The 72089-nt window shown below is 30.5% G+C and overlaps 1 long non-coding RNA gene across 1 annotated transcript; it reads right to left on the bottom strand.

Annotated features, from left to right (window-relative positions):
- Positions 1-37121: 37121 nt before the first annotated feature.
- On the bottom strand, positions 37122-42104 carry LOC147078076 (uncharacterized). Its single transcript, XR_015072265.1, has 3 exons — positions 42008-42104; positions 37955-38132; positions 37122-37291 (listed from the first exon to the last, which is right to left on the bottom strand). It is a non-coding gene; the product is annotated as an uncharacterized LOC147078076 (long non-coding RNA).
- Between the last annotated feature and the right edge of the window lie 29985 nt (positions 42105-72089).

The following is a 72089-nucleotide window of genomic DNA, read 5'->3' as shown; positions in this document are numbered from 1 at the left end:
CCGAGTAAAAAATGTACGTTTTGTAAAGTATTAAGTATATAATTACACCTATAAAACCAAGAGGCTCAACAACCTCGCAAAATAACAATGGTGAATACATACGTCAAAATACAATATAGAAAACATTAAATAAATTTAAAAAGAACAGGTAAAAAACAAAGAAAAAAAATAAACAATAAAAAAAAATTATGAAAATACAAAGCACATCACTGAAGAATAAGAAATATTTTGTTCTCGCAGCCCTTGATATTTGGTGCCTGACAAGCTATACTATAACTACTACTACAACTGTAACTTGAGTCGCAGTTGTTTAGTCGTCTAGCGGCCAGGTGAATATTGCGAGCGACTAGTTATTCAAAGTCATAGTTATTGATATAATAAAGGAAATAGTTTTGATCCAAAAGATGACTACAACCTGAAGATTGAATCTCAATAAATGCCACATTATTTTATAAGCCAGAATATAATTTATAATTCTGACCAGAAAACTTTATCCCTTATAACAATTTTGAAAGGGTTTAAAAGAGAAAAAAATAATGTAATATCTAATTAGGTATATAAAACAGAAGCATGGTACGAGTTACGTTTTATTTATAGTAAAGTTTTTGATTAAAAGTTAGTGGTTGGGCTAATATTCACATGCATTCCTTTCTTCCCACCTACTTCCAAATCCAATATTTATTATTGTCGCCAGACCAGGGCGTTCAACAGTTACGGGTCATGAATCGACCGTAATTGCGAAGAACAATTTTAGTAACTCCAAGACAGCCGAGCGCGTAAGCTTGCTAAAGCTATCGAGCTATATCTGATACGATACGAACGAGGCCGTGTTAACTACAGAGTGATTCATTCAACACATATCCGTTTGACCTTCCTTCCACTAAGTCAGTTACGGTTTGAGTGAACGTCGTGTTTATATCATCCATCCAGAAGTTATCATCATCATTCATCAACCTCATAATATATCATCCATCCAAGGTGTGCCATCCGTTTATCAGTGCGTGAACAGTGAACCAGGCCCCAGCCCGCGCCAGCCCTCTCAACATAAAAATCAGTGTCTGGTATCCCGTATAAACCTCTCCCCCTTCTAGATCCGTAATCCACTATCAGCATCACTGCTAAAAGGGCTACCAGTAAGCAATGTATTTTTTTTTCTGAAAATCGCTACAAAAATATTGTATTATTATTCTTACAATAATACCAAAATAGTGTTTATTTCATTTTTCATACTTCAATGCAATTCATTTTCTCACACAAATACTTTCCATCTGATAAGAAAAACACAAATAATATTAAAATATTACCTGTAAGTTGTTCAACTTTACGACCGCCTACTTAGGCACTTAGGTAAAGTACAAGAAGATCTTCTTTTGCACGTCTTTTGGAGAAGCTGTCTTGTGAATAATAATGAGCCATCTCTATTCTCATCAGCGTACATCGCATTAATACTCGAAAATATGGAGGTCACTTTTTATAACAATCAATCCATAAATACTTACATATTATTATTTCACATTAGAGATGGGTCAATGTAACAGTCTCATTGTACATACTCAGTATTATTGTCTTATTTAAATTTTAATTCATCTCTTCTTGATTCGTATATTATAAATATTATAGATCAGTGATTACAACCGGGTTACTGCATAAGCCCAGACAGATTTATGTGCTATATTTTATTAAATATACTTACATATACATTATTTTTAACACTACAACAATCCATGAAGCCTAATGACAATAGTGTCGTTAGTAATAAGAGTGAAACAATCACAAACTTAATACCCAGACTTCGAGAACATCATATTGTGATACTAAGAATCACATTTGGAGCTTCCGGATGAGCTCCCACTGGAGTATTTCCGAAAATCAGTTGTATATTATTAAATATACTTATATATTTATTATTTTTAATACTACAACAATCCATGGGACCCAATGACAGTAGTGTAGTTAGTAATAAAAGTGATATAATTACACACTTAATACCCAGACTTCGATAAAATCATGTTGTGATACCGGGAAGCATACTTGGAGCTTCCGGATAAAAGACTGACGCCCACGTACTGTTTGTGAAAATCAATTGTAAAAAATTTACCTGCGCAACATTGCATATTAAAAATACACCAATACGATTTCACGATTCTTTATGCTATAAATATATATTTACTTGTCTTTTTAATAGATAAACCGTCAGCCACACCTGCTTCTCCTGTTCATCAACTATAAAAAATAGTATTTTATATTATTAGGTACTGTTACATTCCCAAATGGTCCCCATTTGGAGATATTTCTGTTAATCTGGGGAAGCCCAAATTGGTAGCAAACCGACAAATAGTAAGAGTTGATCACGAAAATAAATAATAATAAAGCCGGCAATGCTGTAAATTGCGGCCGTTTAAAAATATCTGCAACGTCGCCATTGTCGCCGTTTTTCGACAGCGCTTTCTGTTGAAAGCGAAATAAAAAGATGGCGGACAATACGCGGCAGACAGCCAGACAGTAAACATTGTTGACTCGCGCTACGCATAAAATAAAGTATAAAAAAATGTAACCATTAGTAGATATTAACGTAAATAAACCTCGCCGTTTCCACCACAATTCCGGTGTGTTATTTGTCCACCTCCAAGTCCTGAATCCAGACGAAAAACCATACAAAAATAAAAGTGACAGCATCTTTCCACTTTTGAAAATGGAGGGAAATGACAGTACCTATGTAATTCATTCATTTATTTACCATGTCCGATCCTAATAGGATCATATATGGGCCTCCACAGAGTGGAGGTTTGTATTAACAGATTTTGTTCTTACGAAAAATTGCTATAGGCCAACGCTTAAGCCGCGCGGCCATCGTGGGTTGTAATATGTAATAGTTATTGGCTATTAATAGAACGTCCCATCCCTACCGTACACATGTGGCGCACTCTATGAGCCTACTACGTGCGTTCACGTTTTCCTTTTACTTATCCGTAGGGTCAAATAGGTCACTTTGGTTCAATAACTCCTTTTATCGATATTAGTACATCACAGTCATGTTCTGTTAGTATTGTGATTGGATTGGGCTTATTAATTGCCTGGGACGTTGTGGTTTGTAGTAGAAAATAATGATATGTATTTTTCTAACTACTCTTCCCGCCCATTTTATACAACTACACATTTACATTTGTATTAATACATTTTTTTAATAAACACTGGTATATCACAAATTTGGTGATGGTATTTTTTATTGAAAATTTATAATTTTATTATCGATCCTATAACAATAAAGTTACATATATATTTATTTTTTTGACCATGTATGATTCTAATCTTCAATATTTAAGCTCGATTTGATATAAATAAAAAGGATTTCAAGCTATACACATTTGTAGTTTTATGAAAATCGATGTTTTTTAAAATAAATATAAAAAATATTAAAATGATGAATTAGTCAAAAATCTACACGAGAAAAAATAGAAAACTTAATAAACTAAATTCAAATAATAAATATGACCATAAAAATAATATAATAATAACGTAACTTATGACATAAATAATGTAACAAATTCACATTTTTTACAATTATTTGTTTATCTCTGACATAAAAAAAAATCTTTTTAATGTTTTCAGATACATATTTATTAATTAATAGGTACAGTTGAAATTGTAAATTATCTAAAAAAAATCTCAAATTGCAAGCTTCATATTTTTCTGCTAGGTTCTCTGTTGGCAAAAGAATCCCCTTAATATGCGTATTTGCTAGACTCAAGATGCGAACCTGGGACAACAACATCGACGCGTAAGTCTATAATAATTAAAAAAAAAATGCTATCGACTGAGGGTACATGATGGAATTTTAATTTAAATTCTAATTGATTTTAGTTTTGTACTATTCTATTTGCGTCATTTTTGCGACCCAGGCTTCGCCTTGTGTTATCTTCTGACACAATTCGCACTCACCAATGGAAAATACATACTGACAGTTACCTATTGTTTATATAACAAGCCTTATGGTGGAGAGGTTACAGAATAAATTCTTGAGACTCCTTTACTTGAGGTTTTATGGATACTATCCGTGGCTTTATCCAACTGACTTTCTCTTAGGCATGCTTACATACTGCAATCTGCAATAAAGAAGAAATCTTTATTTAGCTACGTATTTTTTTCGACTTATACGAGGTATAAATGAGAACTCTGCCATTCTGGTCAGTGTTGACCTGTGTGTCCCTGATAACTATCATAGAAATAGAGACCATCAGTTGTTTATTCTCATAAGGTGCAGAGCCAACCCGCCACTGGTAATGCCAATTGGGAGGGCAATAACTATGTTCAACGAAATTGCTTCGGGTATTGATATATTCCACCTACCTGAGAATGAGTATAGGTGGACGTTGTTTTGTAAATTCTTAAAATAAGGTCTGTTTAACTCATCCGGTGTACTTTTTTGTACTTATCTAATTAATATTTTTTGCATTTACACAATTCTACTGTTTAATAACATACTATAGGTATATATCTCTATACTGATCTATTTCTTTTTTATGTAATACTGTTTTATATTTCTTTGTTTCTAAATGTCATGTTGTGAACGTCTTAAGTTTATAATTTGTAATGTCCACAATATGTGAAAAAATAAATAAATTGAAATTGAACAATTCAAGATAACAAAAGAAGGTGATGATGATGATGATGAGTATGCACATAGCAGTGCAAAAAGTTAAGGTGAATAATTAGCATTTAATATTTTTAATTTGATATCAAAATAAAATCAATATGACTGTCTGCAATAGATGAGCTCGTCTAATAATCAATTACATGCTCACGATATGCAAACATGTACGTATTATCACGTAATAAATAATTTAAATATTAATGGAGCATGTTGATTATTCTTTTGTTGTTTCCTATCAGTCTTGCTTGTTTAGTTTCTCAATTATAATTATCCAACAATGTGTAAGATTCTCGTATGATAATATAACGATGAGAAAAACAGCGGGCGACCGAATGTGAGTGAAAAGCTATTTGGATAGAGATGAATTCGCTACAGTTTTGTCGTGCAATTCGTATTGCAAAATAAATGGGCTGCAATACATCGTAACGTATGCGGTCGGATATGATCCAAAAAAAACGGATACGTTAGCCAGCTGAATAAAATTTTAGATAGGTAACTTTGAGTTGTATTAATATAATACCTAATATTTTAAATCGATTGTGTGAGACATTAGGTATTTAATTCAGTGTTAGTGCATTACCATTTATATTTGGAGAATTATATATTTCCTATCACGGGATTTGATTACCAGTCAATGCACTCAACCTACTTACGACAAAATTGTTTATTAAATGTGTATATAATCGTATTTGTTTTCGTATACATAAATATCAAAATATATCCCTTAACATAGTTCTGGGAAAACTACGGCCCACCAAGTATTTCTGTGGGGCCCGAGAGCTTTAATAGTATTTCTGAAAAAAGTTTACTTTCTTCTACAGCCCCTTTTAAAAAATAAAGTTTGAGGTAGATACATTAATTGCATCGTCGAGAAGAAATCTCCCAATTTTACAACACTCTTAATTCGGAAAAATTCGAATACTTAACTTAAAGATTCTGTTCGAAAAATGTTGATTAATTTTTGATCAAACTACATACTTATGTCAACAAACATTTTCAATTATGAATATCATTAAAAACTCTTTACAATCAAGCATCACCGATGAACATTTATTTACAAACAGTTTTAACAATCTTAACTATACAATTAACACCTGAAATTAAAAAAATGTTGAAAAATGTAAGATTTCATTCTTCTCATTTTTTTATTTATTTATTTATTAAGGAAACAAACAGTTACATATTGATTACAAAAATTTTAAATATAATAATAAAAAGTTATTGCAACCAGCAAAGTTTTTTTATAAGTTGAAATTTCTTTTTCATTATAATAAATAATGTATGTCTAAAAATAGTATTTTACTAGAGGCCCGCCATTCATTTTATATTCCTAATGTGGCCCTTCACCCAAATGCCTGGGCCTGCGTTAAAATATAAAAAATATTATTAAATAGTACTTTAAATCGGTCTGATCTGAGCGTGTTGCAAAATGATTAGTAGTGAATAGTGAAGGGCAATGAGTATTGTTTGCAGAAATTGTATTTAAATCCTCACTGAATAATAGTTAACTACGTCCAACTACATCTCTCAGCCACCTCCTAAATTTGTGCCAATTTTACCACTACAGATATAACATAAAAAATTAATTTCATAAAAAACCACAAACTACAGGGCAACCGCGCGCCTTTAGCGACCATGTTCTATAAGCCACAAGTTTATTTGTGACATAACCGCGGTAATATGTGCGTTAAAAACTTGGAAACTAGTGCGGAATTTCTTACTCACCATCAATTCAAGGTCAGTGCCCGGAGTTCTCCCGTCTATCCTTCTGATCCCACCCACCAAATGACAGTTGACAAAAATACCACCCGGCAATAAACTAATACATGGCTGTCCTAAATCTAGCTCCATCGACGAACTTACCAACTTCTACAGATACGTGGAAGCGAAAAAATTTGGACCAAGAAGAGTGAAAGGAGCTAGGAGAAATCATAATCCAGTAGTGAATTGACCGAGGTTTTTTTAAATTTGGTATTGTAAAGGTAAAGTTCTGAATTTGCGAAGCTTCGTTCTATATACACATATAAAAGACAAACTTTACTAACATTATGTTTGCTAGGCTTCTTTTTTATACACATATAAAGTTTGTTTGTTCAAATAACTTTCCTACCAATTCTAATTTTGAATTTTCACGATAGATCAAAATAAAGTTTGAATATTTTTTATTCGATTTTATTTTATGTTCTTTTTTTAGGATTTATCTGTCAGAATTATTTCCATTTTTACATGTTGTATGACTATGTACCTTCAGATATTTTAATATTGAAGAATGTAATTATTATTGTTTTGTTGGTCGTGCAAAGCCGGTTGGTAGAGTATAAAATAATAAAATACAAACAGTATGAGCTTTAAATTATTATTTTTATTAATTATTCTCCATACTTCGTTACCATAAAGCTTACTTCTATCGCCTTATTATATTTCTATAATACCATACAAGAGTTATTTTTCAATTTGTTTTGTAATTTGCTGAGATCCTACTGAAGAACAGCTGGTTACCTATTTGTTTAGCTCGGCTCATCGTTAATTGGTTTGCATATGGAGAAAAAGACAGATACTTCGACCGATGTATCAACATGTTGTAATATATAATTAATAATTCCTAATAGTAATATTGTTATTCATTAAAATCATCAGCTGCGCGTAGCTAATTTTTAATCAAAAAATATTGTTTTAGATATTCAAACTACACAGATAAACGTTTCATTTGTGTAAAATAAATTATAGTTAAGTCTAGCGTTTGTTGCATTGTTATTAAAAAATAATTACAAGATAAAAAGAACTTTTTACACACAACGTTTTTAAATTTTTTGTTAAATTATTTTGCTCAATATGCTCAAACTTGTACTTGATATTAAATAAATAAAAAAAACAAACAAATATAGAAAACTGAAATGTCATTTTGACATTTCATTTTAATTTCCATAGTAACGTACGTATATATTAATAATTTAGTTGCTACGACCACCCCCTTAGCAACCAATAATAGTCTTTTACTTTTTACGGATTTTTCTGAAATAACTTTCCATACAAAATAGAATTAACTGAAAATGAATTCAAAGTATTAAAAGAATGCATTGGCATCGTGTTCTGATACATTCTAAAAGTTTCAAATGTCTAGCTAGTCGGGAAGTTAGTTAAAAATCGATTGCAAGATTTGTACTGGACAAACAACTACCGGACATAATAAAAACGTTGTAATAAAATACACATATAATCATCGTACCATGACCTCCTGAAATCGTCTTTCCCAATTTGGTCCATCCTTACAATTATATTTATCCAATTCAAAATTTCAAAATAATAGAAATATATTTATTTCTATAAGAGAAGTCCAGAAAGAGAGTGATACTCAATTTAAGACGTGTCAGCTGCTTGATGTTAATAAATTTACGGCTATATAGTTTAAGGATTTTTCGAAGTAGTGAGTTGCTTCTGAAAAATATTAAACTTCAGATAAATACAAAAATTGTTCCTTATATCGGACAATATTACCTTTTACATAATACTGTATATCAAATGGGAATTAGGAACTATTTTTCATTCAACGTTTCTCAAAAAAATATAACCCTTTATTTCGAGTTGATTAATATAAACTATAATAGAATAGAAAATACCAAACATGTATGCAAAACTCAAAAACATTTAAAAGTAACAATTTTTATCGTTTTCTTACTAAAAGTATCCAGTAATTATTGGTATAGTTTGAAACAAAAATTATTGTTTTTATTGTTAGTATTAAATAATTCATACGAGTTTGTGAGTTAGGTATCTTCCAATTGCTGAACCCAAAGCGATCCTCATGAATGGCAATCAACAACTACGCCTATCTTGGACAATAAAAATGGCAATTATCAAAGGTGGTATATATGACGAGGTTGCTCGCAGAATTAAACTAGCTTGAGATGCATTTGGGCGTATGAATAGTATCGAAAAATGACCCCATTGTGTTTTAGGCGTAGTGTTCACCTATGTAAGCAACCATCAATGACGTATGCAGGTGAAAAATTACATGTAACATAACGTGCAGAGATGCATGTCAGGCATAACGCGGAAAGACCGCATAAAACCAACGGATATGGAACCACAAAAGAGTACTCGTTGTCATAGCGTTCACTAAGCATATGCAATGGTATCAGACTGGACATGTGAGTGGAGAATTACTGGATAAATGCCGTTATACAGTGGTCATGGGCCCCAAATCCCGAAACGGGCCCCCAGGCTAGGATCTTTTGCGCCCCCCCCCCCCTACCTATGGCTAAAGGATAAAGGTAGTGTGATGCTCTACAGTAGCGTTTTCCAAACGGTGTACGCAGTCAAATTAATGTAAATTAATGTAGTGACTTTTTGTATATTTTAATACATCCATTTGAATTATGGAGGTGTCGAGTATCGATACACAATTACAAATTGTATTGTACAATCACATATTATTAAATAATAACACTATCGAAGGTAAATAGCGCCTTTTTAGACTTCTTTTGCTATTAAAGCAAATTTGTGAGGTGTGTTTACCTCACTTATCTGGTCGATTCGCCACGCTGGGCCCCTCCTGAGCCCGGGCCCCAGGCTAGAACCCTGTCAGACCCCCCTATTTGGGGGCCATGACAGTGGTACCCAAGAAGCACTAAACGACCACAGGGACTACTACTAATAAAGCCTGCTGGATAGATGACTTTCAGAAAAACAACGCAAAAAAATAAGAACCGAAAAGAGTGAAGGGAGCTAGAGGAGGCCTTCATACAGGAATGAATTGACATCGATTGATGATGATGATGACTTATATATGTATATAGCTGAAAAAATGATGAATAATAGTTAAAATGATTGATACTTTACAACACTTAAATCAAACAATACCTACATTGATAGATTATGTGTATGTAAAATTGATTTGTGAATTTAATTAATATCTTTCAGCAAGTACGTGTCGACGATCTGAAGGTTGTAGACACCTTTTGTTCCAGTACCTTTGCACTTATGCCATCTGTTGTTTGTTCACAATGTAACTAAATTATTTTACCTACGTCACAAACAATGGGTTTAGTTAAATCACGTATGTGACAGTTATATGTGAGAACGCTGTTGTGTCCCGCTAAATCAATTTGTAACACTACTGTGTGATTATTACTATTCAATGAAAATTGATAGAGGTAAAATAATTCGTCACGAGTTCTAATGTTATTTGATTACATTGTCTGTATTATATGATTTGAAATTATTAAATATTATATCTTATTTCACAGATAAATGAATATATTATTATTAAAATATAAATATTTATTTGCTGGAATATTTCATATAATATAAAATTAATATTATATCACTCTCAATATCAGCGAATCAAATCTATAAAAATATTACCTAAAGCATATACTTATTAATCAACAATAGTTACTGCCTTTTTTAAATAAAAATCGGCAAATTCATCCACATCAGCTGATTAGAAGATTATTGGTTGTCCATTCTACAATCCCCCCATTTGGTGCCCTAGTTTTTCATAACTTTTCATACAAAACACAATTAACTAGAAATGGATTCAATTCTACTTAAAGTTGGTTAAAAGTATTAAAAATGCATTGGCATCGTGTTCTGATATATTGTAAAAGTTTTAAATATCTAGCTAGCCGAGAAGTTAGTTAAAAATCGATTGCAAGATTTGTACCGGACAAATAAGAATACGACCTAAGAAAAACGTTGTAATAAAAATGATAAATTTTCTCAAAATACATAGGATACGTTATATATAGTATATAGTCATTTCCGGCACACCGGATGTTCTAATTTTGAAAATATAAATAAATTTTACTCAATAAGACATAATTAATTGACAATATTGACAACATGACGTTATAAGATTTTGAAACAAATGAATAATGAAAGTTTCAATGTAATATGTTCCTAATTCAATTATACGTACATATTGTCGACGATACTTCCTTAAAATATAATGGTGAACTGTTTGCAAAGTATTAAAATGGTCGTTAGGAAAATCATAGCAGACATTCATGTACATTGTGAAAACTTTAATATTCTTACATATTATTATGTAACATGTCCCTCTCGCTAATGGTTCGATTAATGATTTTTATTCCGCAAGCATTATGTGAAATGGTAAGTTAAGTTTCATTAACTTACTTAGAAATTAGTTAAGTATGTCATTTAATTGAATTAATTTAATAAAAGTTTAAAAACTACTGCTATTGATTTCATTACCAATAATAATTATTAATACGTTTTTTCTAATGAGAAAAGTAACGCTTCATTTTTAAAGACCATAATAATACGAAATATTTAGCATTCTGATTTTTTCTCCAAAAAGAAAACAAAAAAAATTGAGATTTTTTTTTATTTAAACGAAATATTTAACGGATTACACACACGAAACCACATTTTTAAAAATCTAAATAATATTATATAGACAGATATTCCGATGAAACTGATTAAAAATTCACAATGAATATGCTTTCTTAGTATTTTGAGCCAGAACAATCGAGCTTTAAGCTCATTGTATGAATGTTACACTAATGGCAAAATCGCGTACCACTAAATCTAAAGCTTGACACATTGTTATGTGGGTGTAGCGATATTTAATATCGAATGTATAATTTCGATTTTATGTATTCGCATTAATTTATTTAAATCACACATTATTTTTTCAAGGGTGGGAATTAATTTGTATTTGCTTCTATTATAATATAATTGATGATCGTGTTAATTACAATATGGTATTAATAAACCGATTATATGGAACCTTGAATGTTGATAGGATCGTTACCTAAATTTATTATAAAAATGGAAATAATTTAAAATTGGTACTTCAATGAATACCTTGCATATTTAATAAAATAACAAATTTCCATTCTCATCAAAACTCAATGGAATCGGCAAGGCAACACAATCACTGCTGAGATGTTAATTAATTTTTAATTACCACATTTAAATAGCATGTTAATTATATTGAATGGCCAGGTAACGCAAACCTAGATATACATGTTGTTGGACTCCACATTATTCTCCGTGGTCTGGATCACACCACACTCGCAAAGCGGAGGCTCTTTCAAGACCCACTATAAACATTTCTGCAATACCAGAATGAAAAATAAAATATATAATTAATATACCTAATTAATCAAATTAATTTTCTAATATAATGGTTTAGATTATTATTGTAAAAGATAGCAAATGAAAATCTCATTACCTGCGCTTTGTCATTGTTAAATTTAAAATGATATTTTTGTTATTATTTCTTAAACCGAAAAGGGTTTAAATTAAATCATTTATAATGATTGAGGACATGGTAAGTTTAGTCATCATTGATTTCCGGGAACAATACTCAATATCCCGCTCACAATAAAGTAATTATTTTCAAAAATACGGTTTCCTAGTAGTAGGTGTTATTCTTGAGTGATCCTGAGATAAGGTAAAGGGTTAATTAAGACGGATGATCCCGTTTCTTTCTTTGTGTTTTATACTTAAGCCTAGACAAGTCGCTTATTTAGTCGCTATCGTCTAATAAAACAACCCATTGAAGTAAGTAATAATGTGTGTATATTAATTATTATTATTATATTTTTTTGGATTGTATAAGATAATCATTTTGAATGCTGAGATATATGTCACATAATATTATAAGTAGTTATTAAGATAATTACATTATAGTATTTTTCAAATGGCACGTTATAAGGCTTGTAGTTTTTATTGGTTCATTATGCTCTTTGATAAGCTTGGCGTCATCAAATTAATCAAATCTAAATGCTCTGGGACCGACTTGTGACGTGACACTTTGGAAAAATAAATACTGACGAAGTCTCACGTTTAGTTGACCAGAAGCTAAATTCTAAGGGGATCCTTATAAAACAAAAACTTCAATGGATTAATAGTATACAGACAGACGTTGCGAGTGATTAGAATCGACAACTGAAGAAAGTGACAGAAAAATAGATCAGATAATGACTAAGATCCATCATAATCTGTATGCCAGAAAAAAATATAAAACAATTACGTTATCGAATAAAATACAATAATATATTATTATTAACCATCTCATGATTTTTCCATCTCTTGTTTATTTGCTATGTATTTACGTGTAGGAGTCCTAAGCAAATAGTTATACTCCGAAAGTCGAAATTTAGAAAACAAGAAAGTAGAGACGAAAAATTTCCCATCTCGCATTTTCCTTTACCCGCAAAAACAGCTAGTAATTTCTTTTTTAATGTTTTTTTAAAACATAAACGTTTTTTCGCATTTTATAACAGAAGAAAATTTTACACAGCTTTCCCTTGACTCTTTGGTCCATTTATTAACTTTTCTATTTAAAATATTTAACCAACATTTAAAGAAGCTTTAGTAAAATTGTTGTTTCACGGATAATATATCTGGCTTTTTGTCTGTCCAACAGTAATATAGAATATGATTATCATTAACAATACAATCATAACATTTTAGTATAGATATTTACCTTAATTTTTCTCTACGAAATAAATAGGTAGGATTATTAAATAATAAAGCTTATACCAAGATTCAAAACTCTTTACCTTCATAAAACTCCAGAAGCTAAACTGGATAGGCTATGTCCAGCGTATGCTTGAGATACGGATACCGAAGAAGATCCTCGAAGGAAACCCAGGGGGGAAAAGTCCAGTAGGAAAGCCACGCACACAATGGGGTGATAACATTACAAAAGATGCCAAGCAGCTGCTAAAAATCAGGAACTGGAAAAGACGTACGAAGGACCGTTCCGGTTGGAGGACGGCGGTGGAGGAGACCAGGGCTCGACTTGAACTGTAGCGCCATCGGAGAAGAATTAAATAATAATGTTAATTTAAGTTATATATTACATTTAGAAATATAATGGATGACAATTTATTTTTTCTTGATCTACCCATCTCTCTCTTCTTGACCGTACCCTAATGGCTGAGGATCGTGACCACGCCATTTTTGCTATCCTTTGGGCAACCAATACTTTCCACCCCTCTCGATCTTCCGCTTACCTCAAGGCAGAATGAACGGTGCCCCCAGTCAGCTCCTTCATTTGGTCGCCCCAGCGCACCAACCCGACGATTTTCCTCTCCTTCGCCTTCCCCGGAGGTTACCAAAAACCACCGTTCTCTCCAGGTTGTCCGGTCCGTACCGGACATTATGACCAAAAACTGCAGAATGCGTCTCAGACATATTGTCGAGAGCCGCTCCTTTATCTGCAGTCTCTGGATAATTGACTGGTTTGTCCTGGGTTGAACCTGTGTCAAACTACCCATAACAACTAATAATATGGTGACACTGATTATACTATTATAAACAATACGACTGTATCGCACTGTATGAACACTGTTGGATCCTCTACTTTGAGGATAATGGCAGGGAACGGTCATCGGTCGGTTGACAGAACGGATGAATGCCATTCAGCTGAGTACCTTAAACAACTATATAGATCCAAATAGGTAATGTGGTCGCTATTTTTTTATGTTTACATATTACTGTAAAACGAGGGTATTATATACATAAATTACATAATAAATAAAATTAAATAACAAAAATGTATATTTTTTTTATTGCGATATTTTTTTAGTGTTGACATAAAACTCAATAACAATATATTTTTCTTAGGTATATAATAATTATCCGCATCATAAAAATTACTAACATTTTTTTCTGTCTTTTAGAAGAAAACATAATATTATACCTTGAAAAGGGGCGTAGAGATACATACGCTTTGCAAAGGATTATTTCCTTGCTAAAAACACATTATTTATTATCACAAACACGATAAAATGATTTCTTTTAACGGTGTAATTTTGTTTTATATTACTAACTAAATTGTAATGTTTTACAAAAAAATCAGAGTGAGTTCTGCGAACTTAAAATGGAAATTGCTTTTCAAACGTAAGCATTATCAAACAGGCTTTCTATTTTTTCATTATTTTTCAGACTTCTTGCTTATTTTAGAAACGTTCTAAATGAAGTGGATGAAATTGTATTTTTAGAATTTGATATGTATTTTCTGATTTGATTCATTATACTTGCATAGCACTCTGTATGATCAACATGCTAGTGGTTATAATTCAGTTATTTTTTTTGATTTTTTTTCCAAGATACAACGTAGTTAAGAGCTAATTTTTTAAAATTTATATTATCACATTTTATTCTTATAATAATGCTTTATATTTGGTAACATTTTAATGATACATAATTTAGACAAGTTATACAGACAAACCTACTAATTTCGACTAGGCCGACACTGGCATCTAACGGTCTTTTAACATACAGTTCACTGCAATACAGACAAATATTTTAGTATTATAAAAGGCAAAAAAAATTGCAACAAGATAATATTATGTAACAATTTTTTACCTGGTCCCATTTTCTGAGAAATCAAGGCTCGCGCAATACTGTGCGCCGGAAATAGAAAATAAATCCCGTTGAACCTCGCCCTTTATTGGGGAGAGTTGCTTTATTTTGATTACCGAAAATTAACGTTGATAATTTATTGAAAAATATTATTAACTGTACGCTGTTTGTCTTTCTCTGAAAACTATTGACAGTCCTCCATCCAAATTTGATTACTGGATTCGTTGTCTTCCAGTTGGTTCCTCGATGAATTTATTTTATACAATATGTTCTTCACTCTCTAATATATATTTTAATATATTTGGCACATGTTTGTAATACGTATATTCTGCCTATTTTCATTTCAGCCGAGCAATTTTCTGAGAGAATTTTGTTAATACATTCACTGCTGACCAGTTAATCACCACTCGGTCACTGCTGAAGACACGCCTGGCGTGTAGCAATTAGCATGATAATTAAATGTAGTAATTAACTGGTCAGCAGTGAAAGTATTTAGTATCTAATGGCCACACGCCAGGCGTGTCTTTAGCAATGAAAGAGAAATACAAAGACACTTCCCACGATGGCCGCGCGGCTTACGCATCGGCATATAACGTCTTGGGTCCTAGGTTTGAATCCTGGGTCTGGCAAATACACATATTGTTTTTCAATTTGTCGATTGAGTAGGTATGGACATAATAGGTTGAGCAAGTGGCTAACATCCATTTCTCGTAAAAACAGAAATCTGTTAATACAAACCTTCACTATAAGGAGGCCCATAATATGATCTTATTAAGATCGGACATTCATAGTCAACTAAGACAAAGATACTTATTCTTTTTTAAATTGTTGCCGAAAATAGAGCGATCGACGAATTTTTGGTAAACTTTTAGGAATCTCTTTCAGTTGTCGATATTTGTATCATGAACAGTTAAAGTAAAAATATAAATAATATTAACATAAATACAACCATTCAAAAGTGAGAAAATACCTACTACTTTATTTACTTATATTTTTTTATCGAAATTTAAATCCTTAAAGTTGAACTCGAATATAGCAATCACGGAAATGGACTTTTCTTTATTCAAATGAAATGTTACATAATCTTTAATATACTTAATAAACCTACACATTTTTTTAAATTAATTATTAGTATATTATTAACTAAGTTCATTTTTTTATATAGGCTCTACAATCATATGTTGATCTAAGCCGCCTCACGAAGAGGTTTCTTAACAGGTTTTTGTTTTACGAGAAATGGATATTAGCCATGTCTTGCTCGATCCATTTGGTACATACTCTGGGTCCAAACAAAAATTGAGAAAAACAATGTGAATTTTTTTCAGACCCGAAATTTAAACCCAGGACTTACGCGTAGCCGCTCGGCCATCGTGGGCGTACCTACTAGCTAAATACAAAACAAATGTTATAAAACAAAAGTTTTGGTACTGTTCGGTTATCAGGAATACAGCGGAAAACACATTTTGAAAATACCCGATATACTGGATTATTTGTTAGTTTGGGTTAGTTTATGTTAGGTTAGGTTAGGTTGGGTTAGGTTAGGTTAGGTTATGTTATGTTAGGTTAGGTTAGGCTCGGTTAGGTTAACCTAACAAATAATCCAGTTTATCGGGTATTTTCAAAATGTGTGTTTCCGCTGTATTCCTGATAACCGAACAGTACCAAAGTTTTTTTTTAATTTCCTATAAAGTAAATTTTATAAAATAACTAGCTGACCCGGCAAACGTTGCTCTGTCATATAAATTATTTCTAGTGAATATTTTGGTTGTTAAATAAAAAATAACGAATGTATCGTAAGTGTGTGGGGATGGGATCTATGACAGAAAGAGGAATGGAGCGCTGTAGACGATGACCGCCGATAAAAACAAAAAAACACCAATCATTCATTCAATTCAAAATAAGTAATGATGTTCATAATGAATGAATTACCTGTGACAGGATCTCGTTGTTTAATATTTTTGCAATAATTGTCTTGTCCCTTCCAGAAAATTAGCGGATATTGGAGGGCGTCGTATGAACGGTGTGTATCAGCGATGAACTCCAGATTATTGTTTATTCTTCGAATCACGATTTCTCGCGTCGATGTGCGGTCGCCAACCATGATTCCAGCAATGTCGTTAACAACAGGCACATTGAATTTACGCACGTGCTCTCCAGCTGGTGTTTTTATCAGGATTGATGACAATAGCGTGATTGTCACTTTGCAATTCGTGCATGTGTGCTTTGAAGAATTTCATGTGCTCATTTAATAGGGCGTCAAGTTCGCCGACGATGCGCTTGGCATTAGGCGAATTGAGGTTATTGTAGCCGCACCGTGCATCCACACGATTGATGTCCTCACCGCCCATGAAGTAAATTTGTAAAAAATTATGAGGTTCGTTTAGCATTGGCAGCAATGAGCCTACATTGCGGTATATTTGGCCTTCGATTTTGAACGTAGAATGGAATTGTTGACCATTGCCACACTTTTGTGAAACATTTCTGTTGCTCCGAACGAAGTCATTTGGAAGCATGAATTGAATGTGCGAATGGACTTCAGAAACAGGTTTGAATATGGAACCGTGCCGATAAGCAAGCCGTTCAATGGTTCTGGTGGTATCTCAATTTCTGGTAGTTGCACTTTTCCTGATGCGTAACACATCCCGGCTGACTATGTTTGAATTTGAGCGCATGACAATGGGGACATTCTTTGTCCATAGCACCAATCAGCACTTTCGGATAAGCGGAATGTTCAATATCTGGCTCGAATGCGAGAATGCGAGACGAAGGAATGAAGCAGATGTAAATGCTCGATGTACTTGTTGGCGTTGTCAGTTATTCGCTCCGCGTGTATTAACTACGAACCGGCGCGCTTGGCTCCGTTCCAATTGTCGTTGTTGATTTCGTTCAGCTCGTGCCTCTTGTGATTGAGATGCACGCAATTGCGACATGCTCACACGCACGTTTTTGTTATCTTGTTGGATTTGTTCGTCTGTTTTTTCTGCTCTACTATTTCGCATGTTTGTTGCTTTATTCGTTCGACGGCCCAAATGGCCCCCTTGCGTCTTGCTGGCATTGTGCACTGTAATACACGCACACAAAAATAGATAATTTAAAATAAATCGTACAAAATTTTGCACGCACTGCGTTGTGATATGCCAAATGAAATGTCAAAATGACGCGACGCTTCTCTTGAATTCTTCTCGGACGTAGCGCCATCATTCATTCAACAACATAATTAATTTCGTTCTGTTTGAAATACGAACGACGGTTAAATTCGTTCATACAAAAATAATAAAATCGCGATTAAAAAATGGTGGGGTGGGGGTAGGAGGGTGAAAATTTGAAGTAATAGGTATTTTTTGATTCCAAATAATAAAAAAAATACAAAAAAAATGTCTAAAAAATAAAAGAAATTTTTTTCTGGATAGAGATACCCTAATCACCTAGCGGTATGAAATATACTTGTTGACCTATTCTCATACCTAAAAAATATATATAAAAAAAATCATAAAAATCGGTCGAGCCACTTCGGAGGAGTGCGACCACAAACATCGTGACACGAGATTTTTATATACGAGTATATAGAGATAAATTTTTAAAAAGTTAAAAACAAAAACGGTATTAATTAATAGTACCTACCAGCTGAATATACAAAAAAGTTTAGTAAATATAATTTATACTTTGCGATTATAAAACTGTTTTCGTATAATTAAAAAAATATTATACTAACCACTATAATACCTACTAAGTGAAAATAATATAAGGCTGAAACATAAGAAAAAAAATATTAATCCGATAGCTTTGGCTTAGTACCTCCTAAGGATATTGATATCATCTGTCACCGCTATAGTGTATGCGATTTGTCAGTTTATATAGTAATTTATAACGTATGAGCTATGTATTTTTATGGTATATTTTTTTAATTTATTTGGCCTACTAAAAATTAAATTATAATGTACATTTCTAATAATTGTGATTTGATAGTGGTATAAAAACTGAAATATCTTTAATTAATATAAGTAATTATTATATTTTTGTGATTTCCTTTGATTTGATAGTCATAAGCAGTGTTTCCTTTTTAAGGAGATTATAAATCAGCCATTCATAAAAATACATTTTTCATTCACGTTATGGCTCATCTTATGTGTGTATGACAATAATTATTTGGCAAAGAAAAACGAAACCGCTTTGCAAAGGACGAGGTCTTCCGTGGAAGTCACGATTAAGGGGACGGGTGACATTTTTTATCACAAGCCGTGAAATTTCTCTTATTTGCGTTATGTATATACCTGTGATATGGAATGTATTTATTAAAAAATATTCTAACTGCGCCTTTGTTTATAAAAGAAAAACCTTTATGTATGTAAAAACAAAATATATATTTGAATTCAGGGAATGACAATATTTTTCTCTATCTATGGATATACTATTTGAACTTAAAATGCTTAAAAATGTAGCATACGAGTTGCTTAAATAATATATTACTATGCATTTAAAGTGAAACTTATTTAGGCACTAAAAATACCTACCAAATTTAATTGAGTCACATTAAGAAAAGTGGCACATATTCCGTTTTCCGTTTGACCGGTTATAACTGCTCAACCAATATTGATAAAAGTTGTAAGTACTTTTTTCTAGTGTGTATATACATGAGATGTTTTCAGATTATGTATGTTCAATATATATAATGATAATATATTCTCAAATCTTGTGTCTTATTCGTTGAATAAAAGAAATAGTTTATTAAATTATTAGCAAGTCTAAGTAAGTACGTCATAAAAACTAAATATTGGAGAGATTCGCGACGTCGGTTAGTAATTTAGGAATTAATAATTAATACCTACCTTAACTTAATATACTAAAACCGTAGCCAAGATTATAATGCAATTCGATAAGCATTTCATATAACAACTACTAGTTTAAATCGTCGTAATTTAGTAAGATACCCGTAGCTTAATTGGGAAAGCATATTGGCGCGAATCCAGTAGATGCAGATTCAAGTCCCGTTGGGTGTCGTATTTTTTTTCTACAAAATGATTTTTGCTAGTGTGTGTTTGCAGGAGATGTTTTCAAATTATGTATGTTCAATATATAGAGAGTTACATTCTCAAATCTTGTGTCGTATTCGTTGAATTAAAGAAATAGTTTATTAAAAGTTGTACAGTTTAGTTTGTATGTATTCCAATTTAGAAGTACATTCGTGTTAGGTACTGATTTAGCGGAGTTTAAATATCCAAAAATATTCCAGAGTTATAATATAAGACGTAGGTACTTGGTATATCAGGCTGATAGTAACCGTGCTATGGAGTATTTATCCATCTTCAAAATGACGGTGTCACATGGATTCGTACCATCCTCTTTCAATATAAACGACAATGTTATGCATAAAATCGTGTCTCATTTATTTAGTGTGCCATTACCACAGCACACATTATAGGTAGGAACTAAATCCTAGTATACGACATATTTTTGTTACATTGGTTATAAATTCAAATATTTTTAGTTATCAATAGATAAAAAACTATGAAACTGGTATAATTATATTGAAAACAGTTGTCTTCTTTTAATTCAAGAAATATAGCAATTGCCAGATATTATGTAGTATATTATTTAATAAAGCTTTCCGAAAACCTTCGCGTATTATTTGTGTCCTCAAATTGGCGACATAAACACATTCGGCAAAAAGTTTAGCGCGTCTCCCAGCTACAAATGGTCGCGCATTAATAAAAAATTTCCCGCCTGATTTTAATGAAAACAATTTAAACTCAACACACACACACACACACCCTCATATATAACAAACTTACACTGACATGCAAATAATTATACAACGTATGAGCACGCATATGAGTTCTTATACGCAAAGCAGATTTGCAGTGAACATGGGGTATAGAATGACAATGTGTTTCTCAATTATTCGTAAAACATATTCTAATAAAATTTATTGAAAATAGCCCAAAGAGAGATGGTTACAATTTCAGACAAATAATATACTATAGTAAGAAACAAGAATAAAACAATTTCTATCAATGATTTTTTATCTAAATACCAACTACTTATAGTCATAGCAAAAAAAACTATTATAATAATACAATAGCATAATATGTAAAAAATAGACGAAGATAAAAATTAAACAGTGAAGATAAACTATTTTTTTATTCAACGAATAATTTACAAGATTAAAGAATGTACCGTTCTTTTACTGAAAATACATAATTTGAGCATAACACTTCTGAGAAATATATTATAACCAACAGAAAAAAAAAATTTGAAAAAAATACGACATCCAGTAGGGTTCGAAACTGCGACACTTGGGATTCATGTCCAAGTGCCACTGACCGCTATTACTATATATTTTTTTCGACTATGTCCGATCCTAATAGGATCATATTATGGGCCTCCACAGAGTAGAGGTTTGTATAAACAGATTTTGTTTTTTACGAGAGATGGATGTCAGCCACTTGCTCAACCTATTAGGTCCATACCCTCCATACTCACACACAAATTGAAAAACAATATGTGTACCAACTTGCCAGACCCAGGATTCAAACCTGAAACTCACGGCGTGATAGTTCAACGCTTAAGCCGCGCGACCACCGTGGGTGTCAAATTATTCTATTCATATCTCATTTATTTGCAATTTTTTTGTGCGCAAACTGTAAAATATATTTAATTTTACAATCATTACACCAAATACACGTGTCGTTTTGTCCGGATTAGTGGTTGGAATTCACAATTAAAACTTAAATATATATATTAAATTTATCGTATTGCTTTTTCTTTCTCCAGTTTCCAACACCCTAGTTATACATTGAACAAATGGCTAACCACTAATTCCTGTTAAAGTATTTCTGTTAATATATTATATACACGTGTGAGGATAAGTTATAAATGTCTTGATTACTTACTAATTTTAAAATTGTCCGTAATTAAAATACAACATAAATTAAAGTACCTGAAATCTTTTAAATATAAACTATTAAGATGAAACCTTAATATATTTATTAAATTAAAACAGAATGAACATTAACTAATGATAATCATTGAATTACTATACGTCATATTGCATTGCAAATTGATTTGAATTATAATACTCCACACACGTACCAACTTTGAGATCTATTTGTTAATTAGCCAAAGCCACACCGAAAGACAACTACGCATTCGGGTAGTATTACGATGTATAAGTATTTTTTTATACAGTGATCTATTTTTATTGAATTCAAATTCAATTTTTCAATTTCAATTTATTTATTTTTTTAACATATTGTAGACATTACAAATTATAAGTTTAAGACGTTCACAACATGACATTTAGAAACATAGATATATAAAACAGTATTACATAAAAAAGAGATAGATCAGTAGATAAATTAGATAGGTACAAGAAAGTACACCGGATGAGTTAAGCAGACCCTATTTTAAGAATTTATAAAACAACGTCCACCTTAACTCATTCTCGCGTAGGTGGAATATATCAACACCCGAAGCAATTTCGTTGAACATAGTTCTGCACCTTGGGAGAATAAACAACTAATGGTCTCTATTTCTAAGATAGTTATCAGGGACACACAGGTCAACACTGCCCAGAATGGCAGAGTTCTCATTTATACCTCTTATAAGTCGAAAAAAATACGTAGCTACATAAATATTTCTTCTAAATTACAGACTGCAGTATGTTAGCATGCCTAAAAGAAAGTCAGTTGGATAAAGCCACGGATAGTATCCATACAACCTCAAGTAAAGGAGTCTCAAGATCTTCTTCTGTACCCTCTCCACCATAAAGCCATAATTCAACTGATGCGGTGCCCAACCAATTTAAAGTGCCTACCACCACCCGTCATAAATGCACAACCGTGGATATGCACGGCCGCTTTCTATGACGCTTTAAACGTGTCTGAAAGAAGTGATTTTAAGTGTTCATTCCGTCCCGAGACGGAGACGCACGGGACTGATGCTGCAACCATGCACTGTAGTGCTTAAAGAAGAAGCGGTGCCCAAACAATAGACCCACTCTCAAGTCTGCTTCGAACTAAAGAATTAAATAAAAGTTTTAATACCGTAACATCTCAAAAGACCCGGGAAGTACGCATGACGAAGCCCAACATTTTATGCGCCTTGTTACAAACGGTAACTATATGGCTACTAAATGTCAGTTTACTCTCAAACGTAATGCGAAGATCCCTTACAGATGATATTCGTGACAAAACTCTGCATGCATCGAGTATTAGAAAAAAACACTTTTCAGGTTCTGGTAAACGATAAAAGATTGCATTTATCAAAATTGAATTTTAGTTTGTTACGCCTGCCCTAATTTAATATATTATCTATATCAAGTTGGAGCTGACGACAATCGTCCAAGGTGACAACTTAGAAAAAGAGTTTCAAGTCATCAGCGAACAACAAAAACATAGCATTTTTTATTACCAATGCTATGTCATTTATAAAAAATCGTGAACAGTAACGGCCCTAAATTCGAACCCTGGGGGACACCAGAAAAGGTGTAAAGAAGGGACGCAAAACGTCGACCGTAGGCCACAATTTTGATTGTAGTTGCCAACATGGAAAATATTATCTGTTTTATAGTTACTAATTCAGACTTCTACAATAGTAATAAAACGCCTGTCAAATATTTCTTATTAATCCGCATCAATGTAATTCAGACTATTTGACATCGTCACCTCAATGCTACAACTAGGTGACTCTGGTTTGGTCATTGTTAAGAAAATTAAATTTAAACTTTACTTTAAATAGAGGAGAAATTTAGATTATCATAATATATCTAGGCCAAAATTATTATTTAAAATAAAAATGGAAAATTGTAAATACTTGTCTAATTTGGAACAATCAAATAATGTTCAATTGAATGAAAAAATATTATAGATAAGTACATTATTTTGTTTATTTAATGCATTAAATTTATGGTTTTAAAGTTATCTAATATTTTTTTTAAACACAAAATTAATACAGTTCCCATTATATTATGACTTATCTAGTTTTATTATATTATTGTAAAGATGGAAATGTAGAAATAATAATATTCAATAGCTAACTCAAAAACAGTGAAAATCAAGTTATCTAGCTGTAGTATTGAGGTGACGATACGTTTATATTTATTAAATTTATTGATAAAATAAAAAAAAATTGTGTATAGTTGAGAATCATTGTAATAGCCAATTATTCAAATTGCCTACCCCCCTCTATACAGCGGATAAATGGAGGCATTTAAATTTCTTGCTCTCGAATTATTTTACGTCACCGGTCTTTTCGGTTTTATTTTATTTTTCGCAAATTGATCGTCGTCGGCTGTTATGTATGTGAGAATGTATAAATTTACACATCAATCTACGCACTCCGCACAAATGCGTACGCCCTTTTTGTACCCGCTTTTGATTAATGTAAAATATAACTGATGTTTCGTAACTTTGATAATTTGTATGGATGAAAAAGGAACGAACGCCACAAAACGGTATTTTTGTCATGTAGTATTTTTTTTGCCAACCTTGTTTTAATTAGATAATATTACAAAAATTTATAACAAATGAAATTTAAATACATACCAGTTTTTAGTATAATAAGTAATTCAATTTTTCATAGCATTATTAGTAATTTGTAAAACATTGTAAAGCTATTAGACCTTAAATCAAGTACCATAAACATGGTTCAAAAAGTTTGTTTCGGCTCTCCTGGAAAATGGCTGATTTTGACTAACGTAAGTGTCTGGGGGTGCAATCTATTTAATAATACCTCTCCTGCGCATCTATTCTATAAATTAGGCTGCTATTGAATGCGATCAAGGGTAGTTTATCATATTTTTTATGTATTGGGGTATTATAATTGTTACAATAAGTACTATGTTTAAACAACACCTCTCTTGGATGTGTTAATTTTTAAAACGAGATAGACAGTTTTAACAGTTTAGACGGACAACTTATCGTAACAATTATAATACCTCAATACATAAATAATATGTTAAACTACCCTCCTACCCAGCCCTGTATATAAAATAGATGCGCTGGTCTTAGTCAAATGTATCGAAGCTCAACGTTTAGATGTAAAGTTTCAGTGATTTTAAGTATGAGAATATTTCAGGACCAGTTATCGAAAACTGTGGTTGCTACGCACTTAAATGTGCTTCGACTGAGTTCACTGAATTTTAAAGTTACGAATGGTCGTGAAAGATATGAGTAAATAAATGGTTAAACATAAAATAAACGGTTAGCAAAAACTCCCGAATAAACTAAATGAAGAAATCTTCTCGTTATCACCAAATCTGACTACCCGATAGGTCCAAATGCTCTTTGCTTTTCGCACGCATTTTAAGATATTCTCAGAAGATGTGGTATCCTGAAATTCTTTGCCTTGTTGATATCTAGACTGGTTCAAGCTCATAGACCTTGCCAGCGTATATACAATAATCTAGTCAATAATTTGTTACATGTAAATTGTACTTATAAAATTTAATGTCCCTATATCACTTTATTCTTAAGAGCACCTGACATGCTAATTTACTTCATTAATCATTTTATTTCTAATTATTTACCTACATAATGTTTTCTTCAATATTTTCCTTGTATTCCGGTGGTTTTTATTACATATTTTTAACTGTTTATTGAGACGTGAATTTGAACTCAATTCTATACGTCCATCGGTTTCCGATACCGTAACTCACAATGAATTGTGATACGACCAATTGCATACGTATAAATTATTAACACGTCAAAAATTGACTATTATAATAGTGAGTCAAAGCAGTTAACTATATTCACAACCAAAGGAGACCAGGGGCAAATCCCGCCGATATGGAGACGGAGCTTCACTATTACAGTATAGGGACAAGTATAGAAATCAATTATAATGAAACAAACGACTTTTTTAAAAAGAATAATTCATTAATTTTCTTAATATTTTATAAACTATAAATTATTATAAACTTCGTCGCCGTGTACATTTGATATTTTTCTTACGTCTTTCAGCTTACCCTGCCTTAATTATTCATTATGACCGACGACAAATTATTTTACCCTTTGACTTGTTTTACAAATAATTACACTGGTAATTAGTTGACCGCTTAGTCTGTGTAAACACTGTAAACGATACGTTGTTATTTAATTAATTAATAAATTCTTTAAATTTACTTTAGACATAATAATTTATCCTTTTGAAACTTTGCACCCGAATGCCGTATACCTTTTTTGCATACCTCCTTTGATATTTTGGCGCGACAATCTTTTTATTGGCGGCTTTAAATTTTTAATTACAATATATTGAAAGTTTTGTAATTAGAGTGATTTAAAAAACATCTTACGAATAAAGTAGCCATGAACGACATTGATAGATAATTATTATTCACATAAAAAACACAGAAAATAATATAATTTTAATCCCAATTGCCTAATTGGGAATTTTAATTGCCACAAAATTGATGCTTGTGTAAACATTAGTATTCTTCATATTTATATACGGTGTCGAGACATGGACGCTGAAGGCAAGGGAGCAGAAGGCAATTGATGACTTCGTCATGTGGCATTGGTGTCGAACGCTTCGTATTTCTTGGACAGAACCAGAGACTGTTGGAAAAAAAACGGCTCTTCACAATATATCTGAGACGCATTCTGCAGTTTTTTGGATATATTTTCCAGCGCGGACCGGACAACCTGGAGAGTCTGGTGGTTTTGGGTGGCCTCCAGGGAAGTCAAAGCAGAGGAAGAGCGTTGTACGCTGAGACCATGAGTGAAGCGGAAGATCGAGAGGGATGGAAAGTCTTGGTCACTCAAAGGATGACAAAATTCAAAAGTGATCACGATCCTCAGCCATGAGGGTACGACAAAGAAGAAAAATCTTAATTTCACGTCAATCATAATTTTTCCTTTAAAAAATGACACCCCGTAATAATTATTGTAATTTCGAAATGTACAATTTGACCCTGTCTCACATTATATTATTATAACGATTCTCCAACCCCATTTTTGATACTAATTTAAATAATTGTATTATATAAATTAAGTTTAAATGTTGCTATTTATACCGTTATTATTATTTTTAACACCCACGGTGACCGCGCGGCTTAATCGTTGGACTATCACGCCGTGGGTCCCAGGTTCGAATTCTGGGTCTGGCAAGTACACATATTGATTTTCAATTTGTGTGTGAGTCAGGGTATGGACCTAATGGGTTGAGCAAGTGGCTGACATTCATTTCTCGTAAAAAAACACAAATCTGTTAATACAAACCTCTACTCTGTGGAGGCCCATATGATCTTATTAGGATCGGACATGGTCGGAAGAAAAAAAAAATTATACCTAATAAAGCTTACTATGTGAACGAACTATGATTAGCTGTCAGCCATGCCTATTTTATTGTGTCCACGTTCTTCATGTAAACGAGAGAAAAAATGTATATTTGCCACCAGCGCGAAAAGTTGCAACCATCGAATCTCATAATAATATTTTTTTTAGTATTAAAACAAAGTAAGTACTTGAGTTCAAAGTAGTGAACGTTATGTATCTAACTATTAATAAAATTTATTTCTTATTTTTTTTATTTTATTTATATACTTACCTACTTAAATGATGTTTAATATAATAAAAATTGGTCTAGAATAAATAAATTATAAAAATATATATTTTTAATATTTATATTATTTTTTCATGTACTGAGGGGTACATAATACTATTTTAATGGTTTTCGATGGCTTTTCGATATTAAAAGACAGTGGGCAGTTAATTAATCATTTACTGATAATGATCTTCGTGTTGATTTCGCTGAGCGCTCACCGATTGCTTGATGTCGTCCGAAGGTTTTTAAAATAAAAAATACTTGTATATTTACATTTTTAAAATATAACACTTTGTTATGATGGTAGTCTTGTCTACCTTGTTGACATAGTTTCATTGTGTTATTTAAAAATAAACATTTTAAATTGAAATTATTGTTAAGTAATTATTACATAATATAACATATAGATACCTAAATAAATTACTTAAATTATTAACCTACAACTACTCAAGTGTATTTTTATGCCATATCTTGTTCAAGATTATTTATAGAATCAGTCTAATAAGCATTTTGAAACATGTCAAAATTTTCTATTTTCCATTGGTGACCGGACAAAACAGTCTACACAGTCTACTTCGTTTCAAAAGTCACTCTTCACCATTGAAAGATAGTATTAAAATCCTTTAATTTCAATGATCGCCATCCTCAGTAATGAGGCAAAACATATTATTATATGGATCAAATTAATGTGATTTGATATCATTTGGAATGCAGTGAAAATAGTTTGTTACAAATGATAAAAAACCTCGAATTAAAAATAAAATCACCAATGAAAACCGTGCCCAACAATTAAAGGCGAATCTGCAATGCGTATCACTGCTTTGCGATAAAAATCCTTTGCAATGTTCATACCTTAATTAAGCATTTAAAACTTGTTGACCACAACAATGTATTCTAATTTTTCATTCGTATCTTTCAACAGAAAAAGCACCATTTTAATTACATACTAATATTAATATTTGAAAAGTTTTCTTTTCTCTTATGTTACATTTTTCGATAGAACGGTATAATTATAGTATCTACATACAGATTATCAAAGACACACAGAACTATCAAAGGTTGTTTAGACGAATGATATTCGGTGCTGTGTTTCTTTTATTTGATAAAAACAATATTTTATTATTTATTTATACATTGGACGTTAAAGACGCGCCCAGCGCGTAACAATTAAAGTGGATTTTTGATTACCATGCTATTTAAATATGGTAATTAAAAAGTAATTATTTAGTCAGTGGTCAATAAAAATTTACTCATAATATAGATATCAATATATTAAACGCAGAATGCTCGTAAACCGGTGAATTTTTGTGACAAAGATTTAAATTGATCTAAACTTTCTCAGTTAATTTTATAAATTTGAATTTTGCGCCATTCTCACAGCTCACCTGAAAAATCACAAGAATACCAAGAGGTAATCAAGCATATGATGAGCAAACCCTATTATAGCTATTCCTTTTAGCTAGACTGTCGTTAAAATGTATTTTCATCAAAAATGTAAACAACCCTCAAGAGTTTTTTGCACCTGTCGAGGGAGATTATACGGTCATATCCCGACTGTAATTAAGTTTAATGATGTTTATAATAATCAGATATTACATCGTATATTTTGTTTTGTTGTATTGTTAAATACGTATATCATCCTAAGGACCTAAGGTATTAATTTATATAACACTAATTGAATTCAACCCTTCAGGTTACCTTCGACAGCCCAACTAGGAACGTCTGCTCACCACCACGGTCTTGACTTCTCGTCACCCCTTGGCTTCTGACTCCCACCCCCCATTAATAGAATTTGTCTCTTAGTCACCCTTGCATCCATCGACCAAACGCTAATCAGAGATAACTTAATATTATAAGTATGTAAAACTATATAATATAAGTGATCATTTTATAAAACATAAATTTGCAGGCAAAGTGTTAAAATCTAGGTCGGTGCTACCGTATAATCTGTTGTTCCGATATTGACCGCAAACGAGGGGTTAAAGAGATGCTTGCGCAGGGTTAACTGCTCTTAATGACCGAGCCAAGGGAGTTGTAGTTTTATTGTTCCTATACTAACTTGAGCTTCCGTCCAAAAAGCTCGTTTATGCGCACAGTAAACTTTTTTGCTTAAAAAAGCTTCACGACAAAGCAGTTTGCGTGTAGCGATGGTTTGCATATCGGAAATAAACAATTAAAGGCTGTCTGTGGAGAAATAATAAACAAAATTTTGCATAGCATGTATGTATCTATTACTGGTAAAATTATATACCTACTATATATCAAATCAAATCAAATTTATTTATTTTCCATATAATGAACAAAACAAATTATAAATTCAAAGCATTCACGACATGACATAAAATAAGTGTTAATAATTTTTAAAATAAAAATACAGAGAATAAGTAATAAAATAAAAAAATAAATAAAATAAGTAACAAAATAAAAGTAGATGGAAGCACACAGAGTGAACTTTGATAGACCCTATCTTAAAAACTTATAAAACAACGTCCACCTAAATTCACCCTCACGTAAGTGGAATATATCAATATCCGAAGCGATTTCATTAAACATGGTTACTGCCCTCCCAATTGGCATTACTAATGGCAGGTTAGTTCTGCACCGTGGAAGAACAAACGACGAATGCCCTCGATTTGTATCAGAGACACACAAGCCAACACCACCAAGAATGGCAGAGTTCACATTTACGCCGCGTATAAGTATGAAAAAATATGTAGCTAAATAAAGATCCCTTCTAAATTTTAAGCTACAGTATGTAAGCATCCCTAAGAGAAAATCAGCCGGATAGAGCCACGGATAATATCCATACAACCGAAAGTAAAGGAGTCTTAAAAATTTCTTTTGGATTCTCTCCATCATAAGGCCGTACTTCAACTGATGCGGGGCCCATACGATAGACCCACTCTCAAGTCTGCTTCTAACTAAGGAGTTATAAAGAATTTTTAGTACCGTAACATCCGAAAAGACCCGGGAAGTACGCAAGACAAAGCCCAACATCTTTAGCGCCTTTTTACAAATGGTATCTATATGACCACTAAACGTCAGTTTACCGTCAAACGTAATTCGTACTTGTAGGCACTGATTTATCATGAAAAGGGTATACAAGGGATGGAATTAATGTAATATTTAGATTTTTTTTACAACACAAAAACAATTGCTTATATAGAGTTTCTAATTGTGCAAGTATATATATATTTCACATAACTTTTGACGTTTATATAGCACTCCTGCTAATAAGCACTAATCATATCATTAACACAGTGGGAAGGAAGATATAAATGCATTTTCTATAAAATAAATATTTTGCAATCTATTTTTCTTAAAACTACAGAATTGTTAATTCCAATAATAATATTGTAAAAGCAAGTGTTTATTTTTTACAAAGGTACAAATCAAATATAGATAATTCTTATAATGTTCCGGGTGACAACCATGATGACGATAATCCGATGAATTAAATATCCATAAGGCAAGATATTTAATTCGGATTAGCCAATTTATTCGCTACAAGAAGATATTTTTAACTGTTAAAATATTTCGAATAAAGACAAAAATTATCTAATTCTATATTTTATAGACCAGTGTTTCTCAATCGGTGGTCCGAAGACATTTTTTGGTAGTCGGCGATCTTTTGGTGTCCTCATGCCAATGCTAAAAATTCTAATAAAATCTTCAAAACCCATGGACCCGCAAGTGATTGTGCATTATATTTTTTGTTTTTAAAATAGATTAATGGTTTTACGTGACAAAATCAACCGCGATGATTATACTTTACTATATAAATACTATTTTTCATTTCTGTGTTAACGGTTTGCAATTTTTTTTCCCATTTTTAGTGATCAGCAGATGTAAAAAGGTTGAGATCACTGATCTATACTACTACACTCGTAGGTACACTTTATTGGCTGAGGTAATATTAATATTTTGCTGTAATAAAGGTAAAATACAATGATGATTATGACATAGTGTTATATAAAATTTTGTAATTGTGATTTTTGACGTCACAATTACAAAATAAAAAGCATCTCTAATAAGATAAAATAAAATAAGCATGAGCAAGAGCCGTAAAGTTACCTGAACTTTTCCAAGCCGAACTCCGCTATTCCTTCAGAAATCTCGCAACTGTTAACTGTTATTTGAATTAAAAAAAGGGATTACACGACTGAAAGCTCGTGCAATCCAGGGTTTAGGATGTACATAATAAATTTCTGGGCGCCACACGATCTTACGACCGTGAAAGATAATAAATATTTAACAGTGTGGAATATGGAAACATATAAAATAAAAGAGCGAGTTATACTTCACAGAAACTATATTATCGCAAAGACAAGAATTTAAAATACATTAAATAGCTGATATTAAGCAGCTCGATACTGAAATTTGAAATACTTACTTTAAATACAAGCGGCTAAGTTTGAAAAGAAATAAAGCAAGAATGGTGAATCAAATGAATAGTTTTTAAAATACCCAAATTGGAACGATCAGAGACTCTTGACACGACAGCTGCATCGTGCTCCGTTAGGTGACGTCCATGATTAATATTGGGTAGACCCAAGTGGAGCACGACTGTTCTGAGGGACAGACGAAATCAAAAAGCCCTGTTTCTACTGTCACACTACGCGACCTCACATTGTCTCCGGAAATTCCAACAGCGCCAAATTTGTCCACACGACTCGCGAAGATAGTTCGTCCAAAGACAAGTCGGTGTGACCAGTCGAATTAATTAATATTGTAGGTGATGTTTATTTTAAATATAACAATAGGTTACTAATACTGGACATATAAGAAACTATTTCGAAGTATTTTCCCCAATGAAAACTCTTTTCTATACAGCCTACACATAGTACGAAAGTGAAGGGAAAAAAATATTCTATGTTATGCAAACGATGAATAGCTAGAAAAGTGTGTTGTCAATGATGATTTTAAAATATTGTAGTTGCGATAAATTGGAATACAACAGAATAGTCAATTTGCATAAAAAGAGTTTCTTGTACATCTTTGATTTTACCAAAATAATTGATAAAATATGACAAATAAATACTGTTTTTGTATTCTTATTGTGTTATCAGGTAAGCATTTTTGAAGTGTTTGTAGACAATATTTTGTAGACAAATCTCCGAAATAAACTTTTTTTAGTAAATCGACGATTGTTTTTCAACTGAAGCATTGTTTAATTAAGGTTTATTCAGTGGCCAAATTACATAAGTATATAATATATATGAGATATTAAATAATTAAATAAGTAATCTTTCCAATTACAGGTGGATACGGTAAATATAAGAATTAAAAACAGTTATTAATAAACAAAAATAATATAACAGTTTATTAATGAGTGAATGAAAAATAAAAATAAAATCAGGCAATAAAAGAAGAAAGTACAGTAAGTTCTTATTATGAAGCAATCGTAACTGTGAAGCTGAAATAAGTAAGTTTGTAAAATTTTGAAAGATGCAACAGAACAAAATATGATGATTCATAATTCTGTGGAATTGAGCTATCGTATAATAGCACCGGAGATTTATTTTCTGTGTGAAGTACAGTATAAAAACAAATCAAGTCGAAAATTTACTCTAAGTAGATAAAACATTGTTTCATTATCAATTTAAGTGTTTATTTGATATTTTAAAGATAATACAAGGTCGATAAATAAGAGATATTTGATTTGGACAAACAATACCAAGTGATAAACATAATTCATAAATACTACTGTAGGTTTTTAAAAAAAATTCAGTATAATGTTCATGATTGACAAATATAATTGCAACAGTATATGTTATACATATATATTATGGAGATCGAAATAGATTTCTATATAATACTCAAATATGACGTGCGTCTATTCCAGCACCCTTGTGCCGGAAACCAAAAGCTTCGCTAACAAACCCTCTCGCCAGACAGTAACGAGAAAATAAACCAAATAATAAACTAGATTGTGGGGGCGGTAATGTGTCAATTTCCTATGCCTGAGGACTTTAATAGACACGTTTGAAGACATCCAATAATAGTTATGAAGATTGACAGGTCGCGAATGAATTTTACTACACGCTGAAGACAAATATAGTCAATAACAGTTTGTACCTATCATGACTATACACACATTAATATTGAACAATAATTGTAGTTCAATAATGAATGCATCAAATTGACATCACAATTATTAAAATAACAGTTTATATCAGAAAATTTATAATCAAAATAATTTATAATAAAATAATTAAATTTATAGTCCGATCCTAATAAGATCATAATATGGGCCTCCACAGAGTAGAGGTTTGTATTAACAGATTTTGTTTTTACGATAAATGAATGTCAGCCACTTACTCAACCTATTAGATCCATACCATGACTTATACACAAATTGAAAAACAATATGCGTAGGTCAATGACATTAATATGGACGACGCATCTGGAAAGAAAAATGACACTCACTTTTTTGTCGGGTCTGCCGAATGGCATAATCTGTTCTAACGCCATTACAATAAAGGTGATATTGCTATAAATTCCCGATGCGTGATGTCGCATAATGGAAATTGCGTGACGTCTACCTATACATGTGCGAATGTCGCTATGCGTGAATTTATTTGCTAACTACTGTATTGAGTGAGTCGTCCATTAATAATATCATTGGCGTAGGTACTTGCCAGACTCAGGATTCGAACCTGGGACCTACGACGCTATTATAGGCGGATGCTTAAGCCGCGCGGCCACACACTGTATAAAAATATCTACTGCAATAGATACTATGAATAAGAGGCGCGCGGTGACTTTTGCTTAAGGGAATACTGTCGAAAAATAAATCACATTATACGTCTCTAACCTACTATTTATGAGTCTAGGACGATTCGGCACCGGGACAACTAAGCGCCATGCAATAAATAGACGTTAGTAAATTATATCTACTTTAAAATATATATTTAATATTATTGTTTAAGTATGTTAAATATACTAACTTATAATATTATTATTTAATACTTAGTGAGAATCTAAATATGCACACGTAAATAATGATTTAATTGTGTATATATTTAAGTTTCAACGAGAAGAAAGTTCTTTTATATTAAATATAATGTCTCAGCCATAATAATTCTCAATCCGCAATAAAAAACAATATGTTTATACCAAAATGAATTAAAACGACTAAGTAGTAGATAGAAAATGATTAAAAGTTCTCGTCTACTTTCTGTATAAAATCATGATGAACGTATATTTATTTCATTCGATAGTGTGGCGCCCAATTGTCCTGGCGGCAAGTTGTCCCATTCCCTCTATACTATATTATAATCTACTAAAAGTGTTGCATTAAATTGAATTTTGGTGGATGGCCACTGTATCGGTCTATTACGTAATGATATAGTAACATCTATCGACATAAAATATAATTAACGGTCTCAGTCGATATCAAACCTTTCATTCATGCAGTTCACAAAAATTCTCTGAATTTAATAATCGTTCCCTGCTTACTATATTTGACCGCAATAGACATAAAACTACCAAAATAATAAAGCCATTATTTTACAAAAAGATATTCTACTTATATTATATATAAGTATTATTTAATAATTATGTACTTCGGTGCTATAAATAATTAGTCTAAATGTGTGTTCATTGTATATTTATCTTCTTCTTTCCATAATGTATTTATTGAATGACATCGGCGATTATAATACATAAATACTGTACTCATTTAAAATACTCTCTGGGATTTTAAAGAACTTTGGTTTAACGGTTTGATATAAATTAATTTTGCGAAGTGCGAAAAATTATTATATATATTGCGCATTTTATATTATGGCCCATACGTTAGTGCGTTGGCGTAGAAAACAAAAAATACGTACGTTTTTATTCTCTCACACTACGTAGCCGTCCTTTTATATTAAATACACCACTTTATCATAAATCAGGCACATTATTATGAACGTAACGAACTTACATATAAATACATACTTGTATTTAAAAAATAATTGAATAGTAGGTATATACCTTTTGTATTATTATGTACATTAAAATGTAATATTAATCTTATATTATAGAATTGTCTAAGTACACCGGTTTAAATTGTTTTAAAATATTTTAAATCTCTTAATACAATCATTGATAAATCCCACTTAATAGCGTTGCGCTTTGAAACCGTTAAATCATCGGAAAATTTTGCAATTTCCCTTAGTCAACACCCTAGCCGGTTTTTCATTTTCCGGTGAAAGAATAACGAGAGAATATCCCATTTGTTTCGCCGAAATAAAAGCTATTTCCTCTCAGACAACCCTCATTGGTACAATATTTTTTGTAGGTGGAGTTACGATTCTCTATAAAGAAAAATAAAGAAAAATGGTACATGCGCAGTTTGATTACACTAGCCATTGTATTTTTTTTCTAATTTATATGTTATAGTAATATTATTATAAAAAATTTATTGTTTATTGAATTTGGGTTAATACCCTGTTTATATGTGCATGGATTTACTGCTGAGAGTACGTACTATCGTGGCCATAACAAGACAATGTACATGTACATATGTATTATCATGCAGGTTGCAAGACTGCATGCATAAATCAAAAAAGTTCGGAAGCTTCTGAATTTTCACGCGACAGTTGGGATTTGTTCTATATCTGCGCCTGCGATATGGAACAATAGCGGCAAACCTGGCGGTAAAAAAACGAATTACACCTCGCAGACACATTTTGATGTTAACTGATTTTCACGACCTGTCAAATAGTAGAGTATACGCTTCATAAATTTGCACTCAAGCTCTAGGATGAAAATGAAGTAATATATTTAAAAAAATACTTTTTTACATATATTATGTATTTATTTATTCATTATTACATATTATATTAAGGCTATACTTCAGTTGAGGCGTGGTCTTAAAATATCGTGGCTGTCGCGGGCGCAAATGACGCATGCCGAACGAAATATAATTTTTCATATAAATCTAACATGCGTCCATTTCATGTTCTATTAGTAACAATAATAATATATTTATTGACATGTTTTCTTTTTAAAGTAAATGGGTAACGTTTTTAGTCATCTTTACACGATTTAAGAATTAATACCCCCGTTGCCATCACGAAACGAATTGACGTATTCACACCTCGACGTTCGGTCTCCAAGTGCCAGTCCAAAATTTCGTCGCGCCTATAGTTGAAAATTATTTGCCGTTTTACTGAAGTATCGCCTTAATACAAGTGAATATTATTTAATCCAATTTTTTGCAAGGTAATCAGGCAAAGAAGCATATCAGTGTAGTAAAAAGTGCAAAAAAGTGCCAACAAAGAAAACGTATACTCTACTATAAAATGACATCATCGCGTTTCACTTAGGTACTCTTAAGAATGAGATCGCCGAGACAGTCAGTACTTTTACGTGTAAACAGTTATTATTGCGATAGTTTAAAATATACACTATTGCTGCATATAAATCCATGCACGTGTACAAGCGCTATAAGATTAATAAGGTTGTATATTTTTCTTATCATGGAATCATAATACTAGGTACGAGTAATCAGTTAAATGAAGAAGTAATAAAAAAAACTTACACCAAAATAGTTTATACTTTTTTAAAATAAAAGAACAATGAAATTAACATGTTACGTTTTAAATATTTTATTAAAGATTATTGGCACAGATGTTACAAATAATAAATAGTTTTATTGCATTACAGTATGCTTGCTTAATCAACCTTGTGTAATTAAGTCATTTTGAAGTTTATAGATATTATCTTAAAATATTGTTTTGCCAGACTGGGGGATTACAGCATCTGAAAAAAAAATATTTATATTATCAGTCACAATAAATTGTTTGTCTTTTATATCCGATTATTTTAATATAAGTGAAAAATAATTATTTAATTTAAAAATTTAAATTAAAATAATTAAATCAAGTAGATAGACGCTTATATAGTAGGTTAACATTGAAATAACGCTAAAATATTAATACTACACTAGCTGAGCCAGCTGGCTCTCGCCAGTCTGTCTCGCTAGGTCTTGCAGATAGCTTTTCGTCATAATGACATGGTGTTGGAATTTAATAAAATTGTTAGTTTAATAAAGTTATAGTTTTTCCTTCGGGATGGATTTTCATTCATATTTATGATTTGCAAGTCGTCAATAAAAACAAATACGTATGACTGAAAAAGTTTGATATGCACTGTTTTTGGCGGATCTTAACAGAATACCTCCACCCTTCGCTACTTTCTTCCATAATATAAGAATTAAATCAACACGCGTTAAACGAATATCATTAGGTATATTTAAATTGTTAAACTAATTGACAGTGAATTAAAATCAGTAGTTTCTGGAAAATACATAGGCTTTAATATTTCTTACAAATGTTCCAAAAAGGTTCCACTAAAATAATGAAAGTATTAATAAAATAAATCAGTGGATCAAATAGGGTTTCAATAGGTTTCAGTAAATTTTACCTGAAATTTATGAATTTGTTAGACTCCATGATCAATCAGAGAGTTAAGGAGTGCCAGGAAGTTTTGGCATGGCTCCAGTGAGGCCTGTTAACATTCCCGTGGTTGTATTCATTATTCCTGCGCCCGCTGCTTGAAGACCAGCTGTTAATCCAGTGAGCGAATCAAAAATTCCAGCGGCCTGTCAACAAAAAGTTTTTATCGTATTTTAATCATTATTCCCAGTGACCTAGACCAAAAGTACGATTTTCACTTCAAATGTATGTTTTATAGGTACCCTGTTTACACATGCATGGATGTACTACTGACAACGTATTATCACGGCCATATTATATGCCGTGCAAGTTGCAAGATTGCATCCATGTATCAATAAATTTCAGAAGTTTCTGAATTTTCACGCAATAATTTGGTACTTGCATGGCGATGTGCATGCACTGTATAACTATAGTGGCAAACCTGCCGGAAGAAATACGAACTACGCCTCACTGAATATTTTGAAGTCAATCGATTATCTACGAACATGTTCGAACCTGTCTGAATCTGTCAAATAGCACATACGATGACAACATAACGTCTCGTTTACGCGTGAAGAATGAGATTGGAGAGACAGTCAGAAATTTTACGTGTAAACATTTATTATCAGGATGGTTTAAAATACACACCATTGGTGCAAATAAATCCATGAACGTCAACAGGCGCTATAATTTATTTCAATATATGCTCAAATCCAGAGCAAGTCCTTAATATATCTAGCAAATGACAAATACCTAATCATTACTTCTGGTATAAAATATCCTAAGAAGACAATCAAGATGAACGTGAGATTGTAAATCTAATGGTGAAATAAATTAAGAAAAATGATTTCATTCAATGTCATCATTATTAGTTGGGGTCGCACCACTGTGGTTTATTTCTATTGTTTTACTACAAGTCTTTTGCTCACAAGAAAAAGATTTATTAAGTGTATGTAAGTATAGAAATTTAAGTTTGATTTTATATTATTATAATGTTCTTATTTATTATTGTCAATTATATATAGCGTCAATTATAAGTCGCGATCTAATGTGCGGAAAGGGTCTCAAAAAATCTAAAAAAATATATTTTAACAACAACGGCCTTTATTCGTCTTATTATTCTAACACGTTTACAAATATTTGTTAACTGAATAAGTCTATCTACTTGTATACTAAGAATGTATATGCCAATAATTAACAATTTTCTTATTATTTAAATAATCAAATATATGAACACCTAAATCAATAATATTATCCAGATATAGTATAAACTTACTAATACGTCGTATAGCTTATACGAATATTGTGGATTTTTCAAAAAATTAAAAACACATGATGATTGCCATAAAAATAAAATGATTTTATTATTTTTATTATAATATACTAAACTAAATAGTGGCGTGCGATTCAAAGATGTTGTCAATACGGAGCATCGCTAAATTATTATTTCAAGGTTTGTATTTGAAATATTCGATACAAGCGTATATGTACAAGAAACATGATGGCTTGTAATGACATCAATTGGCGAAAATAATAAATAAAAGCTGGAACGGTAATGTAGTTTACTGCATTTTCATTTGTTTTAAAAATAAATGAGTTATCTTTTCACTTTTTACAACGTTTTTATTAGCTCGTATTCTTATTTGTCCGGTGTTTGTTTATCCAGTACAAATCTTGCGATCGATTTTTAACTATCTTCTCGACTAGCAAGACATTTGAAAATTTTATAACATATCAGAACACGATTACAATGCATTCTTTTAATACTTTTAACCATCTTTAAGTAGAATTGAATTCATTTTTAGTTTATTCTGTTTTATATGAAAAGTTATTTCGGAAGAAATCCGTAATCTAATCCACTATTATTGGTTGCTAAGTGGGTGGTCCTAGCGACTAAATTATTAATATATACGTGCGTTACTATGGAAATCAAAATGACATTTCAGTATTCTATATTTGTTTGTTTGTTTGTTTATAATAATTGAACAGAAAATTTAAAAACGTTGTATATAAAAAGTTCTTTTTATCTTGTAATTATTATGATTTTTATTTGTTATGAAAGAAATGAGTCACTTTTTCAAAAGAATAATTTTCAAAATAGTTCTGTGTTTTTATTATTTGCGTATATTCTTCCACACAATAAAAGTTTTAATTATTAGTACCTAAATAGTAACTAAATAATGCTGCAAGTTGCGTTGAAGTTGCTTGCGTTGTCAATACAGGTGAACTGACGGGACATGTTTAAAATCCGTCATATTGCTGTTGTTAATTTCTGTACTTTTCTTATGACTATCCACATAATACTCCAGATATATAGATAGCCAGTTCTATATATTTTAGTTCTATATAAACATAAACTGATTGTTTTGATAGATGAAGCCACTCGTAATAAGCAACATGCCCTACCCAAAAAATCACCGCACGTTACGTTTACTTTCATCCGTCATATAGTTTATCTTATTAAAATGTAATTAAATTAAATTAAATTTAAGGCAAAGTTACACCGAATAATCAAAATTTTCCGGAATATGTAAAACCTGTATAGTGACAATATTAATTAATATAATAATTCAAAATAAAATTAAGTAATCTATTACAGTAAAGTATTTCATTTCGACCACAAATATTACAACATATTATAGGCATGATATTGAATTATAAAATTGACACAAAAAATAGTTGCATCTATAAATTCAATAGTAGAAATTATATTATATAAGATAGATAGGATTCAAGTAGGTTAGGTCTGAATACTCCACGCTATTGTGAATCCATCATACAGAAACCTCTGTTGAAAGTGAATCAGTAAAAACGTTACTAAGGCTGATGATTAAATTATCATTTATTATCATAGTCATTTCGCATTGCAGATTCAGTTTAACCAAGCTTTACACTCGTGCTCATAAATATATTTATCGGGGACGCACTGAGATAAAAAAATCTAGCATTGGTGCTAAAAACCTACAAAAAGATTTTAGTCTGACCACGAACGATTACCTAATATAGAGAATAATATATTTTACTTTTTCTTTTATTCAATGAATAATTCACAAGATTTAAGAATGTACCATTCTAATTATTTAACAAACATAATTTTGAAAAACCTGAGAAAATATATTATAACCAATAGAAAAAATCTTTTTGAATCCGGCAGAAATTGAGCCTGCATCTCCTAAGCATTATCCACTTTACTACAAGGTGACATACTAATGACATATTAAAAGGCCAATAGTTAAAGTTTGTCGTCATTAGTATGTCACCTCGTAGCATAGTGGAAAATGCGCGGATTGGGTCGTAAACCTAGAAGATGAAGGTTTGATTCGTGCTGGGTATCTTACTTTTTTAAAAAAGATTTTTTCTATTGGTTATAATATATTTTCTCAGGTTTTTCAAAATTATGTATGTAGGTCATACGTTTTGGAATAGCTATCAAGGGCTGTACTATAAACATGTTTTATCTCTCGCTCTATTTAAGTTAGTACTTTTGTAAACTATCCTCCACGTAACCTTGCCATTGTACACAATAACAAGGATTTGTGTGTATACGCAACCGTGTAAATGTATTAGTAAAAGCCGGGCACTCGATTGGCTTACACACGTACGTCGTATAATTGTATTAGTAAATTCCAAGCACTCGATTGGTTTATTCACGTTTTCATTCAGAAACATCTATTCTAAAAAGCAAGGTTACGTGACGGAGACTCTACTCTTTGATGTTAACCGATACTGTTCAATTGGAATGAGTAAATATATTAAAATCGTAGGGGATATTTTCAAAAATAATATAATATATTTGATGACAAAAGATTTACAAAACAAATGAATGTAGTATTTATTATCATTCAAACTTCTAACAGGCATGTGGTGGTCAAGCTAAGTATTAATTATTTATTTACGAATTAGTTATTTGTAGTGATATAATATTATACGTTTATGTGATTTTAAATTAAATATCAAATTAAAAATCCAATACCACACAATATTTCCTCCCATAAGAAGCAGTACTAGGTAGCTAGTCAGTATATTAAAAAAATATACAAACCTGTACGGCGCAAATGAAGGCAAGAACCAAGAAAATCCTTAAGAACATTTTTACTAGTTAATACTGAACTACTGGTCTGGAATCTAGAAAATACAGTGGATAATAATTTTTCAAATGCAATTTTATATACATCCAAGTGGTTTATTGATTCAATATTTCAATTATTGTGTTTATTTTTTCAGCTGCTATAATATTATGCTAAGCAGTACACCGTTAGTCATGTTTATTAACGTTTTGTTTCGAAATATGACATGCTTATAAGATCATTTCAAAAAAGTCAGGCATGGTTATTTGTCTAAAAGATTTTTCTTTTCAATATTTAAATGTAAAACCTAGCCTGTAAGTACGTAATATATTGTTTAACTCATATACCTACGCGTATCTTTTTAAAACCTAATATTATGGTGACGCATTGATATCCATGAAATAATCATTGTTTTTCAAGAAATATATAACCACTAAAAAAATCATTAAGTAACAAAAACATATGACACCCAGCGGAATTCGTACCAGCACCCCCTGGGATTCACACCCATATGCCTGACCGCTAAGCTAAGTGTGTCATATCTAATTGTAGCGGTTTTTATATTTTTCACTGCATTGCGTTATTTATTTTTTTTGACAATCTACTTAATATGTATTTTAAATCGAAATATTAATAATTTACTTTAATTATTAACCGATGTCAAAATCTCTTTTTCTTATAACGTACTCACACTTTCTCATAATTTAATAAACTATTTTTATTACTCTGGATATATTTATTTCATTACAATATTAGTAATTGTTTTTTAATTTAATATAACGCAATTTTTTTGTAAAAGGTCCTTATTACAGTTTTAATCAATAAATTAGGACCGGTTTCGTCCGCCTCAGAGGGACATTTTCAACTCTATAATTTTGTTTTTAAGTTGAAAATGTCTCTCTGAGGCGGACGAAACCGGTCCTAATTTATTGATTAAAAGTGGAATAAGTACTACAAAAAATGCGTTTTATTAAATTAAACAACAATATAATGCAGTTCCATCATGAATTGACAGTTAACAAAATAAAGGGAAAAAAACAATAAGTAATATTGTCAGGTCGCTGTTTTTATTATTCTAGTAAATGAAAGGGTACTCCTTTTTATACAAAAAATGATTGTTTCTTTCCATATTTCTATACAAATATCATGGGTACCAATTTAAATAATCTCCATAGGAATACTAACGTAGACATAATAAATTCAACAATGATTATCACAGAAATAAAGTGTACATTTATTATTCATGACTACTTACTATACTTCTTTCGTGAAAAAATATATCTCTCAATGGAGCTAAAGTGGCCATTTATATTTAATACTATATTATAAATAAACATATAATTTATAGTGTAATTACTAAACCTTAGCGTTATTTTAATGAACATCATGCTAATTCCCATATATTAAAAAAACAAATCCTTTACCTAAAATTGTATCACATATATTATGATTATTTGCGGTCCTGCAGTGTATTATATCTGATAAATTGCTAATGGATGTAAATTATTATAATATTAATAATTGCAATCAATACTTTAAAAATTGCCAGAAAATCAAAACATGTTTATGGTAAACAAGACATATTATTTGTACGTAAGTTCATTACAGTTATTGTACATAACGTGCCGTTATGACTCAGTATTGTCAGATTTATGTCAATACTTTTTTATTTCAATTACCTAGCTTAATAATTTTATTTAAAAATGAATTAAAAATGATTTTTCAAATATAAATTCGTGATAATATAGAATCTAAAAAAGTTGAAAGTTTGATTGACGAGAGAAATTTTTGCTCATTGAATCGGTATGATGTGCGATTATGATCTCAAATAAGTGAAGTCAACGTTAATTATAAATATAAAATAATGATAAATACATTGTAAATATATCATAGTCATTAATTATACAGAGACTCCACATTTGGATAAATGGATCACTAATATTATAAATAAGAAATTTCAAGATTTTTAATGCCATTCGATGTAGAAAGGATGATACAATATTAATATTTGCATAAGACGTCATTAAATTAATATTTAAAAACCCTCCCTGTGATTAATCATTAATTAAATTCTACACAAAAAATATGTCTGCCTTGATTCCTTATTAAACTATACAATTTCATCGAGCGTAGCTAAATTTTATAAGACTATATTTGAAAATAATCACATTCTTTTTTATATATCAATGTTTTTAAATTGAAATAAGAATTTTTGTGTAAAATTCAGATCATCTTATAACAAGTTTTTTGAATTATTTCGATTACTACGGTATTAATATTGTAACCCCATTAGCACGTTTGGGGATATGAAGGGCCAAGTTATTGACTGATTTTAAGATCAATTATTACATGAAATAACATCCTTTAATCAAAATAAATTTATTACTATTGAGGATGATAGTGATACATGACAACATTAATCATTTACTTTTGGTGTACCAGCAGGTATATATCTAAGTGATAATGTGATGGGCCAGTTTGATGTAAGTTGAAAGGATTTTGTTATGATTTGGGTAATATCATCTACACAATTTGTAGGAAATATGCATCCTTTGAAGATTTTCGTATAATTTAGTAATTGTATGATTCGTTTAAAATGTTTAAAAACCCCCTTTAAAGTTTTTTGGTGAATCCATCGCGTTATATAATATGTCAAATAAAATCACTCTTGGCCATCTATATACTGAAAGTCAGGTCTTTTGATATACGGCAAATAATAATATGCAAAAAAAGCCATTGATAATTCGAATAGGAGTTGACCAAATCATAAATAAACATGAATTGTTGATACAAAATTAGCAACAGAAAAACAGAGTAAAATTAAAATTTATAGTATAATGACATAAATTACTGACACTTAATTAGATAATTTGCCAGAAGTGATGGAATTATAATTAAATATACATAATTTGAAAACATCACATATCACTAGAAAAATCCTTTTTTTGAAAAAAATAAAAAAAATACGACACCCGACAGGATATGAACCTGTAACCACTGGATTTGCGCAAGTGTGCTTTTCCAATTAAGTACCAGTTATTTCATGAAATGTTCAACAAATTGCGTTAAAAAAAGATTTTTTCTAGTGGGTATAATATGCATGATATGTTTTCAAAAAAAGTATGTTCAACACAATATAGAATGTTACATTCTCAAATCTTGTAAATTATTCGTTGAATAAAATTAGTAGTTAATTGTATAATAATTACATTACTTAATTATTTTAATCTACATTTAAAAACACTATTATGTGTTTGGTAATATTTAAAAGTAAATATTATAGATAATACGAGCACCTATATTTCATTTCACAATGCCAACTATATACTTATTTATTCACGTAAATGTAATGTTAACAACAAAAACGTAATAGAATACATTTGGGATGATGCATTTTTATTCGTTTAAATATTTATTGTAATCAGGTAAATACTCTTTAATTAAAAAAAAAATGTTCAAACATTTTTGTACGTTTATGAATATTTAATCGTGAAAAACATTGTTAATGACATACGGCATTAGCTGTAATAATAATTAGGTAAAGGATAAGCTGCATTTTTTTTGTTGATAAAGGTGGGACAACACTTTTAAACATTTTACCTATCTATACGTTCTTAGATACATGCAATAGATATTTGAATTTGATTTTTATTCTCCCTTAACTGGTTGATATATTATATTATATTAAAAGATAGAATTAATTTATTACATTTATAGTTTTTCTTGAATAATAGGTAATACTAGACTACTCTTCTGCCCGATAGACCTATCTGTGATTTGTGTATTAAATTTGCCGAAACATTTCAAATATACGATTAAATGCCGCCTTTTCAAATGATATTTCATAGCAATACAAATCTTGTAGTGATATAAACGTATCAAAAAATCCTTATATTATTCAACCCAAAAAAAAACTGTAGGTACAATACATTTTCTATAGTGAGAAGAATATATTATTATATCCTTTATAGTTCAATAAGATTTGCATTATAACAAATATTACCTTCACAAGAAAGAAGAAGAGAATATAGAAAATAATAATAATTTAGTTAATTAATGTGTAACATAATATCATTAATGCGTCATCATTTATGTGTATCGTTTCGTTGCTAATTGCACCTGTGTCGATATACAATAATATCCATTTATTATTAAAAAAAATTAAATTGTTACTCATATCACTGCTCACATATTGCGGAGCTGCCGCCAAGAGTTGTTAAGCCGATAATTTAGGTATTTAGAGTTAACAGCGAATTATGTGTATACATTATTATATAAATGTGTATGCTAGAAAATAACCACATATAAATTAGGATTACGTCTGATTTTAGAGGGCATGTCAAACTTTCAAATTGCAATAATTACTCCATAACATGATTTCGAAACATACTAACTTTCGGCTGTAACCCTACGAATTTACTTTTTTGGCAAAAAATCTAATATTCACAAAAAATACTATAAAAAGAATACTAAAAATTTCACATTATTTAAAATTTAAATTAACAAAATATTGCATCAATGATAATGTTTGTTTTTTTGTGAACGGTACTACTTAAAAACAGTGCCTAATTTTGAAAACATGAGAATTGTTCGTTTAAACAGAGCCACAAGTCTGTCCACTTAACGTTAGAAAGTCAAACATAGTTGAGGAAACAAGAGCCAATACTAACAATTGAATATATTGTTAAAAAAAATCCACAGCAAAAACACTTTAAGTGAACATTATAAGAATATCTTAGAAAATTTATTTTCTTTTGACCATGTCCGATCTTAATAGGATCTCCATAGAGTAAAGGTTTGTATTAACAGATTTTGTTTTTACGATAAACGAATATTAACCATTTACTCAACCTATTAGGTCCATACTCTGACTCCAATCACAAATTGGAAAACAAAATATGTATTTTTTTCTCGACCCAGGATTTGAACCTGAGACCCACAACATTATAAGCGAATTATGGACGTGGACATAAACATATACCAAGTAGAAAAAAAAATGGAAAAATAAAATATTCAATAAAAATAATGAATTCTTTAATTTTATGAATTAATCTTGTTTTAGTAAAAATTTTATATTAAATTATTATCAAGTACATGTATATTGAAACTAAAATCTTCCTGACATCGGCTAGGAATCCAACTATTATTAGTGCCTTATAATGCGAATTCAAACCACAAAATTTGATGACACGCTTCAGTTTCATGACTATTAGTTAATTTTTCGTCGTAATTAGTTAGGATGCAGATAGTTAAATTTGTTATTCTCATTGACCGGAATGCAATGAATTTGAGTTTGATTCCCTCCCGATACGATATTTTTTTTTTTTATATAATAGGTATGTTTCAGAAGTGCTTCCGAATTATGTATATTGTTAGGTTTATTGTGATTTAAATGTGTATTGTTGTGAGTCTCACCTACCGTGTCATCTTTCTCTTTAAGTGCAGACCGTATATGGTTCAAATACTAACAGATGCTGAAAACTACTTTTATTGCAGAGAGGTACTAAGGAATTTAAAAAAATTATATACATAATATTATAAAAAGCTCAAATTATTTTCGTCTATTTACTAATATCTATCGAGATAGGTATGTAGGTATCTACCTACAATTTAATACACTTATGCGGTAACAATATATTATGACGGGGGCGGTCACATTATATATTATGCGCGATTATTAATACCTATTTTTCAATACGAAATAAAATTGACAGCAACACTACTTTCATTTGATTTGTTCGTCTATCATGTCATCATTTTACTTCTAAATAATGCTTTAGAAATTGGAGTTCCGTATGCATTTCAGGCTTAAAAATTATAATGTTAAATAATATATTATTATAATGTGATCTTTCTGTAAAAACTTTTTTATTTGAGTAGTAAATTAAAAAAAAAACGCTATTTTTTGCTATCTATATTTGCTAAGCTGTCCATATTATAAGTATATTATTATCTCATGGAATCAGGCACGCCTATAAGTGAGGAGGGTTTCGGGCAGACTTAATGGGTATGGGGAATGTACCAGAAAAAATACGTGGGTCCGCGATTGAAGCGACGAGAAGCTATAAGTAATAGGAGGATAAATGCGGAATTCAGTGATACCTGTGCGTCTATTCTATACACAAGACTGCTTTCGGCCACTACGACAGCTATCTAAAGTAGGTTTGTATCGAAGTATTAGCACTTATTGTATTCATTACAACTAACAAATTGTAATGGTTAAACATATTTTAACAGCACCTCTCTTGGCTATGCTAAATTTTAGAGCGAGATAGACAGTTTTGACTGTCTAGAGTGTAGACGGCTAACTTATTATAATTGTTAGAATATGTGCTAATACTTCGATACAAACCTACCCTAGATAGTTTTCATAGCAGCTGAAAACAGTCTTGTGTATATAATAGATGCGTTGGTATATTTTGTTAATCCCGCCCCTTCCCGCCGCCTTATAAAAGCAAAAATAAATTATTATAGATATCTATCTATCTTTTTCAAAATGGACTCCCCTCAAAAAAAAATTGTGTGTACGCGCCTGCTCAGAATATATTTTTAAATATGATTGATATTAGAAAAAATACATATTACAATAGTTTTATCATAAACACCATTTCAATCAGAGCTTTTTTGTCCGGATCTGTCTTAAAATAGACAGCGCGTGCGCATTGGGCATAACTTGATGTCCAAACATTTGCACGGACATCGTCTTGAGGTGACGTATGCAAGGAAAGTAGTCTTTTGTCGATGATGAGACGATTATTAAACAACACTGTGTGGGATTTCCACTAAACAGCGGATGCTAAGTGGAAGAAGCGATACGAACTCCTTTTGTTTGCATTAGTCTATGACTACCGTTAGGTGAATGTTGCTTATTTGTTTTCTATTATTAAAATACAACAGTGTTTTTATTACGAAATTTTATAATTTTATTCATAAGTCACTTAATATAGCTTTTTTATATACACGTTGTACATATTATTATAATATACTTAAGATAAATGGGCTGCTTATAAAGGCACCCAGCGGAATACGATACTCGCAATTTGAGTCAAATTATTGATAGTTTGCATTTTAAAGTATTCAAATTAATCAATATAATAATATTATTGATTAATTTAATAATACAATGCAGTTCTACCATGAATTGACAGTTAACACAATAAAAGCAATATTATACTCGTATACTACTTAAATATAAAACATTAAAAAGAAAAATATTTATATTTAAATTTGAAGATAAACTCACAATAATTATTGAAATAAATCGTTATATAATGAAAATCTGTCAAAGGATCCCAACTTTTAATTACACTAATATGTTATAGCATAATAACAATAAATCTTAATTACAATTAAACATGTTTATGATTAAACTTTAGTTTATTAAGTTTTCTCTAATACAGCGAAAATATTTTTGAATGATTCATAGTTTTTATGGATTTTATATTTCTTTTAAAAAACAATGATTTTTATATAAAAAAACATGTGTACAAAAAACTATTAGCAAGTGAAGTACGTTAAAATAAAAATAAATGTTGTGCTCCTGATGCCGGTTAGTAATTATTAAGGCAATTTAACATTTTGAAGTACAAAAGCCGATTGCCAATTAGTAACGCAATTCAGAAAGCACTTCAGAGAGTACATACTATTATTATAGTCAAAAATGTTTAGTAAATTTGTCGCAATTAGATAAGATACATAATATAGCACGGTGGTCATTCCACAGGGGCGTAGGTTTGATTCCTCGATTTCCGAAAATTTGAAGTGTTTTCAATTTTTAAATATTATGTATACATACCATCAAATTATTATAATAATAGCAAATCAAGCTTCAATATTACGACCAAACTAAAATTAGATTCCTGTATTTACTGAAGTAGGTATTTTAAAATTATGTTTAGTTACCTACTATAACATGAAGAAATTGTGGTATAAACTTTTTCGACAATTGATGTAATTTATTAAAAATATTATGATATAACTACTTCACAATCTATATACACAGTAACTTTCATAACGATACTAATTCTTACTGTATTACAATACCTAAGGGTTCTAGCCGTGATACAAATTAAACAAATTTAAACCACAATCACAAAATTAGAAACACAATAAATATTCAATTTAAAATATGGCCATGCCAATAAACAATGGCGGACTGGTGGAGATTATTATTTTTTTATTATTTAATCTCCGCGGCATAAGGTCAGGAGCGCACTGTTAAGGGCGATCTTATTATTTATGAGGTCCATTCCGGGGGGTCCGACTCTCTCTGCAACACGTTTGTCCGAGTGTCTGACCCCTGCATGATCAATAACTTTAACCATTTCCAGGCAATATTGGTTTCAATTTCAAATATTGATGTGGATTTTAGTAATAATAATATGTAATATTGTGTAATTGATGCATTCAGTGACAGAATTATGAATACGAGATATGCAATTTAATATAAAATTATATTTATACCTACGTAACGAATAATATAATCCATCCATCCAACTATGTCCGATCCTAATAGGATTAGAGATTCCAATCCCGGGATCCCGAATCCCGGGATCCCGGGATCCCGAGCTATTTTCGATACCTATGAATTCCGGGATTGATAAACATAATCCCGGGATTTTGGGATTGATTTTTTAATCAATTTTTGTGGAAAATAAAATAACTACATTAAAAATAAACTGAGTTTGAATGAAGTTTGATTTATACCCATATGTAGGTTGCCGATTCATTTTATTTTTTCACATGAATTATTAAAAATGAGAAAGATTGGAAAAAACAATGCTTCGCACTTTTAACAAAGTAATTTTACCATGATATCATACGTTTTACGGCAGTTTCATATTTGGCTGACTAATTAGATTTATGATACGGAAAGGCCATACGTACGCCATGATTATTTGCTTTACTATGTTAAATCTCGCTAATCCATTCATTATGTCTTTACTATCAGAAACAACAATCTCATATTAAATTCACATTATTATTTATATTACAATATTATTTACTCCATTAAACTTGTGTATTTCTAAGATTTAACGTATACAATATTAACAATAAATGTCTTCAATAGTATAAATTATACTAGATTTATTTTTGACCGATTTTATCAATGTTATTTGTAAATATAAAATTTTTATATTAACAATGGAAAAAAATGCCAATCCCGGGATTGTCAAATTGTAATCCCGAAATCCCGGGATCAGAATTTTGGCTCGGGATTGGATTCCCTAAATAGGATCATATGGGCCTCCACAGAGTAAAGGTTTGTATTAACAGATTTTTGTTTTTTACGAGAAATTGATGTCAGCCACTTGCTCAACCTATTATAAATATCAGTATTATTAATATAATACAACCCATGGTGGCTTAAGCGTTGGACTATAACGCCATGGGTCCCAGGTTCGAATCGTGGGTCTGGCAAGTACACATATTGTTTTTCAATTTGTGTGTGAGTCAGGGTATGGACCTAATAATATAATAGTTATTTATAAAACAATTGTTATCATCTAAAGCGCCGGCTAGACACTCATGCTTTACCATATAAGCTTACCTGCGCAAACCAGTTTGTATCGGGAAGCTTGTGTGTATAGACGGGAAAACGGTAGCTCGCGCAAACCGAAAAGCGCTGTAATAGTAATTTTATTATAAGAATGGTGTCAGCAAATGGTGAATTATCGTTTTTTTTTCTTATGATGCCACCCCTTAAGGAAGATCAGCCATCGATCGTTCCTTTATAATGTCTTACTCATAACCGTTTGGAAGGCTGTACTTGTACCAATCATGGAAGTTATTAAACCATAAATGCTGCATAGTACTATACTATATTATTAAACATTGATAATTCCTGGACAATATACATACATATTTTATGGAAACTTTGCTAGTTGCAATAACTTTTTATAATTATATTTTAATTTTTTTTAATCAATATGTAACTGTTTGTTTCCTTAATAAATAAAAAAAAAAATTAATAATGCTTGCAACAGTCCATGAGGCTCAATGACAGTAGTTTAGAAAGTAATATAAAAAATAAACAATCACAAATATACAAGCATTGAAAAAATCATATAAATATATTGTGACCTCACTGAGATCGAACCCGGAGCCCCCAGACAAAATGATAGTGCCTTCCGCACTTGACTACGAGAGAGTCGCTAAAGTTAGGGAATGCTGTACTTATGTCCTGTGAGGTATTGGTATGTACTATCGTTATTTGATTTTGATGATAAGCATAAATTCTAGGTTCTTTCCCATCCGGTTGAGGACTTCAATATTTATCACCCGATTTAAACAAAGAATTATTAATAATAATAGAATTATTTTTTTAATAAAACATGTTATACATTATATTTAGTAAACTACGCCAAGAAATAAAAAAATATTGACCTTAAAATAGAGAGGCTATATTTCGTATAGGTATAGTAAACAACAAACATAGTTATTTTAATTTGTTGAACTGGAAGAAGATCGCACGTTTTTGCATTGCATCAATATTCATAAGATCATTTTTAATATAACATAATATTATAGTAGATTGTGGGTTCTAAAAGGGTAAAAGCATTGTACACAAACGATCTTGGGAAAATGTCGAACGTGTCGCATTGAAAGAATAAATTTTTGAACGATGGCAACACACACCAGACATTTTCATGTTTTATGCATTTCAATTGGATATGGATACAAATTACTTGTGTCTATTTGGAATTGATTTTCAATCGTGCTGTTATAATGACCGAAATTAAATTCAATTGTATTCCTTGTTTGTTTATGTAAATATTATAACCCTTAAATACCTAAAGAGAAACAGTTACCTGATTTAAAAGGTATTTCAATAATTATAAAACCATGGTAATAAAAAAATAGTAACTATACGTTGATTAAAAAAACGTACAATACCAGTGGCGAAGGCTCCATACTAAGCGATAATTTAAAGCCTACCTTCTAAGAAAAATAGACAGAAAGTGTACAGTAAAATTTAAATAACGTAGGATGTATATACGTATTAACGTTATCACGTTTTAGTAACGATTCATAAAGCAAATTTGATGTTGTCCCGTTTCTTTTGCTCTAGCGCCACGTCCCAAGTCTCTCACTATGTCAACTCTGCAGTATGTAGATTAATTTTAAAATAAAGAGAGATTAATTAATATATCCATGTGGTTTAATTAAATTTGCGATAAATACAGTACTTATATTTTCCATTGGAATAGTTTGAATCATAAAGTGAAGCGTCTAGTTTCAAAAGACAATGAAACGATTTTAGGTAGATCTGAGAAAAATGAGAAAAATGATTTTAGGTAGTTTTGAGAAAAATTAGAAAAAATCATATCTATTAAATCTGTGAACTTTATGTATATATTTTTTAATTTGTTACATTCTAAAGAGTATTTTGGCTTTCCATTTTAGGGGTATTTAAAAAGCACACCCAACCATTTTAGCGGGTTTTAAAATTTACTCAAAATTTTGATCATACGTATTGACGGTTTTTGGCGTTTTTAAAGTTCAATCTTTGGCCATCATATAGGTTACAAAAATATCCATCTAAATACATATCTAACTCAATAATTTTCAAAAACCCTTTTAGGGGCTTTTGAAACTAGGCGCTTCAAGTATCCTTGTAATCAATATGAAACAAAACTGTAATATTAAATTCTATTAGATGAACTATCTAATACTTAGTATAATTAATGTTTCAAAAGCTTAATAATTGATTAAACGAATGAGTTCAAATAATTAAATTGTGTACCTATCTGTAAATAACTATTTTTTTTACTTAATATAAACGTCTGATATTATAACAACCCTGGCTTCTTCAAGGCGTCTTCTCTAGTGCAGTCTATTATTTGTATTTCTCATTAATATAATGATAAATCAGTACATTTTCTCTCACTCACTCACTAAATATACGACAAAAAACTTACAAATTACATTTATTTTCACATACCTAATAATAAATAATTTTCCTAGTTTTTAAACTATAACATTCATTTTTTTAGTATATTTTAGTTATTTTTAGCATTTGCGATTTTATTCATAAACTAACCAAATTTTATGTAAAAATAATAATATGTATCTATAATGTGGATGATATAATTTGATTGAGTAGGTATACATTTTAAAGCATTGTATTGTGAAGTATTATTATCCAGGTTGGCGGAATTAGCAAATTTGTCTTTCCTGTAATCATTTCTAACTACCAGAAACAATCGCGTGTCTGTACGAGCAAAATACATGCGATTTTGTCAAAACCAATTTTCTCAAACAACAGTGTGGCCTCGGCCTTATATCTTACGTGTGGCTCTTATAAATCGTCTCAGCGCTATGAAATTATGATACCTTGCTTTCAAGATAATTGGTCATTTACACTGTGAACAAACTGAACCAACAAAACTACCCCAATAAAAAAACGATGCACACAAATATAAACCTTATAGCTTCAAACAAACGCTTCTAAATTCGCTTGAGAATACCAATAATACTTGAGCTTTTTAAGATGTTTGTTAATTGTAAAACAAAAAGCTTTGTGATAGTAAAGTTGGATATTCAATGAAAAGTTTACTTTGTAATGATGCGCTTAAGGCGTTTAATTGCTTGTGGTTTTGTATGGTCGTTAGTACTTTTGATCGGCGAATCTTGACGCGTTGGCTTAAAAGTGTTTGATCGTAAAGTATTGACGCGGAGTGGCGTTGGGTCCAACTGAAAACAGCGCCATCCTTGGCTCCGGAAAGAGTTATTGGACTTTGTTGGGAACAAGTGTTTACCAAGAATTACACAGTGTTTTTCATTCGTGTTGAACATTTTTCAAGCATAACTCTGGTGCAATGCATTAGTGATAAGATGGTCTCATACACTATAAATTTGTTACAACAGGTTTTTGTGTTTTATGAACAGTATCTGTTAAAAATTAATGTATTCTTGTAGACGTACAAAAGAATCATGCCTCACAATAATACTCTTCTTTTAAATGGTCTGTTACTGTTCTTCCAAGATATTTCACTAAACATTAATATTGTTGTAACGTAGGTAGGTACGTTACTCACATTCAATAACACATTATTTTCAAAAATAGGAACTAATGATATTACATTTATAAGCTACTGAGAACCTTCTTTGGTTTTCTTAATAATATAACTGAAGCAAATATCAGTTTGACATATTTCTCAGTTGCTATGCAATAAACAACGCTTTATTTTTAGTTTTTTTTTTAAATTTGAAATGTTCTATGAAAATTTGTGGCAGAGATAAACTGATGTTTTTATTATTCAAAATATTCGCCATTTTTACACATATACATTTTACTTTTAACCATAATTTGTATGCCAACGATACCGTCAAACGAAACCTGGTTCAATGAATACAACAATTCAATTGCTATCAAACACCTCTTTGCAAACATTTAGAATTTATTACATTATAAAAAAATCTATAAACATCATAAATAAGACGGCTATTTTTAATTTATGTATATAATTTCCGTACATGATTTAAGACAAAGTACTTTTTATTTTAATTTAAAAAGTATGTTCTTTGAATTATTTTTTAAAATATTACTACAGTAATTATTCTCAATGAATGATGTCTTTACAGTAGAAATAATTTCTTCATACTATATACATACGTAATTCCAACCTTTGTTTTTCCGTAATGAATAATTTTCTTTTTAGTACATAAAAATATATAAAAAAATGTAGATACCTACTAGACTTTTCAACTTTCATTCGGGTTTGCAGAACTTTCAAAAGTCACTCGCGTTTTATGCCTGTTAAAAATTACGAGGTTGACCTGTAACTAACCTAATTAGTAGACTAGGAATTCTTTTTTGCTTGGTTTTTATACATTTTGGCTCCAGCTATAACGTAAAATTCTACAATATTTTTATAGGAACAAACGGTTAACTTAAAATAATTTTACAACATTCGGAATTCCCATTCCTAAGGGCATTCTTAAATCAGATCTAAAGTCAAAAACCATTTGGTTTGTAAAAAAAGCAATTTTAGTCATGTCAGAAAAATAGCAAAAGGTAGTACTATTCTACTCACTGACAACACCCCAAATAATATAATAATTATGTACACTTTTTGCGCATATCGTTAATATTTAAGTTTAAAAAAATATAACGGACTCAGTTATTTGGCACGCACGGCGGACGATTTGCACCGCGTTAAAAATTAATTACAAACGTACAGGCGTGGCGCGAGATTAAAATGCCCACCATATAATTACCGCAGCCGCTTAACTATATTATAATCACCATCGTTTTGCTTGTATCTCTAACGATAGGCTCCGTATTATATTTTCATAGATAATGCCGTCAAGTTTGCGTGGGATACTGTCCATGTACCTACTCACTCAGTAATCAAAGTGCTAATGTGATTATTTCGTAACAAATTTACTAATCATGATTCAAGTAGTTAAAATAATGCAAAGTTATGATCGAAGATAAACGTAAAGGACAGGTCATGGAATTTAAATACCTGGGTCAGCGGTTATTTCTTTTGACGCAATCGATTCGCCATAATATTTTGAGGGGGCCTCGAAACAGTTCAAACCAGTCATCGAATTATTAGATTATAACATAATTTCACAATATTATCCAAAGCATGACAAAATCCCCTGCAACTAACAGTAACATATCCATTTTAACAGATACAGAAAATAAACTTCTAATAATAATTCATTTTGGGAACAAGATAAATAGATATACATAATTTGAAAACATCACATGCATAATACACACTAGAAAAAATCCTGCCGTGTGTACGTATTTTTTCTAGTGTGAAATATATGCATGAGATGTTTCTAAATTATGTATATATACAGCATGTTACATTCTTAAATCTTGTGTCTTATTCGTTGAATAAAAAAATAGTTTATTAGATAAATAAATAGTTTTATCGTGTACCTACATTGGTAGAAAGATTTTATTTTATTATTACTTTATTTTTTATCGTGGAGGGCATCAAAGTCAGTCAGTGTATCGGGCCTTCACGTATCTAAACCCACCACTGTAGACAGTAAATCTGCTCAGTTATCAAAATATCAATAGTATCATTAAATTGGAACCAATTAAAGATGCAGCTGCTGCAGAATATCAAGAATACATTGTTTCGGTAAACGGAAAAATGATAATAGACACACGAATTTACTAAACGTGCTTAATATCATTATTGGACACATGGGATCGAGGTTAAAACAAACATACATGTGGAAGTCAGTAGCGCCTGATTTTCTAAATGCAGCCCACAAAAAGCAATGAAAAAATATTTTTTTGAAAATTGATCCCCCTTTTATCCCGATTTTTCTGTGCGCGCCTGCTAGAGAAAGATACAAATTATTTGTAGGCACATTGTTTGTAGATTAAATGTAAATCACTTTTTTCTTCTTAGCTTCGATTGTGGAAACAAATATTAATAAATTCCTACTAGTAAATCAGTTTATTTCTGCAAAAGTAATACTTTTATTCTTTTATTTTATACAATTAATCAACTGACTATCCTTACAACATCTACACCGCTTTTCCTTTAATTTAATTACACATGTGATTTAATCGTGTGACCATAAAATTACCCGCAAAGCTAATATCTTTTACTGGAGTTAACAGGTTACAAGTATCCTTTTCAATTGCACCTTGTACATGCATTTCCTTCCCAATAAAGTAGTATAAGTCCGGCGAAAGGCGAGCTTAGAATCACCTGCGACTTTAACAAATGTATGGAATATCGCTTGGCTTCTCGGACACTGTGTTAAATTGACAGAAGCTATCGATAACATAAAGGCTTGTTAACATGAAAGGAGACCCAAGCAATATAATTTTATCAAAGTCACTTAAAAACATTAAATTAAAATTAATATAACAGCATTATAGTTATTTCACAAAAACAAATTTAACTGTTTTAATTAAAAAACAATATATCATATTTTTATTGCAGCATCTATATTTGAATACATAATTTGGATCACATCATAATTAATCAAAAATATGTTTAAAACACTGTTACGAAAGGGGAGTGTACTAAGCTGCTATGTAAAAAGACAGTGTTTTTGGAGTGAATTTGTTTTAGGAGATTTAAACAACCTTTTCTCTTATAGTATTGGAATTACATAATATGGCATATATTATGTAGTGTCTATTTAGAGATTATGTCAAAACAATCCAATGATTTTACATAGCATAAGAGAAAATTCAGTTTAAATCTCCTACAAGAATTTCACTAAAATCAAAAACAATGTATTTTTAATTGGCAGGGCAGTGCTGTAGTTTATAAATGAAAAATGACCGGTAGAATACTATTTTTCCCTGAATTAACTACAGCTATGCGTCCGAGGTGTTAAATTAAATTTTGTAAAATTATTGGCAACTTACTATCTTTTGTAATTATTTTAAAATTTATTAACAATACTAACATTGTTTCGTAGATGAAGTGAGAATTTCTCTTAATTTTAGTTTCCACGTAGGTACGTGTTAATATTTTTTAAGAATTCCATTCGCTATAAATATTATAATAATATGTATATTTATGAGGTCTTTAAAATTATGTTAGATACTTTTTTTGCATATTTTGTAATTTTTGCTGTAGCTTTCATACAATTTAATTGTGGATGTAATTTTATATTTACCATTGATTATCAAGAAAAATTGATTTAAAAAAAAATCTAGCAACGGTATGTAATAAAAATATTTTGATATTTTGACATAGTATAATATGGTGATCATTAACAAAAAATATAATATTATATAAAGATTCAGTGTTTCTCTGGTGGTAGTTCGTCATAATAAAATTTATATCTATCGTGTAGATCCACCTATGGTAAAAAAGATTACTAATGATTTTACACGTATTAAATATTTTTATATAAATATTATAATATACTTAAATGATCGATATATTTTATAAAACAAATACATATTTATTTTCAAATTGAATTAATCATTTTTTTTATGTTACTCTATTTAATTAGTAAATACCTATATAATCAGGTGGTGAAGATAAGACTAATAATGAGTAAAAAATCACAAAACTAGTCACGAAACAAGTCACAGTGGAATCGGCAAAGCGTCTGTCTATGATTCTATGCAACAGCTTCCTTATAACTTATATATTACCAGATAAGCACATAACATATGTAATGCCCGTACTAGATTTGATTGAATATAATAAATAAATATTTATGTTGACTTAATAATTCTAATCGATGGGTTTCTAAGTTTTGGACGATAGCATCTTTCTAGTTAAACTTTCACAAAGCTATTTATTATAACAGATTGTGATAAAGCTTTAAGTATTTTTCGAAAGTGATATAGTATTTAAAGACTCACTTTTTAAGATATCATATAATTTTATAAAATAATAATTATATTATATGAGTAATGCAGATAAAGCTTTACAATGAAGACTTTGAAAGCAAAAGAGAAGTATTTTCAATGTGTGATTCTTGTACAAGAATGTAACAAGAAACGCAAAATGTTTTACGTCACCGAGAAATGTTTCGAGCACTGTTTTATTGTGAACAATGACAGAAATATTAGTCCAAGATTCGCACTACAATACGAAATATATTTTACGTGTAAATAATACAATTTGCTATGACATGTGTCGTGTATAACAAATGGTAAATAAAAATATATAGGTAATTAAATACAACATTTTAATTATGATGTTAACTGTTAATTTTTGTATAACACAATGTACAGTGCCTTATCAAATCATGAATGCCATGAATGTTCAGAATGAAAACAGACTTTTTACAAAAATGACGAAAGACTGTTTGACTAGATATAGGCATTTAATTTATCAATAAATGATGCCAGCGCGAGTTCATAAGGACTATGCTGATTTAAATTTATCAAAATTATGTAGGTATTCATAATATTAAATTTGAGATTTATAATTAATCATAGAATAAAAATATTTATTTTATTATTATCTGATATTTTTCTTATGATATTATGCACTTCATTCTTTGCCTGATATTTTTTATGTTAAGAATAATTTCGCTTATACAAAAATATATATTTAATTTTCATTAATTTGATGCCTCATCAAGATTATTGTATATATCTATGTACTGATACATATATTATATATCCTATATTATATATCCCTAGGCGGGCTATGTACGCAACTCACGAGGGCAAGAGAACCCGATGCCCGAAATTTAGATGACTGAACTGCGCCACAGGAGGTTAAGGAATGCTCGGTTAAAGCAACTGGAGAGTATCAGCGCTGGATCGTCCAAGATGGAGAAAGTTTTTGAAGGAGGGTAAGACCCACCAAGGGTTGTAGTGCCATAAATGATGATTTTATTAGAAGAAGAAGAAAAATTAGAGACTTATTATTAGGTACCAGGAAAATATGAATAGCATTCAGTGAATTCCAGAATACAATTCAGTGAAACTGAAATACTGAATCTGAAACGGCTTCACTGTTTGAATAGTGAGTCTTTAAGACTGGTGAATACAAGCATAGAAAGATTATCCTGGAAGCGGCTTAGAGTTGCATCTAATTGTAGAAGCAATGATGATGACATAGAAGCAATAATAAAGACCGAATAGGATTTTAAAGGATGCCTGGCATGTTGGCAAGATTATAGAAAACACACGCTAGGAATAGACAGGAAATTGTGTTTATTATTTTATCTCGCGCATCCGATAAAATTACATACAATGTTCAGGACGGGAAGCGCAAGGCTGCGCTATGCTGCTGCGCAGGAAATGGACTTTTTTACTCTATTTTATTAAGCTTTATTGAAAAACTCACCAACAAGGGTTTGTGATGTTGTATAAGCTCATCACTAAACAACACACCATTACATTATGACTCGTTTAAATTAATATACCTTATAACAATAAACATATTCTAACATGGTATTATTTGAAAATGGGTGAGGAAAGATAAACTAATTTATAAATGTTATATTTCCAAGTATATTTTTTAAATTAAGTACGCACGATGGAGTAGAAATTCTCCTGTAATTGTATTAATTAATATAATATTTATTATGCTTCTAGTTTCCATCCTTGCAGAAAAAGTGCTAATTGAATTAATAAAATAATAACAAAGTTACCGACAACTAAAATAAGACTTATATTAAGTAATAACGTATAAGTTAATAATATATAATTACTAAATTAAGACATTATAAAATTTAGTTAAATCAATAATATTATTACACATTTGAAATGTAAACCCATGATTGGCCAAATGTAAATACTTCATCATTATAGATGAACATACATAATTTTAAAAACACTTAGTCATGAGTTAAAAAATTTCGTAATTAAGTATGACTCCTTTAGCATTGTAGTTAATGTGCATGGGCGCGATATCCGAGAGATGCAAGTTCGATTCCAGACTTTTTTCAAAAAAGTTTTTTTCTATTGGTTATAATAATATATTCTATCAAAAGTGTTTTCAAAATTATGTATATTCAATAATTAGAATGTTACATTCTTAAATCTTATGGATTACTCGTTGAATAAAAAAAATGGTTAATTAAAAATAATTATAGATGAAGAGTAATAACTATTAAATATTGTCTATTGTAATTTTAGTATTATTATTTTTTATATTCACATTTTTTATAAATTCAGAATTAAGGTTATTTAAAAATGGACATGGTGTAACGTTTATTTAAAACATGCATGATTTTACCATATTATATTTTGATAATATTATGGGGGTAAAATAATCATATTTCAATAACTATGTACTGAAAAACTTAATGACAAAGATTAGTACCTTCACTTTTGTTAGATCACGGTGTAAGGCAATATCTTTTTTCAACCAAATTGATTTATATTAGTACATGCGTGAAAGTAAATTTTAGCGGTGGTTGTTTTATTATTTTTTAATTTAGATCAGTCTATGTAGTTGAATATCGTTTTGTATATTGTTTAGCACGCTTTATACGTACGTATATATAATATTATGCCTATACCTGAATGTTTTTGAAGTTATACGTCTTTAGGCGCGTTTGGAAAATCAGATCAGAATGTATTTTTGGCGTGTGACATGTAACACATAATTTATTTTTTCACACAAAAATAAACGCACTCGGTTGGATTCGAACCACCGATTGTTCGGTTATCAGCCGAACGCACTACCATTACGCCACAGTAGGATACTCCAATCGTGACGATTATACAGTATAATATTACAGTTTAGAATTGTTCCGTTGCCTAGGCAGCGAATTTATTATTGTCGGCCATTTGAAATTCCTTACGTAAACAAACTATTAAACGTCATAGCGGCAGTTGTTACTTTAAAAATAAAAACAACGATAAATAATTACATAATTTAGTAATAATTTAAAGTGTATAGAAATAAACCAACGGCGTTCCAATAAGCGGTCCTTTTTCTTGAGTGTGTAATTTAACAAGATAATTAAGAGCTAGTCGAAGAATCTAGGTTATCACATGTTTTGTTTTTGTTTTGTTAAGCCAAAGAAGTATAACTTCTAACGCGCGTACACAAGTACACACACTGATTTTTTTATTTGTTATTTTGCTTTATATTGTGAACGTTTTGAATTTGTCATTTGTAATAAGCGCTCACAATAATAAATTAATTTTAATTCAAAGTCAATACATCATTAACCTGTTTAATACTACCTTGATACTTGGGTGGCCGTTACTTATTACTGTTTTATAATATCAACAGAAAATTTCGCATTCGACATCGTCCTTCCTGCCCGTGTTACGCCAAAGCTGTTATCGCACGGTGTAACGCATTGTAATGCATGCTTAGAAAACCATAATAGCGATCTGAAGATGGGTAATTTTCTCCACCGAACCGTTCATTACGAAGACTCGGCGCGCAAAAGCTGTACTTAGAGAAGATGAAGCAAGATCTTAGAAAAATATTGTATTTCATGGAAACTTTTCCTCTAATGTAAAATACTATATCTGAATCTCATATCCAGTGTATTTTAAGTCGGATTTTTACAAACGATCAGTTCAGATTTCCTATTTAACTAATTTATATCTTTCAGAGCCAATTGTTTACCACTTGAGTCTACTTATATTATAAACCCGAAAATCCTAGAACCGTTAAGCTAAAAATCTCAAATTTAGTTTTCCAGTAAGTATTCATTTTTAACTGGATGGTACTTAACTTATAGTTAGCAGTTAAACATAATAATATTTTTAAATGAATAAATACTAATTAAATTAATACAATCAACTGGAAGTACTTGAAGAGATTATAATTTAAATTCTATTTGATTAAGGTTTTGTAGTACTCCATTTGAATCGTTTTTGGTGATCTATGTTCATTCACATACGGTAAATATAGCTGGCATAGGTTATAATTAATTACTCTTTTCACTGTATCGATCATATAAAATTTGAATGTGAAACCTTAACTGTCAAAAACAACTCAAATGTGTACAAAAATAAAATCATTTGTAGTAATCTATCCTGAAGACCAAATGATAATGACAGAATGTTGATCATACATAATATTATATTATATCTGAAAATCAATTCTTTGCCAATATACTCGTAGTTCAAATAGGAACTGTAATATCGAATAAAAACATCAATATTTTTATTTCAGTGTTTCATATTGAATATTGGTATTTGTTAAAACTCAATCATCCGTCAACTTTTCTCACAAAAAGAAAGAAAATTTTGTCCAGAAACCGAAACCGAATGGAAGTGTTTTATTTCGTTCAAAACCGAAATCGCGAGTTTTTTTTAACCAAAGTTCAGAGCTTATATTTCGGTATCGATAAATACTAGGGTACCGATTTTTAGCATACTGAAATTGCAATTCCTTGACTCGAAGTAAGGGATGTTAACTTGGAGAGACTTTTGATAATAGGAAACGTAAAGGGTAAAATAGGAAGATAGAAAATATTCGCATACTGGGACGATTAACCCAAGAGTGCGACAGGATTAAATTAAAAAAAAAACTATTACCAATATGTACAGTGATATTGAATAAAATTTATAATAACCACAAAGTTACAAAAGAATAAACATACCGTATTGACTAATAATTTATTACACCAGTAGTGTAAATCAATTAAATAAGTAATACCATTCAAAAAGTACCCGGCTGTACACAAGGTCACTTTGTTGATCAATTTACATTAATCTTATTTGAAATACACTTTTCAATATGAAAGTAATTGAACATACCTAACTTGAAAACACGTCAAATATCTACTAGAAAAAATCACATTTGAAAATATTAAGACTCCCCACGTGATTTTAATCCCTATATCCACTAATATCGCGCCAATATGCTTTAACCAATTAAACTACGGGCCTCCTACTTAATTACCATAATTTAAACTTATAGGTTCTACATGAAATGCTTATTAAATTTTATTTTTGACAATCGGTTATGTTTTTTCAATATGTAGAATGTTACATTTTCAAATCTTGTGAATTATTCGTTGAATAAAATAAATGGTTTATTGAAAATAATAAATTGTACCTATATTATATAAAAGTGCAAATATAAATAACTTTGAATCTCACACATTCTATATCTACAAAATCAAAATTATTCTGAGAACAGTAAAATTTAAACAAACGAAATCGAATTTAAAATAATATGGAAACGTTATCTTGATCTGTAATAAAAATTCAAAATTTGGAAGGAACAAACAAATTTTAATAAACTTACTTTGTCAATCATCAATGAGACATTCAAATTCGTAGTGGTGACCAATACACAACTGAGCTCCTCTCCGGGAAAGTAGCATAATCCTGAAATTTTCGTTTTCATATAAAAAAAAAAACGATTAATTGTCATGTTATTCAATGAAATCTGATGTCAAGATTAATTAATGATTTTTAGCTGATATGTACACAAATTTAATTTTAACAGATTTATTGAAAAACATCCTTATCACGTTAACGCTCTTTTTCCATAAAATACCTCAATTATTTTTTATTTAATATCATGGGGTTTTTATTTAATATCATGGTGAATTGGTAATAACTTTGTTAATAACCCGATGAAGCTGTTCGATAGCCAATTGTCTGGATATGGGTGAAAATTTGTATTGATACTAATAATTATCTGAGGTATCACTCATCTCTTCGTCAGCTGACTCAAGAGATAACTGTGGGACACTAGAGGAATGTGAATGAGGAAAATTATCGCAAATTTTCTAAGTGACTCTCACCGATTAAGTGACTTTATTTAAATTACTTCTATCCGTTAGGTAGGTACATGCACCTCAGTTTAATTGATGTGAATCGGCTATGGTTTGAGATGATTGCAGAGAACACAGTGACCACTAAAATTGCTTTGGCACCTGTGTGATCTTCGCCAGCTGTTATAAATTATATTAATTACTAGCTAAATATTATGTAAACCGATAATTAGAATCAAACCCTTTCTAAGCGCCATTTATTTTAATCAAAATTGAAATTAATTATATAATATATTTCCACTGTTCCTAATATCAGATTTTGATAAAAAGAGTCAATAAATTCTAAGTATATAAAAAATCAGCTTTTGATTCAAATTCGTCCTAATTCATCTTCTTTTCTTGAGTGTTGAGTTTCAAAATATAGCTAAATTCGTATTTAGAACCAGCAAATAGATAGCTAGTACTAACTAATAATTCATTACGTCATAACTCAATTGAACGCGTTAAACAGTTAGAATTAAGTTTGTTGTTTGTTTAGTTTCAAATGAAAGTAAATTCAGATACATAAGTTCCTAAATATGTCTAAATCTATAGTTTATGAAATATTCAGTTTAATCGACAATTTATTATCGAATTTATTTTTATTAATATGCATATAATATATAACTTAAATCAGTTTATTTTAATTTGCCAAAGAATCGTTTCATAGACATGTTTAATTTTATATTTATATTAGTATTATAGGTACCGCAGATTGTGGGTTCAGTTGAGCAAAAAAATGTAAAATGTTATCTTCAGTGTATGTATCTTTTTATCCACCCTAAGGACCAAGAGGATATGATACAGGGTTAACAATCACTCCTTATAAAATACTATTCTTCTTTATTTCTTTCAACCATGTCCGATCCTAATAGGATCATATGGGCCTCCACAGAGTAGAGGTTTGTATTGACAGATTTTGTTTTTTACGAGAAATGGATGTCAGCCACTTGCTCAACCTATTAGGTTCATACTCTGACACACACAAATTGAAAAACAATATGTGTATTTGCCAGACCTAGGATTCGAACCTGGGACCCACGGCGTCTATTAGTATAAACTCAACTCTATGGAGGCTCATCTGTGCTTTGCTTATGAACAAACATAGAATTGACTTTTACTTTTGACAAAGTTTCAAGGGGGGACATGCTCGTCGAAGGTCAAAATTGAGTTTTTATTGTATTTTCAAACCATGATCCTGTTCAAACACGCGCGTCAATATCATTTTACTTCCTACTTTAATTATAGTTTGTCAATTTATGGCTACGGCCGTATGTTGTAGCTTAACCACTATGGAATGACAAAAGAAATGGCGTATTTCAAAAAAATACTATCTTATTCTTAGGTCAATAATTATTATAAAGTAATCATTATTCATAAGATGTTTATCACACTTGAATGGTCAAAATCATAGCTTATAATAAGTATCTTTAGAATCATCTTCAAATGTGTTAATCTTGCCGATTTTTTGAATAATAAAATGCCTAATTCTTGTCAACTTTGGGATCACAGAGATTATCAATATAATTTTGTATCGTGAATATTTTACAAAAATTATCTCGTAATAAATTATACTAATGGTTTTATAAATGCGTTTAAAAATTAATAAATGTAAAAAATCTTAACACCACTGCACATTTATGTAGCGAAATATGACTATATTCTAAAACATTAGAGCGAGAGGTTTAAAAGAATACTATTTTATCTAACAAAAATACTTTATGCAGTCATCAAATGTTTAAAATAACTATAAAGGATAATAAGGCTTCAAAATTATATAAATATATTGTCTACAACGTTTAAGGAGTGTCCAGGATCATGGTTTAAAAATACAATAAAAACTCAATTTTGACCTACGACGAGCACGTGGGCCGTTAAGAAAGCTTTTTTAACGAAAATATTGTTTAGCCAATCGACTAACCTACTAATTATTTGGACGCACCTCAACCTGTTCTTCAATCCGACCGGATTCCTGCGTCCTGAAAAGCCGCTAAATACTATCTATAGAGTGTATACGGCGGAGCTACGGTACGCTGGTTTGACCTGGAACGAACCAAGAAGACTGGCGAGGGACAGGGATTCTTGGAGGCGCCGCGTGGTTTCCATATGCTCCGACTAAGGGTGGATATGGAAGAAGAAAAAAACACTATTTCACTTAATTTACATTATACAATTTATAATAAGTATGTCATTTAATTAAAAAGGGGTATCAATCAAATTTGATGCTTCCTTTATGTGTTTATCCCTGACATAGTAAGGACCATATTGTAAGAAAAATGATACCCATAACAGTTGCTGTATTAGGTATTTTATTAAATTTTGTATACATGTGTGTTTTTTCCTAAATTTAGATTGCCTCAGCCTGCATATTATAGTTCGCTATTTTGTTCTCCCAATTTTTATGCAACTTTGGCGAACTTATAGATATATTGCCACGAGAAGACGTATATATATAAAACATAACAAAAGGGCTAATACAAAAAGCAAAAACTTGACAGTCAGTTGTTAGCTATTAATTGTCAGATTAGGGAATATTTTCATTATACGTAAAAATATTAATTTATTCGTATAAAAAATAATTACAGTATATGAAAAGTTGCAGCAATAATTCAATAAATCATTTAATAATTGTCTATTGATTTATTATTTATGCATATTACAATATGTCGAGATCAGGCCAAAAATTGCTTTATATTTCAAGTTACAGTGCTTCTTATTGCTACCAACTTTGAGATATGGCTATATATTAAATGTTTTTTTGTAATTATGTAAATTGATTGTTTTCCATCAAGTTGGCAACAATACGGCGTTTTACAGAGTGGTTTAACCACGGTAGTAGTTTAAAACTCGCCTTGTGCCCCCTGGACATCTCGTTTTTTTTATAAAAGAATGTCTGGCTGCCTCACAAAAATATTAATATCGTTCATCACGCTATATTGCACTGCAATATTAAAATGTAATTTTTATTTATAAGATCTTGTTACGCAATATAATATAAAATTATACATAATTTGAATATACCTCAGATATATATTACATACCTACTAGAAAAAAAATGGAAAAAAATTCGACGCTCAGCGGGACTTAAACCCGCACCCACTGGATTCTTGCCAGTGTGTTTTACTATTTGACACTGGTGCATTTTATTTATTTACAACAAAATTAACAAGTAGTATGTACCTACATCTTAAATGCGTTCATTTTGGTATGTCATAGTTTTTGTAGCTTAAAGTAATTATATTCTTTACTAACCAATATCACAATATCTTCAAAATTTAAATATCTGATGAATAATATTTCGTTACATAAAACAAATAGTTTATTAACATATTATTATATTCTATTTTATTAGGAATATATGATCTTCGAATGCTCCTTCAGTAAATCCACACTCTCCAGGGATGTATGGCATATGGTGCTATCTTGGTGTAACCTCCATGGTCATCAGATCCGTACCTTCTAATAAAGAAATCCCAGACCATCGAATGGTATCTGTAGCTACTAGGGTCAGTGCAGCACCAACCTTATACGAATTATATGAATAAATACGGCGCAATGATACCATCAAATCAAAACCCTGCTTTTCTACTTACCATAATACTAAATAATATATTTATATTGTATGTATCCACATATGTTATTTATGATAAATAAAGATTTAATATATTTTCAAAATTTTGGTTAATTATTATATGTTATTAACATTTATTTCAAAAGTCAGTTTCTTTAACATCTCCACCACTGCATACCAGTGCCACTAGGGCAGTACCAAATATTAGAATTATTAAAATCAGATAAGGCGTTTTGAGATAAGAATCTCAGATTCATGTTAGTATAATACAATACAGGCTTCTAAGCTAAAATATCGAAACAAGAATGTTACTTAGGAAAATATAATTTAAAATAAGTGAATGATGAATAGTTTACTTTGATATTTTGAAATAAGAAACCAATCAGTCAGTGTAACTGTATTAGCTAATAAATACACAGTTTATTATTGACTTTCAAATGACACACCTGACAACTTTTGATGATTTTTTGATGGTTTACTCAACGTGTTGGTAGTAGATATGTAAATTTTTGATTAATATATTAATTATTATTACCAGTATAAGTGGCATAATTAAAAATTATTTAAAAGCCGTTTTTACATAGTCACATATATTGTAAACTTATATACTTATGCAATTAAAATATGTAACTGCTTTATTTGACATTCGATTATATTTCAATGAGATGGTATATTATATAATATAACATGCTACTCGTATTATTATTTTTAGGCGATATGGAATTTGAATGTTTTGGTTAGAATAATTGTCTAAAAACACAAAAGTCATACATAATTATCTACATATTTTCATGGAATATTAATAATGGATCATTGAAACCCACTACCCCATTTATAGAATATTAAAACCAATGATGTTGAATTTACAACTCAGTACCTCAATAACAAATAGTATTATAATAGTATGCTATATTTATTATTAAATAGTAAGATCTTTTATGATTTAATGACATTTTACGAGTTATTTTTAATTCAAATTTTGTTTTATTGTATGGATTTATATACTTTAAATTTATACGAGTAGGTACCTACGTAATAACTTAACATAAAATATTACGTAAAATTGTTGAATTCGTATTAGAAAATTAGGCTTATGGAATAAATTCTAATGGATTCAAGTTTTGTACTATTCCATTTGAGTTACTCAAGAATTTAAATTCAAATTCCATCAATTACCTTCGGTCGATAGTATTAATATTATAGAATAAAGGTGAGTTAACACCTGGAATCTAGTTGCACAACAAATTTTTAATTTGTTGGTCATTGAAATAAATTTAAGACTCCCATTTGCAACCATATAAAAAGAATGCCATAACACAGTAAGTATACCAGAAAAATAGACCTAAAAGACAGGCCGTGTAAGTAGGATATAGATTAACTGCATGAAGAAATATCTGGAAACTGGAGAAGATTGGAGATTGACAGGGTTCTTAAGAAACTCATGGAATAAGCCAAATCTTATCTTAAGACTAAGTAAAAGCTCGCTTGACAATTATTTATTTATTTTTAACAAATGAAACTTTATGATACTATAGTTTATCAATCTATTTCATTGAATTGCACTTCAATTTCTACATATATAAGCTACACCATATCTATATGTAGGTCGAATATTATGCTAAGGGACATAGGTGCTTGAATGACCTGTCAATGCCGTATATTACTTATTTATTAACAATCCAAACCATATATTATTACACGGTGTAGATATGTGTACGGCCCCTGAAGGCATTTTCTAGTAAATGTTCATACATAACTGGACTGACATAAAGTTTTAAAGGTGTTTGATTGGGTAATTGAGAAATTAAGTGTAATCATACGTCGTTAAGGAAGTCTTTCACTTTCTTATTTAATGCTTTTGTCATTAAATACTCGGCTACTTCAAATTAATAATTTACCATTTTAAAACAATCAAGAAGACGTATTGCCTACTATGATTTTAATTTGAGTGATTAACTATCTCGTAGACAAAAAGTGGTGTGTTTTTTTTTAAATAATAGATACCTAATGCATGTTTTACGAGACTAGTATGCTTGTTAAACTGATACAAGTACACTCTTTCATGGCTAAGTAGCATGTACACCCTATAATGCAACTTTATTCTGCTCGATCAAGACTTTCTACCCCTAATGGTCCTCTGCTTCTCTTCTATCATGCCACAATGAAGGCTCATAAGCTCATTCATTTAGTCGCTTCCGCTGGCCGATACTCTTGTTTTTATTTGTCTTTCTTTGAGGCTACACAGCACCGCCACTCTTTCTCAGATCCACGACGAACTACAGTATGTCAGATACACTTCAAAATCTGTCTTAGATGAAGTCTTGAATTGTCTGAAACTTAAAAAATGTGTTTATATAAGCTTATGTATTTATGGTAATTGAAATTTCTCAACTGCTTCATATGTATTATAACTTTTTTACAATCTGTGCTACATATTTAATAAACAAAATTTAAATAAATCTAAAGTTGTATACCTCTTTGGTCCAGCGTTTTTTGGGAGAGTACTAATGTATTATTTTAGTTCCAAGCCTTTTGTTTCGTATTAGCGATGCTCAATCGTCATGAAAACTTGTTCCATATTATTGACGTATAAGTGAATTACAAAAGCTCATTTCAAAACTTTTAAACAATAGTTCGTCAGTAAAAGTATTTATTTCAGCTTTCTATATTTTCTGTTGTTAAAAATAAATACTAAGTTATTCATATTTTAGTATTACATTTTTTTTTTATTTAAAGTAACCTACTGATATTTGATTTCTATAGAATTCTCCTCTGCCTACTATTATTGGTATCGCTAAAAACTCTGCAAAAAATATTAAAGGATATCTTTGAGAGGGGAAGACCCTAAAACAATATTTGGTGCATTTAAAGAAAATGGTATTCGAAATTTGAGACAGAGTGAAACTCACTTTATGGGAGTGAAACTTAGCTTATGAAAATCTAAAGATTGCGTTGCATCAGCCATGTTCTTATATAGAATTCAGAAGGAGATACCAGCAAGGTGGGCTATGTACTTACGGATCTTTTGAGAACAAAAGGAGACATGGATATCCAAAACTGAGATAGCTTGACTGTAGCATAATGAATCGGATGATATTCAGCCAAATAAAGTGTAAATCATTGACACTGGATTGTATAGGATGAAGAATGTCATGACTGATCAGGAGTTATATTGCCGAAAATTATTTTGATATTTTTTTTATTTTTTTTATAATAAATACATAGAATTTACAATACCTTCAATCTGAATCCATTGACTTCTGCAAACGACTTGTCAATAACAAACTAACTTGATTGTCAGGCAAATATTGTAACATATGGTTGCAATCTCAGTA

This window comes from Rhyacophila brunnea, unplaced genomic scaffold (genome assembly GCF_057557595.1).
Source record: "Rhyacophila brunnea isolate RB1 unplaced genomic scaffold, BYU_Rbru_1.0 scaffold_12, whole genome shotgun sequence".
In the NCBI taxonomy this organism is placed as follows: Eukaryota; Metazoa; Arthropoda; class Insecta; order Trichoptera; family Rhyacophilidae; genus Rhyacophila; species Rhyacophila brunnea.
The sequence above is the reverse complement of the archived record's forward strand: the minus strand, read 5'-3'. Positions and strand labels throughout refer to the sequence as shown.